This window comes from Spinacia oleracea, chromosome 6 (assembly GCF_020520425.1).
Source record: "Spinacia oleracea cultivar Varoflay chromosome 6, BTI_SOV_V1, whole genome shotgun sequence".
NCBI lineage: Eukaryota > Viridiplantae > Streptophyta > Magnoliopsida > Caryophyllales > Amaranthaceae > Spinacia > Spinacia oleracea.
Window position 1 is genome coordinate 134,134,071 of NC_079492.1, and position 56,820 is coordinate 134,190,890.

Sequence of the window (56,820 nt, forward strand, 5' to 3'; positions counted from 1 at the left end):
GTTACTTTGAACTATTTTCTCTACTTAAAAATTTATTTGTTGTCAAATTAAAATATTTTTTCCATCAACCTCTCGTGAAAATATAAAATAATTGTAAGAGTTAGTATATAGAACTTCGTAATAAACATTCATTATTCCAAGTTATATATTTACGTGGAGAAAAAATCATAACAAATAGTTGGCTAAGATGGTAAGACTTCTATCTTACATCTTGTTGGTCTCATGTCCGAGACTTAGGTTTTGTTCTGTTCGACTTATTTCAGACAAAATAAGTTCAGATGACTTCAGTTAAGTTTAGATAATATAAGTTTAGCAAAAATAAGTTTTTTTTCAGATAAGTTCAGATGTTTAGTTAAGTTTAGATAAGTTCAGATAATATAAGTTCAGTTAAAATAAGTCTAATAAAATGAATATTTACTATGCAAAATTTTTATACACGCATTTCTTGCAAATTTAATGACATAAAATGCTTTCGTGAGAAGGGGCTCCATGTGACTCATGTACTTCATTATAAACGTAACTGCGATTGGAGATAGCGTACTATAATATTGATATTACATCAAAGTTGATATTCGTGACCAAAGTTGATAAACTTTGACTACATATTCACCATTATATTCATCACAACATTATCATGTGTAATCTTGTAAATACGTTTCGATATATCTTTAAAATAACAATATATAAATTTTTTCACCTAAGAAATTTAATAAAATTTAATTTTTTCACCTAAGATTTCATTCGTGCAAATAATAAACGTCAAAAAGTTTCATAAACATAGGTCGTTTTTAAAAGGGTGACTTTCATTTACTTTCAGTGAATCCGGCCATAATATGATTTTAAAACTATTTCATATCTAACATACTCCCTCCAATTTATTTAAAGATTGTACGCTTTTTTTATTCGTCCGTATTACTATCTACTTTTGGCATACAATAGTCTTTACTTTCAATTATATTAATATTTTTCTCTTTCTTATGATCCTACAGTTACTCACATACTTTTTTTACTATAATAAATAATTTATATACTATCAACTTATTTTAGCAATAATAACTTTAAATAAGTGAAACAAAATCATTTTTTCAAATAATTTAACACACAGATAAATTATTTTCGACAAAAATAAATTCGTTCAATTCAGACAAGTCATACTCAACCCATCATACTCAACCCAAACTGCCAAACATAACCTTATTTGTAGAACCTATTGTCAAAAAAAAAAAAAAAACCTTATTTGTAGAAAATATTGAATTACTGTGTCGCAAAATATTTAATAATAATAATAATGCTAAAAACAAAAATAGCATGGCTCATACGGGCATATGGTGTGATGGTCACACGAAATAAATCCACGGAGGTTGTGTCATGTCATGTGTGTCATGCGAAGTGAACACGTGGAGCATGAGCCATTGAGCCCACAAACCGCTTCAGAGTTTCCAACCAAAAGCCAAAAACAAAAAAATGTGTACGCTACTTTAATTACAAAAACTAACTAAATATATTTTTGATTTTTAAAAAATAATAAGAAAAAACTACGACCTCGCGTAACTGAAATCACAAAGACTCCTTCACGCCTTTAGTCTCATCCACATCATTTTTATCGACATTCGGTGGTCATTTTCACGTTTTTTAAAATCATAACCAAAATTTTTGGAGGGTGTTTATAATTTATATCAACAATTCACATGGTTTTGTTAATTATAATCCGGCAGCAGTTAGTTATTAGTTGAGTTGACAGCTAGTAATAGTTACCCCTCTATCCTTAAAAAATTAACCCAATTTTCTTTTCTTTAAGTTTGCTAATATCATTTATAGTATGAGGTACTCACATGTCTGCTCTCATATTCTACTCCTGTTATTTATAATAGAAAAAGACAAAACTATCAACCCCCGGCCTTGTTTTTCTTTTGCCTTCTATCTTAAAAGTGAAAAATATGGTATGAGGCAATCTTTTAGAAATGATGGGAGTATTTGTATAATTGTATCAGATGGTTTGACTAGCTGGTTGAAAGCAATGACGGGACCATAGATTATTTGTTTGGGGGATGAAATGTCAAAAATATTGAATTTACAAAAAATAAAATAAAAAATTTGTGTTTGATAGGAGTTGATCTCAAGATCAGACGCGCACAAAGCTCTATTATGACAACCTTTACTTTAAAAGCAAAGAGCATTTTATGATCTCTCTTTTTCCATTAAATTGTACTACCTATATAAACTTTCTTTTTTATAGATCTTGGGGGCGACCCTACCCGCCACCCCCTAACTCCACCATTGGTTGAAATGTTTGCGTAAAGTTTTTAGTAAAGTAGTTGTTAGTTGTTTAATGTGTGAACCATTAAAGACATGGACATGAAGTGATCAATATTGGTAAAGGTCGTAACTTTAAACAATAATAGGACAAAATTTCATTTTACACCAACTTATTCAAACTTATAATGCAAAAGGCTCATATAATGAGTTTTTTTTTCTTTCAAATTTAGTTTTTCACTCCAAACCTCTCTTAGCCAGATACGCCTATTAACTTTTGAAATAGTCAAACATTCACCTCAAAAGCTTTTTTTCCTCCAAACCTTTCATAATCAAACACCCTTACGTTTAAATTGTATTATTCTCCCATTTCTAAACGCTTGAAAATAATTTGACTTTTGCACTATTTATTTACGTAGTACTACAATTTAAGTTTGACCATATTTTTTTTTACTAATGCTCCGTTCTATTGGAATTATTTCGTCTGAACTTATCTGGACTTATTTTAACTTATTAGAACTTACTTTATGTTAAAAAAACTTATTTGTTTGAAAAAAACTTATTTGTGTACGTGTAAAAATGTCTGAATTTTTATTTTTTTTTCTAAAGTTAACTAGACTTATTTGAATTTTATTTATGTGGAATAAGTCAAATAAGTCCAACATAACAAAGTTTAATATATAAAATCAAATGTTATTGCATAATACCCGTAATATGTATGTTGTTTGATTAATGTTTCAAATATTTATACTTCATGATATATTTTTTTAAATACTTTGATTCAATAATAATAGATGCATGCCACATTTTAAAGATGAACAAATAATAGTTGTAAAAACCTGTTCTTTTAGACTTAATTTCAGTTCCATCCAGTTCAATTGAAAGAATAACATATTGTTCATCTTTGTTGTAATGATCTAATTTTTTTAATTATAATGTTAAATATTACTATTAATTATATTGTAATCTTCATCATTTATTATTATTATTATTATTATTATTATTATTATTATTATTATTATTATTATTATTATTATCATTAATATTACTATTTGTTAATAATAATAATAATTATTATTTTATTATTTATTATTTAATTCAGTTTAGTGAAATTTATTTTTATTTAATTCAGTTTAGTGTAATTCATTTTCATTTAATTCAGTTAAAATCAGTTCATTTCAATTCAGGGCAGAAAAAGCTCAGAAGAACGTACCTACATATCCAAAAGGACCAAAACGTCGCATTGGCCAGAAACTAGTTGTACAACATTTTCAATCTCCAACATACCCTTGGGCTCTTGAACCCGTTTCCCATTTTGCCAGTTTTCTCTTTCTACGTCTGTTTTCTCCGTTTATACTCTTTGGATTTGAAGGCATATTCCGATTCTCTATTTCTCCTTTTTGTTTGTAAACAGAATTTAGATTTATATACACCATTATTATTATAGAACTGAGAGATATTCAAACAAAAGGGAGGATTAAAAACACAAAGACAAGAAGTTATATTTGCCCATATTTTTCACTGATTTGCTCATTTCTATCAATCTTACCGTCTTCAATTCATCGATTAATCTCAGGTTTTTATCTCCTTTCCCTTTAATCTCAAATGGGTTATTTTTGTTTATCTTCGAATTGTTCCAATTAGATTTCTGCTGTATTTTTTGTGTGGTGAATTGGTCTTTTTTTATGGGTTTGGTGGGTTTAGCTTGAATGCACATTATTAATATCAATTTTTTGGATTGTGTTTCGTTTGATTTAAAGTGAGAAGATCCAATGTACCTGAATATGATCTGGGTTTTGTGATTTTACTTTAATTTGTTGTAATTGTTTGATAATTCTTGTGAATTTAAATGTAAAGGTTTAATTTTTATTATTTGGGAATTGGGATCATTGAGCATTGTCCTGTATTTTTAATTTTCTCAGTTAATTTTGCTGAATTTTGTATGCCAAGTAGTTTTTGTAGTTCAAATTTTCAGCTATTTTGGTTTATAGAGTTTGTTTGACAATATCTCCACTCCTTAAATGCAGCTATTTGACATTTCATTCCTAATGGTCCGGGAATTTGTATCTGGAGATGTGATCTAGAATTGATGCTTCTAGTTATGGAATTTGATTCAGTTCTTTGAGGGCAAGTTATGTTCCGTATCACTAGATACGGTCCTATGCGGATGACAATGAGAGATGTTATTAAAATTTTACTCTCTTGTTGGGTGAAAATTCCTGCCCATGGTGTGAAATGAAGTATGGTGGTAGTTACATTTTCATGCATAGGAATGCTCGTATGCATGTTATATGTGTGAAATTTGACTAATGTTCATCTAGTTAACTTAGTAACTCTAAGATTATGATCAACAGTAATGTACAAGCTGCTTATGGACCTTATGCTTGCACATCAACTTTGAATTCGCGGTTATCTGAAATATTTTTCATACATTTGGTTCAGAAAATTGAGTGAATCAATACAGTAGCAGTCCTGATGTTCCAAACTGTGAGTTGTCTTAATTCCCTAAGCAACTATAAGAATGTCATACCAACTTGATATTTTTATAGATGACACACAATTTGCGTCTTCATTTTCCATCTTAGTTGTTCTTGAATTCTGTTTTTTGCTGGGTCAATTTGTGTATTTTTTCCCCCACTTTCATTAGCTGTTTATTCATGTAATTTTTATTTTTTTATGGCGCTGGCCTAAAAGATTACAGATGACTTTTATGCAGCTCATTGTAACCAGGCTTGGAGATATGATGTCTCAATAAGATGTGTGGTGAGATCCAGCAACTGAAGCTTTAATTGATCACTCCATAACTTCGTTGGAGAACATGGCAAAGAAAACAGTCATGTCAAGGGTTGTGGCATTGACAAATTTTATCTTGTGACTGTTATTTCTCTCATCCATATTAACCATGGTGGAGTTTTTCTGATGCTTCAGCAAGAATTTTTTTTTATAATTTTTTTTCAAGATGGAGTGATGGACCAGCAGATCACTTGTCTTAGAGTGACTCAGCCCTTGGATTTCTATCTCTGTGTATCTTTCTGACTTATTTTCATATGGGTTTGAAGTACCAGTTTTGGCTTTCAACTTGCTGAAGGCTATTGCTGATCTAAACATTTTGGATTCAAAGTCATTTGTTATCAAGTACAAGCTTACTGTCGCGAAGTATTTCGATGGAAGGTTCTCTTTCACCCCGAGGACACAAGCACAGTCCTCAAAGTCATGGGCGCAAATCTGTTTTAGGTGGGACTCAGAAAGATTTGTGGCTTATTGTGAAGGAAGGCTGCTTAGCTGATGTCGAATTAGCTCTGACTCAACTGAAGAAAAATGGTGGTAATATCAACTCGAGGAATGCATTTGGCCTTACACCTCTTCACATTGCTACATGGAGAAATCACATTCCTGTCGTAAGAAGGCTCCTTGCAGCTGGTGCTGACCCTGACGCTAGGGTGAGTGGCCCCTCTTTGCTCTGTCTGATTTAGTTTTGGATTTACCTCCGATCCTAGTCATGATGGGACATCCTTTTTAAGTTTCAAAATTCTTGTTTGCATTGTGAAACAAAATTTACCTCGAACCTCATTTTATGTTTTTGTCAATGTGAAATATGTCACTTAAATTTGCATGTTGGTCAGTTGCTGATAAATCGTGGGCTCTAAGTACTCTAATCAGCCTTGAAACATTTGATTTCATGTCCATTTTCCTTTAATAACACTCATTAAAGGATTTTGAATGATAGCCTAAATGGATGATCACTTTCTTCCCCCTTGTTCTTCTTACTCATGCTTGTCTTTTAGGATGGAGAATCGGGATGGAGCAGTCTCCATAGGGCTCTTTATTTTGGTCACTTTGCTGTGGCAAGTATCCTCCTGCAGTCTGGTGCATCAATCTCGATAGAGGACTCCAAATTACGAACCCCAATCGATCTCCTTTCTGGACCTTTGTCGCAGATTCTGGGCGATCAACGTGTTTCAGGTTTGTGTGCCTTTCAATGATCGTTGTTAGAGATTCTTGCATTGAGATGATTAGAGGACTAAATTGTACTTTCGTTCTTTAACAGTTACTACGGAGATCTTAAGCTGGGGAAGTGGTACTAATTACCAACTTGGAACTGGAAATGCTCACATACAGAAGTTACCTTGCAAAGTGGATGAGCTTCATGGTTCATCTATTAAGCTAATTTCTGCTTCAAAGTTTCATAGTGTAGCAGTCACTGGTCGTGGGGAGCTCTATACTTGGGGATTTGGAAGGGGTGGCCGCCTTGGACATCCAGAGTTTGACATCCATAGGTAGGTACTCTGACTCCCCCCCCTCCCTCCTCCTCTGCCTCCCACTTTTAGGTATCATGTAAAAGGATATCTTTCTGAATTGTGAATTTATTGTCTTGCTGGAATATTCCCATTGGCTAATTTTCTCTTGCATGTTTATTAAAATATAGAGTCTTGTATGGTTATGACTTTTGATATTCATGAATTATGATAGCTAATTTCAGTTTCTAATAAGTAAACTCTTGACATGTTCATGGAGCTAACATGCGTTTCCATTTATTCAATATGATCAGAACTCTTGTTTGTGGGTTTGGTCTTACTGTACTTATGTTTAGACGTAAACAGTCCTAATTCAAAGTTAATACAGTATAGCGGGACAAAATAGGGACAGGACCGGAAATAGGAAAAAACAAAATTTCAAGAACTGGGTAATTGGGTACTTCCGCACTGCATGGAATTGGCGAAAATGTACCCGAGGAAAAGATTATTCTAATCATGATTTGTGCTGTGCCTGCTGTGTGTCCGTAGTTAGTTGCTCAGATTCTGATTTGTTGTATTTTTGTAGTGGACAAGCTGCAGTAATTACACCGAGACAAGTGATTTCAGGACTTGGTTCTCGAAGAGTCAAGGCAGTTGCAGCTGCTAAACACCACACAGTCATTGCTACTGACAGTGGAGAAGTTTTCACCTGGGGATCCAATAGAGGTATAACTGACGTGTGATTGTTGGTACTTGGTGGATGCAAATTTTTTAAATTTTTTTTGTCTGATCTTGTTGACTTGAAATTCTTTTGCCTAAATCTGCATTATTTCAAATACTTCCTTTTGTGTTTTTGCCCTTAGTTGTCAGTTGTCACTTATGTATACTCTCCTTTGTTTTTCCTGTAAACTATATATTCAGAGGGTCAACTTGGCTATGCTTCTGTTGACACCCAACCGACCCCCCGGAGGGTTAGTTCTCTTAAGTCAAAAATAGTGGCTGTTGCTTCGGCAAACAAACACACTGCTGCTATTTCTGAGACTGGTGAAGTCTTTACATGGGGCTGCAACAAGGAAGGCCAACTTGGTTATGGTACATCAAACTCGAGCTCCAATAATACTCCAAGGTTGGTTGAGTACTTGAAAGGAAAGCTCTTCATGGCAGTAGCCGCTGCAAAATATCATACAGTGGTTCTAGGAGCAGATGGAGAGGTATGCATGTTTTACAAAGTTGGCATTTTTTTTGGGACTAGTAGTTTTTCAATGTTGTTCTGTTGCTCTTGGCTGTAGGTGTTCACTTGGGGTCATCGACTTGTAACTCCAAGACGTGTGATTGTAGCCAGGAATTTGAAGAAAAATGGGAATGCTTTAATGAAGTTTCACAGGATGGAGAGACTTCATGTGGTCTCCGTTGCCACAGGTATGGTGTATAGCATGGCTTTAACTGATGATGGGGCGCTATTTTACTGGGTTTCATCTGATCCTGATCTCAAATGCCAGCAGGTTGGTATTCCAAATACATGAAGCTTTTTCTTGACTACATTTTTATAGCAGAATATTTAGTGTTATTTACCCCCCGTTTTCGTTTACACAGTTATGTTACCTTAATGGAAAGAAAATTGTCAGTATTTCTGCTGGCAAGTACTGGCATGGGGCAGTAACATCTACTGGTGATATTTACACGTGGGATGGGAAGAAAGGTAAGGATAAGCCACCAGCAGTTACTAGGCTTCATGGTGTGAAAAGGGCTACTAAAGTTGCTGTGGGTGAAACACATTTACTGATTGTTGGTTCCACTTATCATCCTGCTTATCCTGTCAGTGCTGTCAAGGACTATAAAAGTTCAAGCCCTACAGTAAAAAATGTCTTAGGAGACTTAGATGAGGGATTTATGTACAATGACATGGAGTCTGACAGAGCTAGATCTGGTTCGGAAAAGGAGAATGTCGATGACAAGTTTGTGCCGAGTTTGAAAGGCCTTTGCGAGAAAGTGGCTGCTCAGAGTTTGGTAGAACCACGAAATGCTCTGCAAATGTTGGAAATTGCACATACTTTGGGAGCAGATGATCTTCGGAAGTATTGCGAGGTATACTTCAGTGTTAAATTATTGTCAAATACTTTTTATGGGTCTCATCCCTATTTATTTCTGCAACATAGCTGACAAGGAGTTGGTTGATTTCATTGTCTGTTTATGACACCCTGGTCATATAATTTATATGAGAATAGATTTTAGCCATTAAGGTGACAAGTGTTGGCATACTTTCTATGACTTATATGGATTTAAACAAAGTTTTATATGCTTTGCAAAGGGTGTAAGCGTTTTATTTTGAGGAAAAAGTGAAACATATGCTAGTAATGCATAAGTTTTTCCATTTTTTCGACATCTATAACACATGCTGAACTGTCAATTTTTATAGAGGCTTGTTGGATGCAGGTGTTTTAATTTTCTTTCGTGGTACTTGGATTTATTTTCTAAGTTTCTCAGTATGGCTGTGACTTTTTGCTCATCATCTTCAAGGAACTTATTGTCCTCTATTATTGTGTTTCTTTTATACCACGTAATATATTTTCTACTCATCACTTTCCTTTAAAAAAGAAAAGAAAATTGTCTCGTTACATTAGAGCTTGAGATGTCATGTTGATGGTTGTAACTTGGACTGTTCATGCACCCTGTAGACCAGTCAGAATCATGCTACATCTTCTGGTGACTAGAATTGCTACTCAGAATATATTCACTTTAGCATTTATTTAGGTTGAGAAACCAAGTGCCTACTTCTTAGAGCCATATTCTAGACATAGCTCTTTATTAAATGAAAGTGAACTGCTTGAATAATTTCCTTTAAGTATCAGTCAGACTTGAGAGTGTATGAATCCATAAATTGTTGTTGTTTACTTGTACACTGCAAGGTAGGCCATTTTTTAATATCCAATTCATTAATTTTGATGAACAAGATATTGAAAGACTAAGTATTTCCCTATGAAATTTCTTTTTATTTCTTTTTAATTTTTTATTGATTCCTCATACTTTAGCTATCAAATGTGACACATCTTGTTACAAAACGAAAACTAAATAATATAGAAGAAAAAAAATACACTGTGCTCTTCTTGCATGTTCTTTATAAATGAACGTCGAAAAAAGATATTTAGGAGGATTCATTTGGGAAGTAAGAAGCCCTTTTATATTATTGCCACCACTTCTTAGTTCTTACTTCTTACCCTTCAATTCAATGGAAACTAAAAGTAATAGAGGAAAGTCTTAGTTCTGAAGGAATGAGCTTCATTGCTCTATACAAAGAGTCAAGGAGGCATTTTTTATTATGTATTTTACAGATAGCATCTGAAATTATTGATACTGCTATGTTTCGTTAGTCCTTGTTGAGCTGAGAAAATGTAACTTAGGAGCTAAACTCTAGGATTTGGTTACTAGCTTAGATCATACTTCCGTTAGGGGGTACAGTCTAGGCGTGGTTAGATGTACCGTACACACGACTTTGTATTTACTTTTGGAAAATGCCTTATAGTCTAATGTCTATAATTTAAATTGGCTTATTTTTATTTTTTTAACATCATAGTTATGATCTGAGAGGCTTACTAAATAAGTGAGTTGTGTTAGGGGTGAGCACAATAGGGTACCCCGTCAAAATTTAGGGAACCGGAACCTGTTGCGAAGTAAGAACCGGAACTGGATCCTGTTGCAACAGGTTCCTGAAAATGAGAACCGGAACCGGAACCTGTTGGAACAGGTTCTGGTTCAGGGTACCTTGTCATTTTAAAAATTTAACTAAATTATTATTAATTTATTGAAAAAAAGCTACTTTATGGTTTAGGCTTTGATTGTTTAATAGTTTGGGCTTAAATTGCAATTCTATATTTATAATTTATAAAAATTAGCTTGGATTGTTTTATATTATGGACATATGATGATATGAAGCATTTTTATATGGCATGGTTCCTTATTTTGGGTATTTCATATTAGAATTGGTGTGTACAGGGTACCCAACAGGGTACCGGTTCCAAAAAATTGAGAACTTGAACCTGTTGCAGGTTCCCAATTTTGTTACCCGAAACCGGAACCTGAACCGCAGGTTCCTAACAGGTTCTGGTTCCGATTCAGCGTACCCTAACTTTTTGCTCACCCCTAAGGTGTGCAAGATTTGATATTATTCTTTTAACGAATTTCTTTCGATGTCCTGGACAGTTTAGTAACATTGATGTTACTGAACTTTGTGAATACAATGGCATTTTACCACTATATACACCCTATAATGCCTTTCCACCGGGCCAAGTGCTTTGGTGTACGATTGCGTACTTATTCACTCTCAGTCTTTCAGTTTATTATGGATGCAGATGGTATTATGTTAGGGACCCTTCATCATCTGATGGTATTATGTTTAGCTTCCTTGATATAGAAAATAATAAGTCACTATCTGACAGAGGAATTGCATTTGCAGGAGATTGTTATTCGCAATCTTGACTATATTTTTACGGCTTCATTGAATGCTGTTGCTACTGCCTCGCTGGAAATTTTAGTTCATATTGAGAAGTTGCTGGATGTGAGGTCATCTGAGTCATGGAGTCATCGTCGACTCCCTACTCCAACAGCTACTTTGCCTGCTGTCGTAAACAGTGAAGACGATAATAGTGATACTGAGTCTCCAAGGACCAGGGATAACCTCACTGTGACTGACAGTACAAAGAAAGCTGGTTATTGCAGATTGGATAGCTTTTTGCAACCCATGAACGATGCTAATCAAGAATTATGCAAGCAAATAAGAGTATTGCGGAAAAAGTTGCAACAAGTTGAGGTTCTTGAGGTGAAACAAGCCAAGGGGCATGTTCTTGATGACCAGCAGATTGCGAAGCTGCAAACAAGACCTGCTTTAGAGAGTTCACTTGCAGAGCTGGGTGTTCCTATTGAGTCAACAATTGCAAAGTCATCACCTTCAGTGGCAGCAGATGGTAAGGCCTGTAAGGCGGGGATGCAAAAGAAGCAGAGGAGAAAGAGTAAACAGAAGGAGTCTCCGACGGAAGCTTATTCTGGTACTGAATTGGGAATAAACCCTTTGAACAGTTTGAAGGGTGTTGTGGACCTCGATGCCTCAAAGTTAACTGAGGGGAAGGTAATCTTTCTGATTCATTCTTTATAAATGTTTTCTCTTTGCTGGTAAAGAATAGCTTTCGCATAAAAGAACTTTCTAGTTCTTGCCCAATTAATGAGTAATGTGTGTTTGACTGATTAACTGTGATGAAAAACCTTATGGTTCAATCAGGAAGTGGAAATAGATTGTGAACATTTCTTACTGCATAAGATCATAAGATATACATTAGACAAGTGATTGGCAGCTGTTGACGTACTAGAACGATTAGGAACTTGTTCAACTGTCCTTTATTTAGAGTATCCATTCCTCAGTATATGGTTTTGTAGTTAAACTTTGATCAATCAAGTAACTTCAGGTTGGTTAGTCATGTAATTTATGTCATTACCTTTCCATTGAGGAGCTTGTTTTGATTGTAAGTTACTGAATCATATGTTAATTTGGCACTGTAGGTTACAACTGAACCTGAAGATCAGTGCGCTGAAGATTCCCAGAATCTCTCTCAGAAGAAAGACTCTCTTGGTGGGGGGATGAGTAAAGGATCATTGGCAGTGGGAAGCAAGAAGAAAAATCGGAAAGGAGGGCTTTCCATGTTCTTGAGTGGTGCTCTTGATGAGCCTAGCAAAGATGTTATTTGTCCACCGCCGCCGCCGCCACCCAAATGTGAAGGTCCTGCATGGGGCAGATCTAAGGTTTCAAAGACATCCGCCTCGCTCCGTGAGATCCAAAATGAGCAAAGCAAATTGTTCAATAATCTGCCTGTCAGAAACAAAGATAAGCCAGAAGATTTACCTGACACAAGTAATGGAAAATTCTTGCTGAGCTCTTTGCTGGCTTCTAACCCAATACCAGTTGTTCCTTCTCGCACAACACATGTATCTGATGGTGACAAAAGCACTCCTCCTTGGACAGCTTCTGGGACCCCACCTCACTCTTCACGGCCCTCTCTTAGGGACATACAAATGCAGCAGGTAACCACTAAATTATGCTATCATGCCTATTATTTCTTTTTGGCTTTCTATTTTACTTTTACTTGAGGCATCCTCTTCTCCTGCAAGGGCAAGTAAAGAAATGGAGTGATGAAACAAGTTTTATTGCTACTTTGCTAGTGTTGTATTTTTTCTGATATGTGCATGCTTATACTAGATCCATCTGTGCACGTTCAAACTGTTTTTGTTTCCTTGAATTTTTTTTTTTGTTTCTTTATGTGTTACAGTGAAGTTTCTGGAACTTTATGAAGTTTTGCAAATATACTCTATGGTTGGTTTAAGAGTCTAAAATATATCATATGTGTACTATCTAGGGAAAAGTAGCATTCTTTTGGGATGTTCTAATATGGAAATAGTTTATTGCTGTGGTATAAAAATCTATAACTAGTGCTAAGGTGTCCACAAAACTTTCACCGAGCACTGACATTTTTAGCTTCTTTGTTTCTCTTGCTCGGTGGTAGCTGTTATTCAATTTCCAGTTTTTGGTTTAGAAATATACCCTCGATCCTCCTACTGCTAGTGTTTTTGCATAATCATTGACTTTCAACTTTCAAGTTTGTTTTTATGGCATTGTGAAATTGAACAGGTTTGCTGATTTGTAGCATATTTTCTGGGTTGAATGTTTTTTGTAGGAAATGAATGTTTAATTGCATCTGTTGTTGTGGGCTGAAAATTCGTATTTTCTGCAATTGTGAGGCTAATTTATAATAAATGCATTTCTCTGTTCTTTCCTGATAATTTATAATAAATGCATTTCCCTGTTCTGTAATGCAATCTGCATCTCTGCTTTCTTTCAGTTCCAACCAGTCTTACTTCTACTAAAACTCTGTTATTTCTCTGTTAATCGATTTATATGTGCCCACTAAAAACAGGGTAAAAAACAGTATCTTGCACATAGCCCAAAAACAAAGACAACTGGATTTGCAGTTACAAGTGGGCAGGGATCACCCTCAGAATCTGGTGCCCAAAGCCGCTGGTTTAAACCCGAGGTGGATTCACCATCTTCAATCCGTTCCATCCAGATAGAAGAGAAGGCAATAAAGGATTTCAGGCGCTTCTACAGCAGTGTTAGAATCGTAAAAAACCAAAGTTAGTTCTATGTATATTATCTTTAGCAGGTTAGATTTATATCATATACCTCTTTTTCTGTTCTTTTCTTAGATTGTACAGATCCTTTTGTATATTCAGTTAGCTAGGTTTCTCACCTGTGCGGAAAATAGAACCGAGGTTTACTCAACTTCATAGGGTAGCTTGTACAATTGATCTCTTTTTAGGGAATTTTTTATTTTTTATTTGGTTAATCAGGTGGTTGTTGTTGAATTCAAATAGTCTCTCAAATATCTTATTTGAGGGTACAAAGTTATGTTAGGATCAAATAAGCAGCAGCCTAATAAACAGGTAGTGGTACGTATGAACTGCTGTGTTCTCCGGTACGGCAAATGCTTAGGGCTTTAATAGTATGCTATTTAATGTTTGTATTTCATGATGTCGAACTTGGATGACCATATAGTGAAATAAAAGGTGTAAATTTTCACCCAAGTGTTTGTTTATCACTTATGATGGCTGATTGGCTGTCATTGTTACCCAATGTCAAAGTTAAAAGTCCATGTCATCTGATATTCTGATGTGCTCAAACTTGGGCTTTAGATGTATTTTTTTACAATAGTCATGCAAATTTACGTAAGGATTGGTGGGGTGTAAAACATTTACATTGAACACGATTTTCCCCTTTCAATCTTTTTACGTTGTTTGGTTTGACAAGGGAAGAAAAAACAGTTTTTCAGAAATTGACAAGGGCTGAAAAACAATTTTTCAGAAATCCTTAAAGGTGAAAATATATTTTCCGCTTAAAAGGAAGGGAAATCACTTGTCCACATTTCCTCCTTAATTCCTTATCTCCCTTGTCCAGTTCTCCTTAATCTTCACCTGAAAACTAGTTTGAAATTGTATTCTCCCTTGGAAAATATTTTCAATGAAAATTTATTTTTCACTGAAAATATTTCACACCATTCCAAACGGAGCCTTAGTTGTAATTGTTCAGTGTTTAATTGATGGATGTAGACATGTAGTATCTCGAATTGGAAGAGCCATAAATAATCAAGTTGCCCTTCCGTGTTGCAGCCTCACGTGAAGACTTTACCAGTCTGCTGCAATGTGTTATGGCAGTGTCAGAAGAAGTATATACTAGAACTCCATAAGACTTCACCAGTACCGTAACCAAGTTCGATTTACCATGAAACTGGAGAATTTTTAAAACTTGGTCGTCAATTTTTTTTATATAATTATTATATAATTATTACTGAAACATAATTACATATATTAATTGTCAAATGAGTGTATTGAAGACCGTGTATAGGGTAAAAGTAGAGAATTTTATAGAACAGAGGTAAGAAATATATGTATAGGCTCTGTTCCTTTTTAGTTGACATAATTTGACTTTAGGTATTAACAAATTCTTATTTGAATGTGGTGTACAATAAATGTACATACATCGAAATAAAAGTTAAGATTATTCTTGCGTGAACCTGGTCCACAATAATATTGTTGTGGACCAATAATTTACTCTAACATCCATTTTACCTACACCGTAACCTTTATTGTTTATATAGTGAATGTAATAAATTAAACACCAATTTTCTTACATATGGTAACCATTTTTGAATCAAAGTACCCTATGTTTTTAAAAGAGAATTGTGTCATAGAATCATATTATTTAAGCATAACAATTATTAACGACACTAGTTTGATATTCTTTTTTTCATAATAATTCTCATAAACACGTCAAAACAAAGTTGTTGACTTTTTTTAGGCATGGTCCACAATAAATTTAATATGAACCAGGTCCACTTAAGAATTAGAGTAAAAGTTAAGTCAAAATATTTAAAAGTTAAACCGTTATGATGTAAAAGCTATCTATTTTTAATGATAAAAACTAGTGTGTGACCCGGGCGATGTCCCGGTTGCTACATTGAATAACTAATGTTTTAGATTTTTCTTGAGCTCAATATTTGACCAAAATACTTGTATTCTATAGAATGGAAAATATCCGTTAAGTTTGTCAACTACACATGCACGCTAAGTCATTTATCATGGCAAGTAAGTTTTCAATCATATCATCTTACAATTTGTATAATTTATTTTCTCGTAGAACTAAGTACGTCAAATTAAACACTAAATTAGATATATATGCAGCTATGTAAGAAGATCCTATAGTTGATTCTTATGAGACCTATGACATCAGTTTTCTTCATGGTTGTGATAATGTTTAATTTTTTTTCCTTTTCAAAATAGTACATATATAGAGATTAAAAAGTCACATAAAAACTTATTTGTTTTAGATTTCATGTGAACATTTATTTATAAATTAATGTGAAGAGATAAACCACAATTGGTGGTTGGTTAAGATGGTAATGAGAATTATCATCCAAATTGGAGGTCTGGTGTTCGAACCTCATTGTATTGATTTTTGGTTGCCATTACATACTACATGGTGAGTGGATGATGTGGCGTGAGGAGAGTACTACGTGACACATATACATTTTCCACAACGCCTTTTAATATATTAGTATAAATCATCCCTTCAAAAACACTACTTTATTACATTATACAAAACATTACACGAGTCACTTTCTGGTGCAAAATTCCCCCGCAAAAAGAAAAGTACCTAAAAATCTTTACTTTATATTTAAAATTTATTTTCTAGCCTTATTTGTTTACGGTTTATGTATGGAAAAAAATAGTTGTTTATAGATTACGGAATAATATATGCCCCATAATTATAGTTTGCTAAAAATGATGTTTGATAATATTTTAGCCAAATCATTATATTAAGAATGGAAAATGTATTTACTCAATATTTTTGTCAAATCAACATATTAGTATATTAAATATTTTGGTCAAATTATCACGTCAATCACAAAACTATGTAATACGTAGCACAACGAAAATTGCTTCCCCCGAATAAGATGATTAAATACATTTATTAATTATGCAGTAACTTTAGGGAGCGGAATATTTCAGCCAAATATATTATAAAGTTAGTCGAATAATTTTAGAATATCCGTGCATGCATGAGATCTAATTTAGTAATGTATAGAAGTAACTATATTAACCCTTTGAAATATGTATCCATAAAAAATAAAATTACTTCGTATGATATAAAAGTTAATCAAAACATGTTAAAAGTTATAAAAAGTGAGTAAAAGTTACCCTGATGTAGTCTAATAAATTTATTGTACACCTAGTGCGTGCAAAACCTTTTGTTTGACATTATTCAAATATTTCATTTTGATTTTTGATTGTAATATGTGATTTACTAAGAAAAATATATAGTCACGTGAAATCTTGTTGGATCTGTATCATTGTAAATTTACAAAATATATTTTTTATATTTTTTATTTATTGATAAGATATTAATTATTGAAGTCGTGCATTAACAAAGGACAAAAGAAACATGTCAACTGAAAAGAAAGGAGAAATTATGAATTTATTTGATCTATACTAATATTTTAAAATAGAAAATTTGTACACTGTGAAGACACGTGTCATTCCTTTATTTTGTTAATAGTTTTTTTTATTTTTATTTTTGTAAAAAATCATCATGCCTTTTTCTTTGTATCCTTTTTTACCTTCTCTTTTCCTCTTCTACTTAGATGTTATAGATTATTATTCTATGTCTTTCCCTATACCAAATGATAACGAGATTGTAAAATTCCTATTTTATAATTCAACATATCATCAATATACCAATTGTTTTCCATAATTCTTTAAGATGGCAACGAGATTGAATAAAACATCCCATTACAAAAAACTTCAAGACCACCTTCAATATAAGGCTATTCCCAATCCCCACTGATAAAGATTCCCTAGACGGGTTAGGGAGCGGGACATGAGAGTGCTACAAATTTACATCACCATAAGGAAAACTAACTTGATTATTATTAGGATTTTATGTTACAGTACCAATCGGCAATCGGAATGTGATGTGATTCATCATAAGAAGATTACTCGAGACTCGAGAGTAATAGGTTGACTCCCCCGGCCCACTTGAAAGAAGGAAGCTTTATAAAACCTCGTTCAGAAGAGAATCTGATTCGTAATATTGAGCATGCGCATCATTCAAAAGACCAAAAGTGGGTTTCACGAGATAGAATAGCAGTATGAGTAAAGGTATAGGATTTTCAAGCAGAAACTTCATGAGTTACTGGAGAATGCTCAGGAGAGTCCTCAACTAAAGGCATAGATTCAGAAGCAGGAAAGTATTATGGTTATGATTCCGATAAAGCATTCAAGTTCAATGAAAAGAGCCATTAATTACCATCAACACTAGTCATAACCTTGAAATCCCTTCTCAAAAGAACTTTCATTAAATGTATTACCACCCGTCGGACTTACCCCTCCATTACCACCATGACCTGAAAAGTCATTATCATTGCCATGAAACAATGGAGGTTGAAAGTTGAAACGGATCCAGGTCAACATGTAAACCAAGAAGCAACCCACCTACTAGCACGATAATTCCGGCCCCTCCAAATGACTCTTAACCCACCTACTAGCGTGCTAAGTCAGGAGTGAAATTTTACTAGTATAATGACCAAATACACCACATTTCTTACAGAATTTAAACACACCTTCACAACAAAAGTAATTCAAAGCAGCCCGATTACCACCAAGGGGAATGTAACAATTAGGAACAAGATATATAACAATGATAAATATATTCATGTATGGACCATGAGGCCAAGGATAACAAGGGGTATACCAATTACAACAGCCATATTTGTACACAATCTTTCACCCTAAACTAAAACTACAAAAACGAAGAACACAACATAGTACCACATAGTGCCATGAATAACTTCGTTAACATAGTAGTAGTTTTTTATTCTTTAAAGAAAACAATTATCTTCAATATAAAGTTGAAAGTGGTGCTCCATGCCCATCCCCAGGGCTTCCTCCAGGTGAAGTTGGTCCAAAATCCTCAATATCGATATTATTATAGGGGTTGATCTCGTGGGTTAGTGGTGCTCCATGCCCACCCCCAGGGCTTCCTCCTGGAGAAGTTGGTCGAAAATCCTCAATGTCGATATTCGTATATCGGTTCACCTCGTAGGCTGGTGGTGATCCATGCCCACCCCCAGGGCTTCCTCCTGGTGAAGTTGGTCTGAAATCATCAATCTCGATATTCTTATAGGAGTTCACCATGTGGGGCGGTGGTGATCCATGCCCAGCCCCAGGGCTTCCTCCAGGTGAAGTTGGTCGAAAATCCTCAATGTCGATATTATTATAGGGGTTAATCTCGTGGGTTGGTGGTGCTCCATGCCCACCCCCAGGGCTTCCTCCTGGAGAAGTTGGCCGAAAATCTTCAATGTCGATATTCTTATATCGATTCACCTCGTAGGCTGGTGGTGATCCATGCCCTCTCCCAGGCCTTCCTCCTGGTGAAGTTGGCCGAAAATCATCAATATCGATATTCTTATAGGAGTTCACCACGCGGGTCTGTGGTGATCCATGACCATCCCCAGGGCTTCCTCCAGGTGAAGTTGGTCGAAAATCCTCAATGTCGATATTATTATAGGGGTTAATCTCGTGGGTCGGTGGTGCTCCATGCCCACCCCCTGGGCTTCCTCCTGGAGAAGTTGGTCGAAAATCCTCAATGTTGATATTCGTATATCGATTCACCTCGTAGGCTGGTGGTGATCCATGTCCACCTCCAGGGCTTCCTCCTGGTGAAGTTGGTCGGAAATCATTAATCTCGATATTCTTATAGGAGTTCACCACGTGGGCTGGTGGTGATCCATGCCCATTCCCAGGGCTTCCTCCAGGTGAAGTTGGTGGTGCTCCATGCCCACCCCCTGGGCTTCCTCCTGGAGAAGTTGGTCGAAAATCCTCAATGTCGATATCCGTATATCGGTTCACCTCGTGGGCTGGTGGTGATCCGTGCCCACCCCCAGGGCTTCCTCCTGGTGAAGTTGGTCGAAAATCATCAATCTCGATATTCTTATAGGAGTTCACCACGTGGGCCGGTGGTGATCCATGTCCATCCCCAGGGCTTCCTCCAGGTGAAGTTGGTCGAAAATCCTCAATGTCGATATTATTATAGGGGTTAATCTCGTGGGTTGGTGGTGCTCCATGCCCACCCCCTGGGCTTCCTCCTGGAGAAGTTGGTCGAAAATCCTCAATGTCGATATTCGTATATCGGTTCACCTCGTAGGCTGGTGGTGATCCATGCCCACCCCCAGGGCTTCCTCCTGGTGAAGTTGGTCGGAAATCATCAATCTCGATATTCTTATAGGAGTTCACCACATGGGGCGGTGGTGATCCATGCCCAGCCCCAGGACTTCCTCCAGGTGAAGTTGGTCGAAAATCCTCAATGTCGATATTTGTGTAATCACTTGAGGTTGGAGGGTTTCGACTTACACTCAAACTCATGTAAGAAGGCCATTGCTTGGAATCAACATCATCTTGTGTTGGAGGTAGCCTTGCATCCGCTACCATTTCAGAACGATATTGAAGGCTTACTAACATAATAATGAATAGATACTTTGTGACAAAACTCATATTTTTGAGTAAATTTTCCATGATATACATGAAGTATATCACTCAAACTCTTGTTAAAGTTTTCCAAACTTCTTCTCTACTAAAGACAAGAATAAGTCGGCAAGATTAATGTGTGATTTAAAATAATGGGACGTGGGAGCTATTTAAAGAAGGATGTAATGAGGACCTGTAGCAGGAATTTGGCCCAAGAGATGATTGAAAACGATTTAGTACACATGAGAAGATACATGTGAATAATTCAACCATGTAAATCAACCATATAAGGAAATTTAATATACAATTTCACACTACAATGATTCATTAAATCAACTATTAAGGAATGAAAACTGAATATATAATTTCACACTAATAATTCATCCATGGAAAATAATCAACCATGTAAGGAAATTAAATCTACAATTTCACACTAATAATAAACATGCTTGTAAGTACAATTTTTCAAATGAATTAGTAAGTAATGTATACAAAATTATAAGGAATAATACCAACAAATCAACAATGGAAGCAAACAAATATTAACAAACTTATAGTTAGAAACTTTGAACAAAGCTTTCAATTAACAACAAAGTTTGTATTAAAACAAAGATTATGCATTAAATAATTTATTTGAAACTAAATATACAATTTCACAATAATAATAATAAGGAAAATTTGTAAAAAATAATTCAACCTTTGTCCGTTATTCTAAAAACAGTACCACCTTTGATTTATTATGGAATAATCCAGGTTTTGGGGTATATCTTCTCAAAACAATACTTGACCGATTGGTGACCGAGTTTATAAGTAAATATGACACATGTCACTAATTAATTGGTCCAATTTTATTTTATTTAACTTTTTTAAAAAAAAACTCATCTTTCTCTCCCTCCTCATTCTCTTCCCTCCCCTCATCTTTCAACGTCTACTCTAACTTCGTTCACAACTCCCACCCCCCATAGCCAGAAAATCCCGTTGCCACCACCATATGTGTCACCGTTGTCACTCTCTTCTCCTTCCACATTAACCCCCCTTTCTCCCTCCTCTACTACTAGCTATATAATACTTAAATTTTCATTCTTGCTCATCTCCACATTCAGAAAAAAATTTGACAACTACTCCATAACCTTTAAGTAACAAATAGAAACAGACTACCACACCACATTATTCTAATTAACTTGCAGATTTTTCTTTGAATTCTAAGTTGATGTTGCTACTTCTTCTACCCAACTATTACCTAGTTGTATATATATTATAAGTTTTGTGTGTGTGTGTGTGCGCGCGCGCGCACGCACTTCATATCACTCAAATTCCAAGGAGTTATTGCCTCCAATTTCACCCCCTTTTCCAGAAAGTTTTTATGTTTCGAGATTTTGCTCTTGACTTGTTGAATTTATCAAAAGTTCGAAACCATTAAAAGAATCAACCCCCCAAAAACAAAGCATATTGTTGAATATTCATCGTAATAAACATTAAGGCAATTGTAGACGCCTACATTTGACCCCAGGCCAGAAGTGGTAAGTTCCGTGATGAAACGAACATCCACTTGTCAAAGCATTCCTAATAAAGGAAACGAACGTTCTAAGACTGACTAACTCAATCCCCAAACCCATATTTCCATTTATAGTAACTGCTATTTATAGTAACTGCCATTCCAAGTAGCTACTAATTATAGCAACCATCCAAGATAGATTTACCGCAGAAAGGTAGAGTTGCACTCAAACTGAACCTTTAAAGAGATTAAAAAGCATAGAAAAGAGTTTTAATCGGAATAAATCGGAATAAACCGAGAAAATGCGTGGATAGATTTACTCGCGCAAGACTTTTCTTGCGCGTGTGACTAGGCGCAATAATTTTCTCACGCTGCACGTCCAACGTAACAATTTTCTCACGCCAGACTTTCAATTTCACCTTATCACAAATTCCAGATAAATCTCAGATTGAGGCTAATCTAATGTCAAATTGACTAATATGACGCATGTGACTCAGCGCAAGAATTGTCTTGCGCTGAGCAGGTTGGCGCAAGAATTTGAATTTCTTGCGCATGGTCTGAGTTTCAGCAGTTCCAAACTGTTAAAACGTCTATCTTTTACGACACCTTTAACTATAAATAGGGCTTTAATGAAGGAAATAATGCCCTTGGTCCAAGTATGCATTCAATGTTAAGTCTAATAAATGCGGTTCAGTATTAATTAACAAGTTAATAATTCAGTGAGATCAAGTGAGCTGAATGCCTAGCTAGAGGCCGCTTCAGTTCAAGTGGAATTAATGATAATTAATCCACAACTTACTCTTGAATGAACCCGTAGGGTCACACAAATAGTACGTAAAGGGATCAAGTATTTAATGGCATTAAATACTCTATCTATGGATATTCGGAATCGACGGATCTTGGTTTCAGTGGGAGCTGAGATTGTCACAAGCAAGAAATGAATACTCCGGAAACGATGATATTGCCGGAAACGGAAATATGGATCGTATCGGAAATATAAATATTATCCAAGTCGTAGATGTTGCCGGAAACGGAAACATGGTACGTATCGGAAAATATTATCGGAAATGGAAATATTGCCGGAATCGGAAATATTGCCGGAAACGGAAATATTGTCAGAATCGGAAATATTATCGGAATCGGAAAATAATTCCGGAAACGGAAATATTAAATATTTGTTCGAAACGGAAATTAATTCCGGAATCGAAAATATTAAATATTGTTCGTATCGGAAATGAATTCCGAAATCGGGAATTTAATCGGAAGCGTATCGTACGAATTAGCATCGGACGAGGCTCGCTTGACGAAGGCCCAGCACGAAGCCAGGCCATCGCCCAACAATCCACACGCATCACCAACACACGCCAAAGCCTCGACCAGGCCCAGCGCAAGCCAGGCCCAGCCGAAGCCATGGGCGCGCGCGGACAGCAGCATGGGCCGAGCGCTGTGCGCTCAGCGTGGGCCGCAAGGCCTACGCGGGTGTACGGTGCTCGTGCGATGCTCGTGTGCGAATCCTAAAGCTATCGGGATTCGATAAAAGATTAAATCCTAAACCTATTAGATAAAGTTTATTTAAATAGAGTCCTAGCAGGATTCTAATTAAATTAATTAGTATCCTAATAGGATTCCAGTTCCTTTTCCATACCTCTATAAATAAGTGCCTAGGGTTATTATTTACAGAGACGATTGAAGTATTCAAAGGGTAAGTTTTTTAAAGAAAATTCAGCCATACACTTGCACAACAATAGCCGAAAATTCCTAGCACCTTAAGGGCGATTCTAGTTGGTCAATCTTGAGGCGGATCCGGACGTACTGTGGACTATCTACGGAGGGACGACATTTGGAGTCCTAAAGACTTGTTCTTGTTCGGTTCGGGCGCAGCTAGGGAGGGCACGCTACAAAGTGTATGCTCCTAAATTATGCTAAATGATTATGTGTAAATAATATGCTTTCCTGGCTTTATGGTTTTTCCGCATGATTTATGTAAGTTTAGATAAGTTCAGATAATATAAGTTCATACAAAATAAGTCGAATAGAATGGAGCCTGTGGCTATGTTCTGTTCGAATTATTTTGACTTCTTTCCGACAAAATAAATTCAGATAAGTTCAGAAAAATAAGTTCAGATAATATAAATCCAGACAAAATAAGTTAATAGAACGGAACATGAGTATTGAAATAAAGGTATTTTATGAATTATTGAAACTTGAGGGTTATTTGGTGAATTTGTTCAAAACTAGTGAGCAGTTCATAAAAAATCATAGTATGATTTAATTAGATCTGAAATTAGTACTCCATAATTTATTTATTTTTCATTCTTTTAATGAAAAATACAACGAGCGATTTCTTTCAATATTGCATAAAGATCCAATAATTCCCACAATAAATTACTTTCTAAGTTAATTCCCACCATATAGTCCACGTCAGCAAGGGAGAAAGAGAGGTAAATTTTTTTTTTTTTTTTTTTCCGTTTCAGCGTTGAACCGCCATCTGAGATAGCGGTTTCGTTTTAAAGCAAACCGTCATCTCAGATGGCGGTTCAATGTTAGATAGCGGTTTGCTTTAAAACATAACGGGGGTACGATAAACTTTTGTTTTGGAAGCTCGCTGTAAGTTTTGATTTAGGGAATATATAAACCGCTATCTGAGATAGCGGTTTACTTAAACCGCTATCTGAGATAGATAGCGGTTCACATAAACCGCTATCTCAAATAGCGGTTTACTTATGTCAACCGCTAGATGAGATGGCTGTTTAGTGCCGCTTTGTTAAAAAAAAAAAAAAAACCGATTTTAATGCTGACGTGGATGGTATGGTGAGAATTAAGTTAGAAAGTGACGCATTACTTTAAGGCCTTATTTGGTTGGGAAGAATTGGAAGGAAAAGAAAAGAAAGGAAAGTTAAAATAAGATTTCCTGTATTTGGTACAAATAATTATATGGGAAGTGAAAGGAAGGGAATTGGAAGGAAAGCTCCTTTATAAAATTTTCACTTTCCTTTCCTCCCAAAATTGGAGGAATTCGGAAGGAAAGAGAAAATTAAAAGCTGTCATTTATATTTCTTTTTCCTTCTCTTCCTTTCTTTCCTTTAAACCAAACACAGGAAAATTAAATCACTTTCCCTTCCATTCTTTTCCTTTCTTTTCCCTTCCCTTCCTTTCTTTTCTCTTCCTTTCCTTTACTAATAATGAATCAAATAGGGCCTTAAATAATATTGAAGGAAATTGCTCAAATACAAAGGACGTTAGGATTAAAATGGGAAATGTATTCCATAAAAATAAAAAAGAAACAAAAAAATGAAATGTGACATTGGAGTATCTACGTAATTATCTTCGGACAAGAAAAGAGTAGAATTTGTCATCAAGACTGTAGTAAAAACTTGCGCACACACAGTCTAACCGCCGGCGGCCGGCAATCCCCCTTTCATTCTTCCGCTAAAAATTAGTAGATAAATCATCTCCCTCATTTCAACCCATTTTTCCTGGTTTCTTCGTTGACCTTCACCTCCATTCTTCCTCCATTTCTGCTTTAGTTTCTCAACCTCTTTTTAATCCTTCAACCTTTTATCTCTTTCTATTTGTTGTCAATTTCTTGACCCACCAAATTTTCCAGTCAACTTTTGCTGAAACTCATAATTGAACTCCTCTAAAGTTCCAAACTTCACGAGATTGCAACTACCCAGAAAATTTCAACTCCTCAAAATCCAATCTTGTTTCTAACCCATGTAAGTTTTTTCCCTTTATGGTCAGTTTTTTTGCATCCTTTTTGTTTAAGTTTTTGGGGGTTTCCCATTTATTTTTAATCTAGATCGGATTTTCATAGGTAATTGTTGATGGATCCTTGTAATTATAGTTTGTTTTAGCATAATATTTTAGAGTTCTTTTTTATTTATTTGGATTTTTATGGAGATTTTAGGTTGGAAGTTACTATTTTTATGGCGGTTGACAATGAAAAAATTGGATTGTGTAAAAAAATTGGAGTCTTTTGTTTTATCATTCACTAATTTGTTGATGTTTCTTTGATTGTAGGGTTGATATTCTTGTTTATGACTTCCAATGATTACTCATGTAAATGACTTCCAATGATGTTCGACTGTGGTTATGGTCAGAAGGACAAGTTTGTGAGGTAGCAATTTCCTGTTATCTTTTCTCCTGTTATTTACTTTATTGTGATGAATTTGAGGCTAGTTGATGTTTATGTTGTGGTGATGAGCAAACTGCGGATACTATGTCTGTGATAATACTAGTATAAAATAAAAAATAAAAAATAAAGTAAGAGGAGAGCAGAACTGAAATGCTTATTTCATGTTTTATGATTATTCACTTCAAAATGTCTTAACTTTGGCAGTAATGTTCTTAATTCTCGAATTTGCTTACAGTGCTCCTTTTACAATATTGTTTCGAAGCTCTTGATAGAAAGGCATTTTCATGATCTTTTGTTAGTTTTATTCTACTCCGCAAAGTTGAAGTATATGCATAACCCGGTGTAATGTGATCTGGAGACTTGGGATAAATGTATGATATCGATGTGGGATCTGTCACTATGTGGTCCTAAGAGGCAAGAATTGAACATGCCGTTGTACTCATCACTGTTCCACTTAAATGTATCTCAGATGGAACATTTGAAATGTTAAGCTGTTGGAGATGTTGAGCATTCTTTTTTGATAAGAAAAGAGATTATATTGACAGTAGGAGAAACGAAGAATGAACAATGTGGACAAGCTGTCTTTTGATCTGGAAAACAAAATTTCAGATTGCCCCAAGAGATCTTGATTTTTTTTTCTTGAGGAGCATATTACAAAATTATTGATTACTATCACTTTATCAAGTGTTATTGGTTTTAGTTGCATGACTGCATAAGAATGTGGAGTTTTGGCTAGGAATCGTGAGTGCTGATGTTAGTTGCCCGACTGCACATTGAAAGGGATTGCATCCTCTTTCAGATTCTTCAAAATAATACCTGATACCCTGTTTTCAGTTGTACAATTAGATTTATTTGTTGATCAGCAAACTTAACAAATGACTAGTATAAACACAAATTATTGTTCCAATAGTCTTTAACTTGGCGTGAACAATTTAAGTGTGGTTAATATGAGTATGATGCATATGGCTGCTCATTGTTTTTGTCTTTCTGATTGTGTAGGTTGGATGACTTGGATTCAACAGCTTCACAGTCTCCTGCTTCCACTGGATTGAATAAATGCCGATTTGGTATTGAAGGGCTAAATTGTGCTAATAATAGTAATAGTTATGCTATTAATAGATCATCTAATTCCTTTAAGAGTGGAATGATGAAAGGTTCTGAAGGACTTCGTTCAATTGGCAGATCACTTAGATTCGGGGTTTCTCGAGCAGTGTTTCCCGAGGATCTAAAAGTCTCTGAGAAAAAGATTTTTGATCCACAAGACAAATTTCTACTACTTTGGAATAAACTTTTTGTGGCATCATGTATTTTTTCGGTTTCCGTGGATCCCTTTTTCTTCTTTCTTCCAATTGTCAATCCAAAATTGAATTGTCTGGGTATAGACCGAAAGTTGGCAATTGTAGCTACTACAGTCCGTACAGTAATAGATGTTTTTTACCTCATTCGCATGGCTCTCCAATTCCGAACTGCTTATATTGCTCCATCATCTCGAGTTTTTGGGCGGGGTGAACTTGTCATCGATGCTGCTCAAATTGCTAAGCGGTATCTGCTGGGCTATTTTATTATTGATTTTCTTTCTGTGCTGCCCTTACCACAGGTTTGTACTTCATTTTATCACTTTTTCTCTAATGTTATCAGAATAACACTGCATTGCTTCTTGGACTTTACTTATCATGCCTACGCGCTTTTGTGTGTGTGTGTGTGTTTCTGTATTAATGGATGGAGCTAGAAGTTAACATTAAGCAGGTAAAAAATGTTAGCAATACCTTTTTTATGGTTTATACGTATAATCTTTGTTTACCTTATTCACGGCGGATAGAATTCCACATTCCATTCAGTTACCTAGAATAAAATCTAGCATGTATTGTTTAATTTTGCACAACACTTTCGAATAGTCAAGAACGCAGTGGTCACATGATTTTACACCCCTTGTTCTATGCAAAATCAATGCACTACATAGAAATATTATGATCTTTGTGCTGATGTTGTCTAATAGGGTAGCTACCGAAGTCCATGTATCTATTCTTAATCTCAGCTAGAACAGCACTCCTGGAGTGCTGGTATGCATTTAAATGCATTCCTTTCCCCCATTATCGTATTTGGTGATAAATAGATAAATTACAAGTCTTCATTATCGGGTTTATCTAGAATTGTTACAAGAACGTAAGCTTTTGCACACTTTGTGACCTTAGAATTCCAAATGAAACGTTTTTCTATAAATAAACACAGACAACAGAATTTAACAATTATTACGCTGAGGATGATCTGAGAGAGAAAGAGTCTTGGTCCTCTTGAATTTGCATTTCTTATATTGTTGTGAGGATGTTTTCTTTGATATTATACTACTAAAAAGAAACCTTTATTCAATTAAACACTGTTCTTGTGTTTCGTTTTGCTTCTTTTGCCGTTATGTCTGTGGTCAAAGTGAATCTCAGATGTTTGAATGAATGTCTTTGTATCGATATTCTGGTACTTGTTTACTGTCTTCCTAGGGGGGACATGTAACATAATATTTGTGAAGTGCACCAAATTTGACTGATATTCTTCTGAGCTAATAGTAAGCATGTTCTGACAAATTGTGTCTTCTTCTTTGCCTTCTCCTCCCTCTTCTTCTGGATTCTTTTGGCAGATTGTTATCTGGAGGTATCTACAGAGGCTGAATGGTTCTGATGTGTATGCAACCAAACAGGCGTTGCTTTTCATAGTCTTGATTCAATATATCCCTAGATTCGTAAGAATCATTCCCCTCTTTTCAGAATTGAAAAGGACGTCAGGTGTCTTTGCTGAAACTGCGTGGGCCGGTGCTGCATACTATCTGCTTCTCTACATGCTTTGTAGCCATGTAAGTTACTGCTTCACTCTAAGAGACACCGTGAGAATCGTAGTTGTATACTCTCTTATTGATGTTGATGTTTCCCTTTTGGTTCAAGAGACGTGGAAGAAGTTCTGTACCTTTTTTCACCGATAATAATTTTTTTTTGAGAAAAAGGCTTTAGCTGGCGGCCACACGTGTAGAGAACTAAAAGTGTTTAGCTACGCTATTGCTATTGCCACTCTAACGTTTCAATTTCAGGAGGGCCTTCGCCTTCCAATTGAATTTGGAAAAGAAGAGATAGGTAATAAGAATTAAAGTGCTTATAGAAAAGTTATAGTTGCCATTTCAACTTTTCAAGTTCTTGTTTCTTGGGGATTGGTTTTTCTATACAATTTATTTGGTAAAAGTCGTAACTTGAGGATTAGTAATGACTAAAAGTTTGTATGTCAATAGACATGAAAGTCCCATGTGAATGGCCTTGATAAAGCATCGCCTCTACCAATAGTCAATTTCATCACATTGGACACAATCTAGTACAAATAGAGGTGTGGGAAATATTTCATGATAAAATTTGATGAAGAAATCACATACTTGGTGCTCGGTAGTTGACATTATCACCAGGTTATTCACACACATATTCCATGTATAATTACATACAAATTTATTCTAGTATGTCGTTCTACAGACTATTTGACTAGCCTATAGTGCATGTCCCTGCCAAAGGGTACATGTCCATGCAACCTGGATTAGTGTAGGTCAGAATGGATTAGAAGCAAGTCTGGAATGTTGAAGAAGCAGCAGCACGTCTGTGCGTACTATGGCACGTTCGTGCCCTCAGTTGCACGTCCGTGCAAGGTGGGACTTTAGAGATCCGTAGCTTCTAGTTGTTTCTGATCGATTAGGCAACGTGACCCAGAAAACTGCCAAGCGCCGTGAATCTATTCCATTTAATGTTTTGATTTAATCTAGCATAAATACACCCCACGGCTGCGGTTTTTGATGGCCATTCACCCATTTTCAAACACTAGGGTCTAGAGAGAGTAAGAGCGGAAGCATCATCCATTTACATTACTTACCCCATAGTGCAGGTTTTGTGGGTTTCTCTCCCGGAGCTCAGGTTCCCTAGTATCTCGATGTGTTCTTTACCGCTTTCTCTTTTTGATGTCGTGTTTGTTCAGTTTCTATAAGTTGTTGATAGAATTGCTTACAAAATCCTAAGCATACAAGTGGATTAGATAGGACATCACTAATTCTTAACGAATCCTCTATTTCCCTTCTCCTTATTACATTCTTTCCCCTTTCGTAACAAACTTCCTCTACTTCAAACTTTTGTAACAGAGTCATAGTGTATTGTGTTAGTTACCCTGTTCTTGCGCCTTACATAAGTCAGGATGATAGAGGTGTAGATGGATACATTATTCTGACCACATACGCAAGAAGGAAGTAAGTTCTAAAAGACTAAAACGAAACAACATGATCATCTAATTGTGGGGATTTTTTCCCTTCCTATTTTTCAGCAAGAACAAGCTAACTCTGTCCTTCCCTTTAAGTCCTCAATTAATTATAACTAATATGGTTGGCCAAAAATCATTCAAGGTGAAGTTCTGATGTGACATTTGTCAAATATGTGTGGTAATTAACTAATTACCTCATTTATTGGTTATTAAAGTTAAGAACATGCTATTACAGATGTTGAATACTTTGCTTACACTTTTGAGGTTTTGATGAATGTTCGTCTTTTATTAAATTATTGCATTTTGCATGTGATAACAAATTAACAGTGACCTCAACCACCTAGCACAGCTCCTTACCAACGTTTCGGAAGTCTAGATGTAATTTGGCTTGCCTCTGAATACAAGAGTGGTCCCTGAAAGATCCATGATGATATTATTTTTTTAAAACTTTTTTTTGACATGCTGTATTAATTTTGGCTTATGTTGAATATATAGAATCATCTCTTACATAATGACAATAAAGATGTAAATTGGAGTGCTTTTCACTTCAAGGAATTGTTCCTTTAACATAAAATGTGAGGTTAACTTTGACTTTTTTTAATGTAATTGTTACAGATAGTTGGGGCATTATGGTATCTTCTAGGCATGGAGCGTAATGATTCTTGTTGGCAGAAAGTTTGTTTGGATAATAAGGGAAACTGCAGCAATACTTTCTTGTATTGTGACGATCAGCCATCGCCAGGCTATCAGAAATGGAACAATATTAGTGTTTCAGCAATTAATGCCACTTGCTCTGGGAGTGATGACAATGATGGGTTTGACTTTGGAATCTTTGGACAGGCTTTGAAATCTGGCATTTTCTCATCAAGTAGCTTCATATCTAAGTACTGTTACTGCTTATGGTGGGGGCTACAAAATTTAAGGTAAATATGGACTGAGAATATTCTCGTGAACTTTACAACAACTTTTGTGCTCATATATTGTCATTAGTAGCATTTCTGCATTTCATTGTTGGATATGTTTAAATGATACAGTGTAGCTTTTTTTGGATTTTTGTTTGCTTAAACTTAGCATACACTTTTTAATTTGAGTGTACACATTATTTTTAGATGCGTCACTTTCCTATTTTCGATGTTTTAAAATAGTTGCAATGTTCCTTTTCTGGTTTGTGGTTTCTCTCAGCTTATCACATTTCAACTTTTCCATTTCTCTATGTTTCTCTCCGCTACACATGCGCCTCTTATTATGTCGTGCATCAAGATACATGGTTTCAAGAAACATTTAATTTTATTTTCCTTTATCAACCGTTTATACTTCATGTATATTTTTCTTCAGATGTTAAAGCTTTTTTTGAGGTAGAACCTATTAATTTGTCTTGGTTTTCATTTTTATTGTTGAGATTCTGCATATTTTTATGACCCTCTATGTCTATATTAATCATTGAAGTCTAGTACAACCCAAATTGTGGATTACTGTTCAATCGGTGCTTTAGCTACTGTTGTATCAGAAACTCCTTTGCCAGTAGCAGTTGCAAAGGTGAATTTCAATTTGCAGTACTACAAGACCAATTCAGGTTTGCAATAAGATAATGCAAAACAGTGACGAGCCTTGGGAGGCTAGTGGACTATGTTGTATGGAAACGAGAAACAGAATTGCAATTTTTAAACAATTGGAATGCGGAAAAGAAAAAAATAAGCAATAAATGAAATTTTTGCTTAGAAATCTGAATTGGTTTAGGTCATTGTTCACAAATATTATTAAGAATGAGAGTATTAAAGTTTGTTTGGTTTATTTATTCAAAGAGATTTTGGAAAAGAAAGACCCTTCTGAGACTTTTCAAAGATACTCGAGGGGGGAACTTGTTGGTCATTCACAGTAAACATTTCCCTTGAGGTTCCTTGTATTCCCAAGATTTGAAGTTTGGAAACAGGAAGCCTGATATTCATGACAGTTTCTATGCATCCATAGCTAGCTGGGTGGCGAGTAAATGTCTTGCTGAATTGCTGGAGATAAAGTCTATAGTTGCTGCTAGTCAAGCTTTCGGGTTTGTTCACGGGTTTGAACATGTGGTTTCCGCTTCGTTATTGTTCCTGATGAAGAGTGAATAGGGTGTTGTGGTTGGTGATTATAGAGAAGAGTGAGATGATCTTTCATTAATGGTATAATAAAAGGGAACCGTGTGGGAGTTCTGCAGAACTTTATCAAAGAAAAATAATAAAAGGTACTAGGTAGCCAACCAAACAAAAATAATAATTTAGAATAACATGATTATAGCCTGCCAATCCATTTGAGACAATCTAATTTTGATTTTTCTGCAAGATGAACATGTGTCTGCTCTCTGAAATCAATTTTCTAGTAGGTAAAATACTGGGCAAGGTGTCTAACTAAAATATCAACTAAGCTTAATCTATATGTATGGAATTGCTTCATCTGTTCATTATTACTATGTTTGTGATCATTAATTGTCAAGTTCCATGAACAGATTCTAAAGTACTTAATGACTGTTAAATGACCTGAGAAATTGATACCAAAAGTTTTTTTGTACTGCTATTTGATGTAAAGCAAGTGTTTTTTATATATAAAAAAAATTCCAACTAATGCGTGGCTCGTCATAAACTCTTTATAAACTCAATGAGAACAATTTATAAACTCTTTGATCTGTGAAACATTTCCTTCAGTGTTATCAATTTTAATTTTAAGTTTTCTTTATTTGTTGCAGTACACTAGGACAGGGACTTCAAACCAGCACCTATCCGGGAGAGGTCATATTCTCCATTGCACTGGCTATATTTGGGCTTATCCTCTTTGCACTTTTGATTGGTAATATGCAGGTAAATAACTAATAATACTCTTGTACAAGTATTACAAGTTGAGAAGCTATTCTGATGCCTAGTCCTCCATGTAGATAACCTGTCTTATTATGATTTAAGTCATTTAACATTATTCTTCAGTGAAGCTAATTGCCGTGGTTTTATGTTTTTACTGCTTCTGCTGGAATAAATGTATATAATTAGTTACTAAGATGATGAGCCAAGTCTATCTAAGAACCGATTAACCGTATACAATTGGTTCCAAAGATGATGAGTCAAGTCAATCCCAGTACCAAACATGTTTAAGCTGATATAAACTATCAAGCCTGACCTAAGCTAGAGTGGTGGGCAAGTTGAAGTTGATCGAGATTTGATTCATTAAATTTGCATTTCCTTTACGCTTATTTTGTGATATATGCTACTTATCATTTTGCTTACTCCCTCCGTCCCGGAATACTCGACCCGGTTTGACCGGCACAGAGTTTAAGGGACTTGAATTGACTTATTTAATTTAATAGGTAGTAGTTGATAGTGGGTATTATTTTAATGTAGTTAGTGGGAGGTGGGTTAAGAGGTGGGGTTGGGGGAGAGTAGGGGTTGAATTTTTAATTATTTTTTGTATGTAGTAGGGGGTAGGTGGGTTAATAGGGGTGGAGTGAGAAATAATATAATATTGTTAGAATATTTCCATTTTTAGAAACAGGTCAAGTATTAAGGGATGGCCCGATAAGGAAAACAGGTCAAGTATTCCGGGACGGAGGGAGTAGCTATCAAGATTATTTGAGCTGAAGCTCCTTAAACTTGTGTAAATCTACAATCTATGCCACTGATAAATAATTGTGGCAATGTGATTTTTCTTATTATATATCTTTTCTCTGTAAGAAAAAAGGAATGTTTTTGTCTCCAGAGTTTGGAGTGTTTTTTTGTAGATTTCAGTCACTTGGGAGTGCACATACTGCGATACTGATAACCGAATGTTGGAAAACCCAACACTTGATCAAATCCATACCAGATCATTTTCCAATAATCCAAATTTATTTTTTCTGACTCATAGACCAAACTTATATAATGACCTGACCCGAAGTTATGTAAAACCCATTTTTGAGGCAGTTGGAGGACCAGATGCCAAGAGAAACTTGAACTTGTACCAAATTTGTGGAAAGCAAAGTCACAAAAATCTGAGGAAAGACCTTCAAACCCAAACAACTTAGTTAATATAGGCCTGAACTATAATCGACTTGAGTCAGTACTCATTTTATCTTATATAAGTGATATTGACCTGAGAGTCTGAGACATCTGATCTGATTTGTAACATTGTTGATATGAATGTTTTCTAACAAAAACATGAGCTAATTTAAACTCCATTATTCTGAATATGACAGAAATACGAGTGCCCCCTGTTTGCAAAATATGATATACAAGGTTAATCACTTGCTATTGATCTTTTGTGGCGTAAAATTTTCTTACCCTTGATACTCGAATAATGTTTGCATGGGGATCTTCTTTTTTGATTCTGGGAGCGGGGGGAGTAAATTTTTTGATGTGAATGAACTCCCCCTTTTCCATGATGAGTTCTTTGGTATATTCATGTTTAGGAATTCCAAATTGGATTGATCATGTGAAATACCTTTGATTTTTATTCTCTTGTTGCAGACTTATCTTCAATCTCTTACCATTCGGCTTGAAGAAATGAGGGTCAAAAGGCGTGATTCAGAGCAGTGGATGCATCACCGTTTGCTGCCGCAAGAACTGAGGGAACGTGTTAGACGATATGATCAATACAAATGGCTGGAAACACGTGGTGTTGATGAAGAGAGCTTGGTCACTAGTCTACCGAAGGATCTTAGGAGGGACATAAAACGCCATTTGTGTCTCGCATTAGTGCGGAGGGTAAGTTCCTTGCCACTTTTGGTTTTTTTCCATGCTTCCTAGATTCTTTCTTACGCCGTACATTGTTACTTTAACGCATAATTAATTCCCTGGTTTTTTTGATCTTTTGAATATTAGAATCCTCTAGTTTAGCAGTTTTGAATATTAATTCATTGGCGTTTCCTTCCCTTGAAAATCGAATTGAATGACACCCATCTTTCATTCTTTTATGCCAAATAATGAAATCCCAATTGACCTTTGTTTAGGTCCCTCTGTTTGAAAATATGGATGAGAGGTTGCTGGATGCAATATGTGAGCGTCTGAAGCCAAGTTTATACACAGAAAAAACGTACATCCTTCGAGAAGGTGATCCAGTTGATGAAATGCTCTTCATAATTCGTGGCCGCCTTGAGAGTGAGACCACAGATGGTGGAAGGAGTGGATTTTTGAACCGCAGTTTGCTAAAAGAGGGGGACTTTTGTGGAGACGAGCTTCTAACATGGGCATTGGATCCCAAATCTGGGTCAAACCTCCCATCATCAACTCGAACAGTGAGAGCCATCACAGAAGTTGAAGCCTTTGCCCTTGAAGCAGAGGAGCTCAAATTTGTAGCGAGTCAATTTAGACGGCTTCATAGTAGACAAGTTCAACATACCTTCAGGTTTTACTCACAGCAGTGGAGAACATGGGCTGCTCGGTTTATTCAAGCAGCATGGCGCAGATATCTGAAGAGGAAAGTGATGGAACAGCAGCGGCGCAAGGAGGAGGAAGAAGCTGAAGCATCGATGAAGAGCGGCAGTGGTGGTGGCTCTTATAGCTTTGGAGCCACCCTTCTAGCATCAAGGTTTGCCGCAAATGCTCTTCGTGGTGTTCATCGGAATCGGCTTTCCCGGGGTACTAGTGTTTTGGTAAAACCACCTAAACCTCCAGAGCCTGACTTTTCGGCTGATGCAGACTAACTTCCTGTTTGTCTGACCGTCTCGAAGGGATTGCCTGATGAAGTGGTTACTGTAATGTTTACTACTCATTTTTTGGTGGTTCCTTGAAAGTGATTAGTTATGTATAATACACGGAGTACCAAATATGTATAATTTTTTTTTTTTAATTTGAAGGATAGCAGTAAGAAATGAAACTTGTACGTGTGGGTTCGGATTTGTTGCTGTAATATTTATTGTTGAAATCTGATTATTTCTGTATAGGCTTTAGAATTGGTATTTGGTAACTATCAGAGTTGGTTTTTAGGTGCCGAACTGAAGGTATTATTAGTTCGTAATTTCTTTGTTCTTATACGTCAATTGAGTTAAATTCATTTGCAGACCACACAATTGGATCCATGCAGGATTGGTTGTACTGTTGGGGCGGGGATGTGGATAAAGGTGGTGATGGATATGAGGGTCCTATTACATTCGCATCCGATCCGCCTCATTGACATCCCTCCTAACCATCGGTTACCTTTTTTCTACGAATGTCATCATCTGTTCGTAAATTTGGGCCTATTCCGCCGAACAACTACAGAGAAAAAGGGTACTTTACGATTCCTGATGATTAGTCAATACTTTGAAAAGAAAGGCATTGATTAAATTTGGTTAATTACATGATAATATGCCTCAAATTCTCAAAAGTGTGTTGCAAGGAACATTTTCCTCCTAGTTTCATTGCTTGCTTTTTTTAATTACTAGTTTAATTAATATAGAGTCGAGGTTGATCACCACACATATAAAACAAGCATCAGTTTATATAGCGAAAATTCTACAATAAATGGCGTGTATTGCTATGTACCATTAATTTGGTAAACGACGTGTACCGCTATGTAGGAGTATTAAATTACTAATTACTAATTACATCAATTCATTATTTGTTTAAGTCGGACCCCTCTTCTTTTCAGTCGGGAAGCCCGGTATTACTTCAAGTAAGGATCTGGAGCTTTCTTGTATATTGAATTTGTACTTGTATTTTGAATGTTGAATTTTGAAAGGCTTTTTTGTATACTCCCAAGGTCTGGCTTATGGAGAGGCTCATGCTGGTGGCACCACCGGAGAACATGGAAAGCTATAATAGAAAATGGTTCACTGTGCGGCCCATGATGTATGGCCGACTTTCATTGGATGAGTGGCGAGGCGCACTCTCTGGGGTTGAATCTTGTATAAGGTGGGTAGTTCCTTGGTGGGGAATTGCTGCTATGAGACATGCCCCAAGTTCTACTGCTTTGAGGGTGTCAAACCTCACATGTTGGTCTTCTACTCGCCTGCTAGAGTGATGAGTCTACAGTAAATGACGTGTACCGCTATGTACCGAAAGTGCTATTTACCGCTGTGTACTACTTCATAATATTAAATTAATTTAATAAATATAAATTAATTAACTACAGAGACATTTATTATAGTACATAACGGTACACGACATTTATTATATTAGTGGTAAATAGCAATACACGTCATTTACTGTAGAATTTTCGTAAATTAGAACACTATTATAGAGCAGATAAAGTACTTGACCCTTCGAATAAAAATCTTTAAGTCATTTCCCAAGACCCCAAAATAGAATATGTTTTTTATTTTCTTTATTAAAACTTTCTTATAAATAAATTAGCGAGGACAGAACAAAAAAAATGATTTGGCGTGACCTAAACGTAGTTACTGGATAAATAGGATGTTTGATGTTGTGTTTTCATTAGATGGCAGTGGCAATGCCAATTTACAGTACAAGATAGATTAATAAAAACTATCACATAAAAAATTCTTATACATATTGATCAAGTCTAAAAAAAGAGTACTCAATTTTTGTATTGGAAACAAAGCAAGAATTAAATACTACTCCATTAGTTACATAGAGGAGTAGAGTCAAAAGATCATGGACATCAGCAGCATTTTGACGTAATGCATATTTGTATAGCACAGAGGAGATACCTTTACCATCCGCGGATCTATAAGCTGAATCGACATCAACTGCCGTATCAAAACCAAAAGCAACAAAGAAGTTCCAGAGTGTTGACGGACAATTCGTACCCAACCTGAAAAGTGCAGTTCTACTCCCAGGCCAGAATTTAAATACTAATCACAGTTGACATCAAAATCACGCCCCGGTTTGTATATCTCCAAAATCAAATCGAAAATAGAAAGTCATGAAACCACAAACCATTAAAGACACAAACGAACATCACATATGAGATTTGAAGAACGAAATGGAAAATGAAAAGGGAACAAAGGAACTTACATCATTGGTATCCTTTCCCTATGCACCTTTGGCAATGGCCACCTGAAACATACATTTGGACAAAATCAGCAAAACATGAAGATCCTTGCAACGTGACCACAAATTCTATACATTCTAGACACATAGAGGTCAAACAAGTGTTTCTACCGGTTAAAATGACATCGCCTCACTGTCTGATCAGTGTAAAGGGTGAGACATTTCTCAATTTCTCCACGAAGTATCTTAACCTGTTTTTGAGAATTCATTACCAAAATTAAGTCACCAATCATGAACAATAACACAAAATAATGATTATTGGGTAATTCTTAGTCACCTCAAATGTGAGTTTCGGCCTGAAACAGGGGAACTCCAAAAATGTTGACTTGTCAAAAAGAACTTTAGCACACTGCCATTAACAACAAAGCAACATAGATGTCAATGTGCAAGTAAGAGATGCCAGTCACTCGGATTATGAGGGTCCCCCTGATATGACAAAGTATCTAAACGGAAATTCGGATGTATCTATGGTAAGTTTTCTCAGGGCAAAGATAAACAATGAATATGTAACTCATACCTGAGCTAAAAATGCAGCAGGTTTACCACAAAATTCAATAATAATATCACCATCACTAAATCCAGAGAGGTCCGCAGGTGATCCGTGTTCTACCTGATTCGTGTGATCATGTCAATTCAAACATGAAAGAGAATAAACTAGAAAATACAATACGGCAAGAAAAAAATGCAGCCAACGATAGATAAGCCAAATGCCAAACCTTATCCACCAAAAGACCAATAAGTACTCGGTGTTTATAGTAGATCTTCTCAACGCCAATTTTCAAGCTGCAGAATAGCACTAAGTCTCCAACCAAGAAAAGGGTGAATAACTTTCCTGTTATTGGAACTCATTAATGACCAGTAACAAGGCTTATAGACAATTATTTCTTCAAAAGACAGAACTACAGAGAACCCGGCAATATTATACTTCTTACAAATTGCTGAAAATCAAATTACTATGAAAATTGGAAATAAAACAAAAGGGACAAAAAAAAAAAATCCCAAGATACATATTTCCCCATGTATGAGGAGGTACGACATTCCAGAGGGTTTACAAATATGAAATTTGGTTTTAATGTTTAGTTTGTTTGACCAAATTCGCTTGTTACATTAACATCCAAGTTTTGTGAAATCCGTTAAACCTGACAAGTAACAACAACAAATCAATCCCACACCCCTCCCACCTATCTAGGGATTAAAAAGTGAGTGATACAAAGAGGAGGGATAAGGATGAGGGAGGAAAGGACAGCTTTAGCTTTAACATAAAGGGGAGGAGGAAAGCACAGGAGGGCTAGTAAGAGTATTCTAGTAACTTCAACACTTATCCCAAACTTATTCCATGCTCTTACCAAATTGAGGTAAACACCAAATTTATCGTTACTGAACTCCTCAAATCCGCATCCTTATTCCATGCTCTTACCTCCTTAATTCCTTTCCCCTCATAAGGTCATACCAAATGCCCCATGAAGTTCTTCGTTGTTCCCAGTTCATATTTTTATCCGTTCCATGAAGTTTGGACTTTCCCTTCCATCCTTCCCACTCATTAACTCAAGCAAAGCTTGGAGAACTATTAAAAATAAACTAAAAATAAAATATCCTAAACGCATCAGATCTATTTTTCACAACCTAAAACTCTAGTTCCCCCCACTCCACAAAGTTTTACTCACTATTCTTTTAAACTTTATTCATGTTTTGGTCTTTTCCACTTTCCCCTTTCTTAACCCCCACCACGTAGCACCCTTTGAGATGGGTTTTTCTTAAAATATTCTCTCATACCTAGAAAAGGTAGGAAAAAAAAGCACATGGGTTTTAGTTTAGATATCTTTCTCCTCCTCGCCTAGGTGATTATTTTTATACATGTAGTTCAAATTGTGACATGCCCAAGTGATTCAAACCCCACATAACTACATGGCGATGGTTCCTAAAATCTTCAACATTCAAGGAAAAGCTCGCCAACTTAGCCTACATATGATGCCAAAAGCCTCTAATCATCACCCTTTAACAAATAAGACTGCAAACAAATAACCACAGAAAAGACCAACTAAATGCTCTCAAGTGACAGTGTAGCTAGGTTAGTCACACACTTGCACATGCTGTGAACACGGACTTCAGTATGTGATCGATCAATGGATGGTTCCAAGAAATGATAGGAAGACTCAAGAACTTAGAATGCACAAAGCATACATGTTGATTCTAAGAGCCTCCAATATCACCTCAAGGCCTAATTGCCTAAACAATTGCAATCAAATAGCTGCCAAAAAGGCTAACTTTACGCTCTTGAGTAATACTCTAACTACGACAATCACACATCTATTTTAGTTTAAGGTGGGTTTGGGGAGGTATCTGATCCTTCCAGTGGGAAATAGAGAGAATGTGGGAGTAAAAGCAATATTAAAAAATAAAATCAGGCTGCGAAAACAAAAAACCACTAATTTGCATTGTAAAGACAAGTCATCGATTTAAGGGCAAGCATTAGAGCGTATCACGCATTGCTGCTCTATTTAAGTGAGAGCATTAGTGTGTAAGAACACGTGCAATTGATGTCTTGGAAGTGCTCTACAAGTGTCTCTCAGGGAGAAATAAGTGAGCTAACTCTACCCCAACATTGTGTATAGAGCTAGTTCTTCACAATATATGGTAGAAAGAAAGAATGTGTGTGTGTGTGTGTTAGTGAGTGAGAGAGAAAGAGAGTAGGAGAGGGAACTCATGAGAAAGAGTTGAGACCATTAGAACTGTAATGAGCAAAACCAAAAATAATGTTAAATCATTTCCATCGTACAATTTCCTCATGCAACATACAATGCATAAAAACATCCCTAGATTTGTGTAATCATCACCATTAGCTCCCCTTCAATAATTACCCCATGTCCAAGCCCATTTCATATCTAGACCGTTTCAAATTTCTATTGGTGTTTATAGGCACTTTCAAATGGTATATATTCCGGACTTTTATAGGGAGAATGTCAATAGGAAGGGAACAGTGTAACAAATGCAATTCCATCTTCTACCATAATAAATTAATAACCAACCAAAATCATGTAGAACTAAGGAATAAAATCACATAAAACAACTGGAAACACCAAAGTATGCCAAACTTTCTTAAAAATAGCGACAATAGTTTTTCAACAATACACCAAGGGGGAGACAAAACTACATGCCTATTGGATAATCAAATGAGATTTTGGATTTATACAATATAAACTACCTAAAACATGAGAATTCTACTCGAACAGGTTAACATACTAGAAAAGAGAAATAATGAACACACACTAAAAAGAGGGATATAGAAACATACTTGTATCTCTTCATATGATGCCAACATTTCGAGACAAGACAAATTGGAAGGTAGGGAGCATCTTTTCCATCATAAAAGTTGATGCCAACAAGTTCTCCACAAGAATCCACAAGGGGTCCACCCACACCACACTAGAAAAAAAAAATGACATGAGTAGCATCAAATGGTTGATAAAGTACACCAACACATGACTAAAGCAGTAAATTGGTACGAAGTAACTTATTTACCTCTTCAATATTTTAGGTCACAATCCACTAGAGACAAATAAATCTTTAAAAGCTAAGCCAAGAACTAAACCCAAAGGAACAAGCAATACATAGTAACTTTGATAGTCATAGATATATATGATTTAACTAACATAACTGCATTGGACAAAATAAATCATTATACTTTTACCCTATCAATGTCTAGCTTTCTAGTCACATTCACATCAACTGAAACTGCATTGACAATTTGACACAGAATGACAGAACCATTTATTTCTTCTGGTCATTTAAACAAAAGCCGAGCAGGCTGGTTATAGTATTGGGCCTATTGGCTCATTGTGATTGAATTTTCAAGTAATAATTAAAGTAAATCTCATTAGAATGGAGAGTACCTTTGTGATCTTGCAACTTGAATATAAAATTTCCGCACAATCAAACTGGTTCTTTTTTACTGTAGTTCTTCCAGATGCAACCATGTAGCTTCCAGATAAATAATGACGACCCAAAGCAAACACATCATTACCCTTTGGGAGACACTCTCTTTCATTCAATGGCAATAGCCCACTTTTGCAACTTTCTAAAGTAAGGATAAAAGCAATATTGTAATGCAAACAACATCCTAGAAATAAAGCATTACAAGGCTCCTCATGTCCAAACCGCACCTTAATCTGAAATAAACAAAATTTAGAAGGTATGAAAGAGAAGGGAAAAGAAGAAAAAAAAGAAATTCAGGAAGGAAGATCAATAACACACAACCTTGAAATTTTTAGCCAATCTGAGATCCCCAGCATCATCCGAGTGAGAAACCAAACAAGCAGAAGTCACAACAACTGTCCCCCTATGCCATGATTCAATGACTGTCCCGGAACATGTAAAAAGCCTCCTCTCTTCTCCAGAAACACACAAATACACACACCGTAAATTGTGTGCACAACTACTAAAGGTCCGTTTAGTAGGGGATGATAAATAGTGATAATGGTAACGGATTTTATGATTTATTTTGTAAATAAATTTAAGTGTCTAACCTTCATAGTTTTTTCATTAAAAAAAACATGCTTAAATCGTTTGACATCTGCCTACTAAGCAGGAAAAATAAATATTATCTGAACTTACCTCCAATTTTGGTCTTCAAGAAGGAGGAGACAGAAACACTAAAATGCTAGAGAGAGAGCGAGAGAGAGAGAGAGCCCCCTCCACAGCCACCGGATCCCGCCAAGGAAGCACAGGTTCAGCTAGCACACTACTCAACCACCATCAACCTCCATCCCCACCCTGACCAAACCCAACCCCAAAACCAATCCCAATCCCAAACCCACAAACCAACCTATGCAGAAATGCTACAAAACAAAAACCAGCAGCACACCCATCCGGCTACCAACCTCAACCAACTAATGAACATTGACTCCACCACCCCTCCACCCAACTATGATGAGAGCACAGAAGCATTCATCAGCTTAAACCAGGAAGATGCGTCAACAATCTCGGAGAAATGGGTAAGCTCCCTCATTGTGAAGGCAATAGGGAAGTCATTCTCAATTGATTATTTGAAGTCATCCCTTCAAAGAATCTGGAAAATCACCCCACCCCTGCAATTCATAGCACTAGGGAAAGGGTTTTACAATGTCACCATACCCTCGGAGGAGGCAAGAGAAGGTATACTCTCGAAGGGACCGTGGTTTGTTGCAGGCCATATGCTCCTTGTCCAACCTTGGACACCAGGCTTTAAACCATCGGAAGCGATTATTTCAAAAGCCCCAGTTTGGGTCTCGCTACCGGAATTACCAATAGAATTCCACACCAAACCAATCCTGCACCGAATTGCGAATGAAATTGGGGCCTTCATCAAAACAGACATGAATGCAATTGAGCAAAACAGGGTAAGGTTTGCCAGAATTCAGATTTTGCTGGACTTGGCAAAACAGAGGAAGGAAGCCGTATGGTTAGGAGCGTTCAAACAAACCATACAGTACGAAGACACACCTAAATTTTGCCACCAATGCAGCTCCATTGGCCATGGAGAAGAAAGGTGCCCCCAGAAAAGAACAATCATGGAGATAACCAAGAACGGCGGGAGTACAGGGGATGCCGATGAGGACAAAATTTTAGGGCAAGACGTGTCACAAGCAGAAAGGGTTGATAGAGAGGAAGAAGGGGAAGGCCCTTGGATCCATGTTTCAAAAAAGGCGACAGCGGGAAGTAAGAGAGGTGAAAGGCAAAAGGCTCCAAGAAACAAGAAAGCTGAGCAGAAGATTGCTGCAGAAGGCAATGTTGGAGGAAAAGGAGGGAAAAGACAAAACCACAACGGACAAAAGAAAAAACCAAATGCTCCAACAGGGAGGTACACAATTTTAGTCCAAAATGTTACTAACAAACTGTCAGCCCAGTTGAGGAAGAAGGATCTCACCAAAGCCCAAATCAAAAAGCCCAGTTGTGAAATGGACCCAAACACCACTGAAAATCAAAAAACCCAAACGGCTAGCATTAATACCTCAACTCCCAATACCAACCCACCGCCACCTAAACCAATCAAAAGCCACCCCTCAAAGACAATCCAAACCGTCCATCTATCCCCCCCTCCCCAGCAAACCACAGCCGCTCGATCGCAACTTTTCACCTTCTCCTCAACAGTAAAACCTAATGAGGTAAATGCCCCCAAACCCATCAACCCCACTATTTCCCCTACCAGAAACACAACTCCTCCCGCTGAAAAAAAAAACCACTCAGAACACCCTCAACCCAGCAAGAATGTCGAGCGATTTGGACACGGAAATGTTCGATCTTGGAAGCGAGTCGGAGGAGGAAACAGACTCCACCAAGCCACCACCATACATCCACAGTTACTTCAAGCGCCGAACCACACCAAACCCCAAATTCCTTCTTCCCTTCCAGCCTCTCCCACTGGAGTACCCATTTCCAATCATCGAACCCACCATAGATCTTTCTCTAACCCACTATGTCTGCAAGGAACCACCGATCCCGACTTTCCCGGAATTCCATTTCAACAACATGAGGTTCACCCTCAAACTCTCATCACAATGGATAGATGTCAGCCCTTCGGCGATACGTCAATTCATGCTGGAACCACACTGGCTAGATTTCCCATACCAGGATATGGAAATGTCGCCAAAAAAAGGAGGTATGATGATACCTGTCCATCTGCCGGATCTCAAAACAATCAAAGCCCTTTTCCCTGTTTTGGAGAAGTTTCTGCGATGGTGGATGCTAAGCAAGGAAGCACAGAAGGGGCAGTTCATAGTACCACCAGAGCTGGAATTTATGTGCGACCCAATCCCAGTGCTACCTCAAGTCAGGAGGACCTGGCCGTTGTCAGCAAGGAACCCGATCAAGGGAACCTTTGGGGAGACAACAAATGCACTCATGGTACTTGCGACAACGGAGAAGTTCAACCAAGTGGAAATCAAAGTGATAATAGTGAAGGAGGTGGAAGAAGGGGACTGCGAGATGGAACTGGAATTCATGGCAAGGAAGGAGACCCTATGGAGCAGGAGGAACAACGAGTTCATACACAAGATAGATCCTCTGACCAACAGGAAGTTCAAGGAGTTCTCCAAAACTCGAAAAACACCTGATCCCATGATAATAGTTGCTTGGAACTGCAGAGGAATTGCCCGCCGGGGATTCCAATCCAATATCCGCCACCTCTTTAAAGAGCACCTTCCCCAAATCCTAATACTAACCGAAACCAAAACCAGCCCCAAAAACACTGCAAGAATCATGAAGAAAACTCCCTTTGAAAAGTATGTGCTAGCTGAACCCTATGGCCTCGCTGGTGGGATCATAGTTATGTGGAACCCTGACTTCATCAACTTTCAGATGATTGGAAGGGACCTGCATACTATTCATGGTATTGTGGAGGTAAACACTTCCCCCCCCTTTTAGTTTTTGCTTATCTGCTGTGTATGCTAGTACCAAGTACAAAAGTAGATTAGAAACTTGGCATGACCTAATAGACATGTCTAAACTAATAACAGTTCCTTGGGTAGTAATGGGAGATTTTAATGAAGTCACTTGTCAATCAGAGAAACTGGGGGGCAATTTGATCAAACAACATAGGGCAGATAGATATTCTGATGCCATGAATGAATGTGGGCTAGTTGATGCTGGCTGTGTGGGTAGCAGGTTTACCTGGTTTAATAAACAGAAAGATAAACCCATTTACCAAAGACTTGATAGGGCTTGGGTAAATATGCACTGGCTTAATCTGTTTCCTAACTCTACTGTAATTACATTGCCTAGAGAAGCTTCTGACCATAATCCAATTAAGCTAATAACGGAAAATATTGGTTTGCAAAATCATGGTCACCAAAATGTTTTCAAAATGGAACCTTTATGGTATGCTGAACCAGGTTTCTCAACCATGGTGGATGAAAACCTAAATGCTGATAATTCTGACTTGGTTAGTAAACTCAATAATATCTCCAAAACCATGTCTTCTTGGGTTAAGGACAATATAGGAAATATTTTCAAAAAAAGGAAAGTCTTGTGTGCTAGAATCATGGGTATCCAACGAGCTCTAGAACACAAGCCAACCAATAAGCACCTCTTGGACTTAAATGAGGACCTCTCTAATGAGCTAGGTCTCATTTATGAGCAAGAGGAAGCCTTCTGGATGGCTAGGGCTAGAACTAGTTGGATTGAAAATGGGGACAAAAACACTAGCTATTTCCAGAAGTCTGTCATCATAAGAAGAAGAAGGAATAAAATCACTAGCCTTAGGTCAGAAGTGGGTCAGGATATCCAAGGGAAAGATCTAGTGCCCCATATTGTCAGCTACTTTTCCACCCTCTTCACCTCTGAACAGACCATTCCCCCCTGTGAAAACCACCACTACTCCAATGAAATCAGTATTGACCATGCCACCAATATTGAAGAAGTTGGGAGAGCTGTGTTTGACCTAGGTCCCCTTAAGGCCCCAGGTATAGATGGCCTTCATGCCCACTTCTACCAACAACACTGGGGTGTTTTGTGGAAAGACCTATATAAGTATGTGGATAATGTACTGCAGACCAAAACCTTTCCCCAGTCCATCAATGATACCACTATCTGCATTATACCCAAGACTGCCCTACCAGAGTCCATAAAGCAATTTAGGCCCATAAGCCTGTGTAATGCCAGCTATAAAATAGTGTCAAAAATATTAGTCAACAGGATCAGACCTCTTTTGAAGGACATCATCTCCCCAAATCAGAATAGTTTCCTTCCTGGAAGGGGCTGTGAAGTTAATTACATTGCAGCTTCTGAAATCTTACACTCCATGAAAACCAAAAAAGGGAAGTTTGGGTGGTTTGCTCTTAAGATAGATCTTGAAAAAGCTTATGATAGGCTGGAGTGGAACTTCATTAGGTTCTGTTTAGCAAGGAAAGGCTTTGATAGAAATTCCACAGACCTCATTCTTAATTGCATTGCCTCTCCTGCAACATCTATCATTGTAAATGGAAAGCCCTCCCCCTCCTTTAAAACCACTAGAGGAATCAGACAAGGAGACCCAATATCCCCATATGTTTTCATTATTTGCATGGAGTACTTAGCTGATATGATTAGTGAGGCTGCCTCTAAGGAAAACTGGAAACCCTTCTACTTGAAGAGAAATGGCATCCCCATCACCCATTTGATGTTTGCAGATGATCTGCTTCTGTTTGGAGATACTTCTGCCAAAACTCTCAGTGGCATGAAGGAGGTCCTTAGGAACTTCTGGGACTGCTCTGGCCAAAAAATGAATAACTCTAAGAGCAAGATCTATTTTTCCAAACACACCCCCCAAAACCAAAAAGATCTATTCTGTAACACTCTAGAGGTACAACCAAGCCCTGACTTAGGAACATACCTAGGGTTCCCCTTGACAGACAAAAGGCCAACCAAGAACCAAACTTTAGACATTTGCAGGAAAATTAAGAGCAAACTGGCCTCCTGGAAGGCTAAATGCCTCAGCAAAGCTGGTAGGTTAGTACTTATAAAGTCCACCTTGACCACCATAGCAAATTACTCTATGCAAATTCTGTACTTACCAAAGAAAACCCTCCAGACTATTGACCAAGCTTGTGCTAATTTCCTATGGGATTCAGAACCCCAGAAAAAGAAAACCCACCTTGTAGCTTGGCTCAAGGCCTGTGGACCATTGGAAGTAGGAGGGCTTAGTGTTAGATCAGCTGTAATGATGAATAAAGTGCTAATGACGAAACTCTGCTGGAAATTTAACACAGGGGAAAACCTAGCCAGTAGCCTAATCAAGGAAAAGTATGTTGATAATAGACCCTACCCTGCCCCTTTCTCAAAAGGGTCTCATATTTGGCAAAATGTTGGAAAGGGGTGGAACATGTACAAGGACCTTACTGCTTGGTGTATAGGGGATGGAACCCAGATCAACCTTTGGCTAGATAATTGGACAGGAAAAGGTTCACTTAGATCTTTAATACAAGGACCCCTAACCAGAGATGAATTTGCACACACTGTTAGTGACATTAGGAGGGATGGCCATTGGAACTTAAGCTGCATTTCCTTCACCCTACCCACTGACTTAATCCAATGGATTCAAGCCATTCCCATCCCTCAGTTTGGTGAGGATGCCCCCTTCTGCTCTCTATCAAAAGGGCTCCACTTTGACTCAAAAACAGCTTACAACACCATTTGGAACACCCACTTCCCTGACACAGACTCAAGTGATAAATGGAGTTGCATTTGGAAAGCTAGATGCCCACCTAAACTGAAAATATTCCTTTGGCTTATTCTTTGGGGAAGACTCCCAACTGCATCCCACCTATCCAGTAGACAGATTATCCCTAATGGAAATTGCCAGTTTTGTCCTAATACCCAGGAAGACATGGTACACTTGTTTTTAAACTGCCCCAGAGCTACTGAATTTTGGAGTAATATTGAGTTTCAACCCAAGTATAACCATCTCCACTCTGATGTTGAAAATTGGTTCCTAGATAACTTGAATGATACTGGGCTATCCCAGGTTTTGAACACTACAAACCAAACAGTTTTCATCTTTTGCCTTTGGAGAATATGGAATAGAAGGAACTTATGGATTTTTCAAAAAGAAAACAAAAATATTCAGTCTTGGTGTCACCAAACTCTATGGTTAGCAAAAGAGCATGGAAATATAGAGAGTAAAGGAACACAACAGATTAAGCCAGTGCATTTGGACCCCCCTAGTCCCTCAAATTACTTTGTTAAATGCGATGCATCTTTCTGTTCCTCCACTCTCCTTGCCTCCTATGCAGCAATTTGCAGGAATGAAGATCACATATTCATGGCTGGAATAGCTGGAACCTTCACCAGTACCTCAGCTGCTGCTGCAGAAACTCAATCTATCCTTATAGCTAGCTCATGGGTCATCATCAAAGCATGGCAGAATGTGACTATATTTACAGATTGCAAATCAGCAGCAGAACACCTAAACAATGACAACCCTCCAATTTCTTGGCTGTCTAACCTATATGCTAAATGCAGGGAGTTGCAAAGAACCCACGGGAGCCTCTGGGTGAAATTCAGAAGAAGGGAGCACATCATGGAAGCAGACTACGTGGCAAGGAAGGCCAAGGACAGGCTGAGTCTGTTGGATCAAGGCAGTGATTTAGAAACCCCCCCAGTTTAACTACTGATATCTCATCAAACAATGACACTAATTTTTTGGGAGCATGTTTGCTTCAAAGTAATTGGGCGATATGTGCCTGTATTTTGACCTCCACACGGAGTGGAGTTAGCTGAAAACTTATTATGTATGTGCACTCTAATATTTAAGTAATCAAGTAACTCATTTTCACCAAAAAAAAAAGAAGGAGGAGACAGAAACAACTGCGCCGGAAGCTCCCAAAATCATAGTATCTAAAGGAGGTACAAAGAACTTCTCCCCGAATTTTTCTTCAAATGAATGGAGAAGCTTCCATCTTTTGCCCAGCATAAATGACGGATAACCTAACAACCTAAAAGTATTCTGGTGCAATCGATCGTCTGAAAGATAAGAGCAACAACAAAATCATTGAGCTCCCAGTAAAGTAAAGAATGGGAAGAAATTTGAAACCAATCATACGTGTATCACGTTCACCATCGTCGAAATCTCCTCCGCCCGAGGCTTTAACTAAAAAATCGGGAGAAAAAAACAAAGGGTTGGCTAACAAATCAACAGCAAAAGTCTACACAACAGGGATAAAAAAAAAAGTATAGAATAACTTACGCATCAGACCCTTGCGCCGTATATCATCGTTGTAGGAGAACTCTGTGCCGATAAATTTCAAGAAATTCAATGAATTGCAGAATGAAAATTCACGAAAATAAACAAATTGCAAAATAAAAATTCTAGGAAATCGATAGGAATCGAAAAGAAAATAGAAAACCACCGTCAGGATCAGTGTGATCAGCTCTCAGGACTATCACACCATTGCCGTCGACCCCAAAGTTATCCTTCATCGTCCAGAAAGTTCTTTTTTTCTTTTTCGGCTGAGTGTTCCCGTGATACCCAACCCTTCCAACTAATGCTACTCGTTGTTACTAGGAATTGGCTGCGCGCTATCGCGCGCGAATGCCCGAGAAAAAAAACGATACGGAGTAAATTTTATTTGTGGAGAAGGGAGTGCCAACAATGTATGAATAGATAATGTCACTATTGCCTTTTAAACATGAGAGTGTAACTAAAACAACTAAATAAAATTGTAGTTACAATATTTATACTTTTTAGTACTACGTAATTGAATAGGAAATCATCGTTGCTGTATTAGAATAAAGGCCAATTGAAAACTACATCTCTATTATTCTACTTGTACAAGTACTCCCGCCGTACCTTAATACTCATCCTGTTTTCCTTATAGAGCCGTCCCTTGATAACTTTTATAAATGACATACTTTACTAACATTATATCATTTCTCTCACTTTCCATAGACCCGCATTTATTCTTACTTCCTAAAAAACACATTAAAAATTCATCCCACACCCACTCCAACCCCTTTATTTGACACATTTCCCACTAAGTATATTTAAAAAAAAAACTCATTATCAAATGCCACCTAATAAATTAATAAGCCAATTAAAATGCCTAAAACTTTATGCCGGTTAAACCAGTACATTAAGAGACGGAGGGAGTATTTCAGAAAGGTAAAATTGCATACATCTAATCCCTAACTTGGTTAGAGTATGAGCTATTTTTTAGGGTAATGTTGTAATGAAAAATGAGATGTACATCCCAAATTTTCCTTAGTAACAACTTCTTTTAATTAACTTGTCATGGGTAAAACGAAATATAAACCTGTAGCTTACCTCTAGAGCATGCCACTATATCCAAATTTTTCACCAATGTGTAAATGTCACCCAAGTTTACAAAATTTAGAAAGACCGAGAATACATCAGAATAGTTTTTCACAAAAAATAGCCACATGTCAGAGAAGCTTTGTAGCAGCCACAGATCGGAGAAGCCTTGTAACACCAAAAGCTCCTTGAGGTCCCATCTCAGCAAAGGACTTCATGAGTTAAGGAGCATACCTAGCTCCGGCAGTTGAAATGACACCCAAATCACCTCTGATAGACAAAAGAGGGAGATGCATTATTGCTGCAAACCGAGGTAGTATGGCGGAGTCTTCCCTACAAATGATTCAACACCCAAATCAATAAAGTTCGCAATACTATAACATGCTCTTTAAGCTTAATTTGTAGTATTTTCTTCTCCTTATCTGATGGGTTATCTTCTAATTTAACTTTGAACTAACTTCTTCTTGGTAATTTTCCAACATTCAAGTGTCAAATAATTAGCTCTTAGATACAATATATAGCAGCATTTTTTATATATAGTATAGAACCATATAGAGAATCAGTGATCAAAATCACATGTCACAGTCTCACAGATATGAACCTAGAACCAATTTAGCAACACATGAGATAGATGATTATTACATTATAAAATGGGAAATTAAGTAGACCTTGAGACACAAACTCTGTCATAAAGATTGACTTTTGTTCAACTACTTGCAATATCTTGTTCAGTAAGGATTCATATCTGCACTATCTTGCTCAACTACTTGCAATATCTTGCTCAACTACTGTCATAAAGATTGACTTTTGTTGTGAATTTTGTCAACTAATCTAGGACGGAGGGAGTGATGGTTAACTAATAACTAACACATGCTGTTTTTGACAGAAATGGTGTTGATGTAAGGGGATACTTTGCATGGTCACTGCTGGACAATTTTGAACGGGGTTTAGGCTACACAATCAGATATGGGATCAATTATGTCGACTTCAGAAACGGATTGAAGAGGTACCCTAAAAGCTCTGCTTTGTGGTTCAAAAAATTCCTGCAAAAATAAGATCTTCTGCAAAAATAAGATCTTCTGATTTTCTATATGATTCAGTATCCCCTAGTGTGTGTTTTGTTTTGCCACCCTTTAAATGTCTTACTGAAATAGTCAGAATCTTATAAACTGGCAATCTGTATCAAACTTCTAAGATTTTAGCTACTGAATGTACTCTTGCCTGATAATCTGACAGCATGTATTACAAGAAAATCAATTCTTACTACTCACCCCGTTCCTAAATAAGTGTCTCAATTGTTGAAAAACACGGGTATTAAGAAATGTGAAAAGTGTGCAAAAGAACAATGATTGGGAGTGGTTTTATGGGGAAGGGGGGAAATTAGATGATTGTTTATTGATAAAGTATAAATAAAAGTAAATATGTGGATGGAATAGTGGGAAAAGTGTAGAATGTGTAAGAAAAAACAATCATAATTTATGGAAAAGTGGAAAAAGTGTATGTCCAAAAATAGAAATGACACTTAAATAGAATGCCCGGGTAGGTATACAAGACCTTATTTAGGAAGGAAGTCAGTTAGTGAGTTAACCAATGAATTAGCAATCATATAATCATATGCGAGAGACAACAAGAAGGAAGTCAGTTAACTAAATTAAATGAAGGGTTTGAGAGTATTTACCAGCTCGATCTCTAGTGTATGGGTTTGATAAGATGAGAGAGAAAAGGAGAAACTCGTCACCCATTTCATCAACTGTAGATTTCAGCCTCAAGAACTCAACGACTACAAAAACAATGTGAAAAAGATGAAAAACGACAAACAACCTGACATCAAAGAGTAAGGGAGGGATACAAGGGAGGAAAGACAGTAAAAATTAGAATCTCAACAATGACCCAAATTGCGGAAATTGAAACAAAGAATGGAGGAACTATAGTAAAAATTAGAATCTGAAACACCAAATAAAATCAAATGTTAAATACCTAGACCTAGAAAATTCAGAAATCGAGAGAAGATAAGAATCTGAACACCAAAAACCCCTAAAAATCAAATTTTAAGTACATAAAACCTAGAAAAAACAGAAATTGAGAGATAAATCTGAAACCCCAAAAACTTGCAATTACCTACTTAATTCTCGAACTAACAAGCCACAACCTAATTTTTATCTAAACCAACAAAACATATGAAATAACTAAGAAAAATTACAAACACACAAATACTTCCAGAAAAGTCATATCAACTTACGAAGTTACAATCTACCAAAATCCAAATTACAGTTTTTTCCTTCAATTTTAAATGCCGAGAAACTAAAAATAAATTCCATGAAATCAAATTCATAAAGGTAACACAACATACTAATTTTCTACGCTGCCACACTTGTCGTCCACATTGTACATGACTTAGGTATTTTGGTTTAGCCTACAATTTGGAGAAACCCCAATCAAATTAGACAAAAAAAAACAGTTTGTTAAAATTGACAACAAAAAAGAAAATTACAGTTCCCCCATATCATAAATTAAACATTAAAATTTTCAAAAGAATTAGATAATTATCCTATTGATATTTCAAACAATTAATAAATTGAATCATGTACCTTGGAGGTTTCAGCGGTACGAATGAGGGATTGGGAAGGTCGGATTTTGGGAATTTTACGGCAATTCCTTCACTAATCTATTATTTCCCAGGAAAATGTGATCAAATAACTACTTTATCACAAGTTTTTGCACTTCTGAAGTAACAACTACTCATCCATGGCTAAAAGCCTAAAACATGATAGAAAACATAAAGAAATTAACAAAAAGAACATAAAAGTCCAATCAAACAATCGAAACTAAACCGACTAAAATAGGTTTTCAAAACCCAAAATTTCAATTTAATTTTTCAGAACTGGGAATCCATTTCTCGATTGTCATCTAAACCAAGAATAATCAAACCAACCAAAACAAAAAAAATCATCAAACTAAACAAAACTACAAAAAACATATTCACCATCGAAAAATCGAAACTATACAAAAATCAACATGAATTAAAAGAGTATGAAAATAAAAGAGCGAAGACTCACCTTTTGAGATTAGGTAATAGATCCATCTAACATATCAAATGCAAAAATCAATATCCGTAACAACATTATGGAAAGAGAAAGATATTCGGATGATGGGAGGAGAGAAACGGTGAAAGTGGTGGAGCAGATCAGAGAGATAAGAGCTAGGGTTTAATGGAAGTCAGCAGTGGGTTAAAATTAAGGAGGGAGAAAGTCAATCCAACACCATTAAAAGAAGGAAGCGATCTCCGAGTAACGAAGTACCGGTCCCGATAATGGAAGAAGCGAGACAACCACCTCTCGATTACTTTATGATTTGACCATCTCTTCACAAGCTCTCTCAGCATAAACTCGTAACGTTTGTCCCAAAGAAGGTAAAACCTTATTTGGAGTAATCGGAGGAAACAAGGAAAAAAGTGTTAGAAGCATAGAGCTGGCATGTTGGACAGACTTGCAATGAATTACACTTGAAAACGAAAATGGTAATATAAGGGAAAAGTATATCAATTACTTCCTAGAATGGATATGTTGGGCAATCTCTTTTCATGCAACTAATAAAACCATAAGTCAACACCAAAATAAGTCCCCTCTTTATTTTCTCAGACTAAATCATATATATGTATGTACAGTCACACAAGCAAAAGAGCCTTGGAAGAATGGCATACCGTTTAATGTATGTAATCCACAAATGTCTGTTTGTAATTGTCAGAGTTGTTGAGAGTAATCATGAGGGGATTTCTGAGTGCACATGTATTTTTTCCTAAAAGTAAATAAGACTCAGTAATTGCAATAAAAGTATCCAAAACCAAAGCGTGCTAAGATAACAGATAAGGGACTTACAAGTACAACATCATGTAGTCTTCTGAAATAAAAGGCAGCTCAGGTGATCCTTCCAAAATCCTTGTCAACTTTGTAATCATCTTCCCCATGAACTCCCACCCTTGCTCTAGTTCGATAAATTTACGATCGATCATTTGTGTATCTACTTTATTAGCTCAATCAACTGTTACACAACACAAAACCAACCCATCGGTAACAAATTTGTCTTATACCACATTTATTGATCAATGATCATGATATCTACCATATAGTCATCTTATATCATATTATAGAAAATTTAGGCAATTTCAATCATATAGAAAATAATCATCATAACAAATTCCAGATCTATTTATAAAAAGATAGCTAAGAAAATTAATGCAGGGTTGCACGCCTCGTCACCGTATGATGATAATAGCATATAATAAAAAGGATTTCCCAATCTAACTCGTGTTTTGGGAAGAAAACAAAAAGCAATCCAAAAATCCCTTATCCCCTCTTCCCCGACCATCTTCTCTCCCTGATGTTAGGGGCTTTGATCATCGAGATTGAGCTCACTTAAACAGGTTGGTGTATAATCTGACAAAATTTCATTCCTTGTGAGTACAACAAACTCAGGGAGGCCTTAAATCCATAATTGTAACCAGAATACCAGATAAATGCAAACATAGGTGATGAAAAGAAAATTTTAAAAAAAACAAACATATCAAATTTACATGTCCGTTGAATGATCTATGAACCTAACTAAAAGTCCGAAACGGTAAAAGGAAGGAACGAATTCACAAAAGCCAGTCCATTATTCCACTTTCTTTCAAAATTCTGAAAAACTCATCTTGAAAAGCTGAATTGAGAGTCCTCATAGATAATCCATCTTCCATTAAAACAACTCAATACGAAATATCTATTAGGGTTAACTCCACTGCATTCACACAAACAAAGAAAAACCCTAACTCCAGAAATGAATCGATTTTAACCAAATTAGCTCACAAGTTCTAACCAATCAACTAAAAAGTTCCACATAGAAACCCATATTGATGCAAGAGAAGATGTCATTCATAACAGCACCACGGTGAAAGAAAGGTTGGATGTAAACGGAGGACCAATCAAGTATATGTCATTATCGGTAACAATAGGAGGGAGTGTCCTGAGAATTTTTTGAAGTATTGTAGCTATATGGAAATGTCTAATTTAATGGGGAATGAAGTGTCGTCTCAGTTTGATATGCAGAAACTTCAACATATCCTAATTCCTAAACTTCAATGTCATACCATACACACAAAAAATCAACAAAAATACAAAAATTCTGAAGGAAAGGCTCAATACAACACCTACCCACTAATGGAATTCTCAATAAATACTAAATCAAAGAAACAATAGCAGAAAACTGAAAAAAGCAGGGATCAAATTCACAAGGAAGACATGAATAAGAGAAGATTTCCCAATATTCGAGCAACCTAGAGCAGCAAATTCATGCACTATTGCAGTGAAGAGAGAGAGAAATTTGAGATTGAAAGAAAGCTGTCGAAACGGACGTGGCTAGGCACCAGCAAATGCAATAAAATTAACACAATTAACCTTCAAATAATTCAACCAATTTAGCAAATAAAAAACCTAATGCAGAAAATTCGTCAATTGCAACCGAAAGATCGAACAGTAACACAAAATCTGAAACCCTAGAATTGAAGAAATTAAGAGAGAGAAATTACCGGAAGGAGAGGGAAGGGTACAAGGTTGTGATTAGTTAGCTAGCCTTTCGCATAAAACAGGAACCTGAGGCTTCCACTGTCATACTCCTCATATACGTGCACGATGCATCAATGAAGAAATTTATCGGAGATGGTTACAGATTAAGGAAGAGAGGTAGAGGAGAGAGAGGGAAGTGACATGATTTAGTGGGAAAGAAGATGAAGCTTTTGGTTTTTCGAGGAGAGAGAGGGAAGTGAAGGGATTTGTGGGGAAGAAGATGATTTGTTTCATTTTGGACGCCAGCTGTACAAATGAGATGATTCATCCACGAGGGTAATCTAGTCCAGGCACTATTGTTAAGAGAAAACTGATTTTTTGATGAAGGATTTTAGGGGTATTGTTGCCATTAATAAAATTATTAGTTTCAAGTTCTTGCTTTTATAAGGGTTGAGATTTATTTATTAATATTTGTAATTGTTGGGGTGTTGTGTTAGTGTATGTCCGATCGCTCATAACCCGCATTGTAAAAGCCTCTCCAAAAGAAATGAGGTAATAATAATAATGAATTGTTTATGTTTGGCATTT

At 36.6% G+C, this 56,820-nt stretch overlaps 4 protein-coding genes across 18 annotated transcripts; 2 read left to right on the top strand and 2 right to left on the bottom strand.

Annotated features, from left to right (window-relative positions):
- Positions 1-3,506: 3,506 nt before the first annotated feature.
- On the top strand, positions 3,507-13,898 carry LOC110785327 (uncharacterized). Of its 3 annotated transcripts, XM_021989764.2 has the most exons (12): positions 3,521-3,829; positions 4,696-4,740; positions 4,970-5,693; positions 6,039-6,216; positions 6,302-6,530; positions 7,075-7,214; positions 7,410-7,699; positions 7,778-7,990; positions 8,082-8,573; positions 10,939-11,607; positions 12,036-12,554; positions 13,445-13,898. In XM_021989764.2, exons 3-12 carry the CDS (start codon positions 5,418-5,420, stop codon positions 13,664-13,666), a joined length of 3,228 nt encoding a protein of 1,075 aa, XP_021845456.2. In that variant the 5' UTR covers positions 3,521-3,829; positions 4,696-4,740; positions 4,970-5,417; the 3' UTR covers positions 13,667-13,898. The 3 variants fall into 3 exon arrangements, with proteins under 3 accessions (XP_021845453.2, XP_021845456.2, XP_021845455.2); XM_021989761.2 differs by lacking the exon at positions 4,696-4,740 and having other exon boundaries at positions 3,507-3,829; XM_021989763.2 differs by lacking the exon at positions 4,696-4,740 and having other exon boundaries at positions 4,955-5,693.
- A 4,581-nt stretch (positions 13,899-18,479) lies between these two features.
- LOC110785303 (uncharacterized) lies at positions 18,480-20,069 on the bottom strand. The gene has a single exon (XM_021989739.2). It carries the CDS (start codon positions 20,067-20,069, stop codon positions 18,480-18,482), a length of 1,590 nt encoding a protein of 529 aa, XP_021845431.1.
- A 4,834-nt stretch (positions 20,070-24,903) lies between these two features.
- On the top strand, positions 24,904-35,882 carry LOC110785326 (probable cyclic nucleotide-gated ion channel 5). Of its 2 annotated transcripts, none has more exons than XM_021989760.2 (8): positions 24,904-25,319; positions 25,624-25,720; positions 26,738-27,335; positions 28,368-28,580; positions 30,623-30,930; positions 32,727-32,838; positions 34,471-34,707; positions 34,953-35,882. In XM_021989760.2, the coding sequence occupies exons 2-8, from the start codon at positions 25,677-25,679 to the stop codon at positions 35,643-35,645; spliced, it is 2,205 nt and encodes a 734-aa protein (XP_021845452.1). In that variant the 5' UTR covers positions 24,904-25,319; positions 25,624-25,676; the 3' UTR covers positions 35,646-35,882. The 2 variants fall into 2 exon arrangements, with proteins under 2 accessions (XP_021845452.1, XP_056689934.1); XM_056833956.1 differs by having other exon boundaries at positions 25,316-25,417.
- A 2,570-nt stretch (positions 35,883-38,452) lies between these two features.
- On the bottom strand, positions 38,453-56,525 carry LOC110785323 (uncharacterized). 12 transcript variants are annotated; one of them, XM_056831380.1, is made up of 16 exons: positions 56,256-56,525; positions 54,571-54,733; positions 54,396-54,490; positions 53,284-54,111; positions 53,046-53,108; positions 52,374-52,475; positions 49,794-49,955; positions 49,631-49,672; positions 49,487-49,534; positions 49,230-49,407; positions 42,547-42,563; positions 42,190-42,323; positions 41,826-42,101; positions 41,228-41,358; positions 38,652-38,767; positions 38,453-38,545 (listed from the first exon to the last, which is right to left on the bottom strand). In XM_056831380.1, the coding sequence occupies exons 7-15, from the start codon at positions 49,861-49,863 to the stop codon at positions 38,701-38,703; spliced, it is 963 nt and encodes a 320-aa protein (XP_056687358.1). In that variant the 5' UTR covers positions 49,864-49,955; positions 52,374-52,475; positions 53,046-53,108; positions 53,284-54,111; positions 54,396-54,490; positions 54,571-54,733; positions 56,256-56,525; the 3' UTR covers positions 38,453-38,545; positions 38,652-38,700. The 12 variants fall into 12 exon arrangements, 11 of the variants coding, with proteins under 11 accessions (XP_056687358.1, XP_056687359.1, XP_056687362.1 ...); XM_056831381.1 differs by having other exon boundaries at positions 53,752-54,111; positions 56,256-56,524; XM_056831384.1 differs by lacking the exon at positions 53,284-54,111.
- Positions 56,526-56,820: the final 295 nt, after the last annotated feature.

Coding starts and splice junctions, on each gene's coding strand:
- LOC110785303 (XM_021989739.2), bottom strand. CDS start 20,069: ATGGTAGCGGATGCAAGGCTACCTCCAACACAAGATGATGTTGATTCC.
- LOC110785327 (XM_021989761.2), top strand. CDS start 5,418: ATGGAAGGTTCTCTTTCACCCCGAGGACACAAGCACAGTCCTCAAAGT. Junction 6,217..6,301: donor GGGCGATCAACGTGTTTCAG/GTTTGTGTGCCT, acceptor GTTCTTTAACAG/TTACTACGGAGATCTTAAGC. Junction 7,991..8,081: donor CTGATCTCAAATGCCAGCAG/GTTGGTATTCCA, acceptor TCGTTTACACAG/TTATGTTACCTTAATGGAAA.
- LOC110785323 (XM_056831382.1), bottom strand. CDS start 49,863: ATGAAGGATAACTTTGGGGTCGACGGCAATGGTGTGATAGTCCTGAGA. Junction 49,535..49,630: donor ACGGCGCAAGGGTCTGATGC/GTAAGTTATTCT, acceptor CCGATTTTTTAG/TTAAAGCCTCGGGCGGAGGA. Junction 49,408..49,486: donor CGATGGTGAACGTGATACAC/GTATGATTGGTT, acceptor CTTATCTTTCAG/ACGATCGATTGCACCAGAAT.
- LOC110785326 (XM_021989760.2), top strand. CDS start 25,677: ATGATGTTCGACTGTGGTTATGGTCAGAAGGACAAGTTTGTGAG. Junction 25,721..26,737: donor CAGAAGGACAAGTTTGTGAG/GTAGCAATTTCC, acceptor CTGATTGTGTAG/GTTGGATGACTTGGATTCAA. Junction 34,708..34,952: donor GTCTCGCATTAGTGCGGAGG/GTAAGTTCCTTG, acceptor ACCTTTGTTTAG/GTCCCTCTGTTTGAAAATAT.